The 71647-nt window shown below is 43.2% G+C and overlaps 5 protein-coding genes across 5 annotated transcripts; 3 read left to right on the top strand and 2 right to left on the bottom strand.

The window, feature by feature from the left end:
- Nucleotides 1-12016: 12016 nt before the first annotated feature.
- LOC131261459 (5-hydroxytryptamine receptor 1-like) lies at nt 12017-13522 on the top strand. Its single transcript, XM_058263499.1, has one exon. It carries the CDS (start codon nt 12017-12019, stop codon nt 13520-13522), a length of 1506 nt encoding a protein of 501 aa, XP_058119482.1.
- Nucleotides 13523-31607: 18085 nt separating this feature from the next.
- LOC131261130 (nuclear hormone receptor HR96) lies at nt 31608-37696 on the bottom strand. Its single transcript, XM_058263051.1, has 5 exons — nt 37288-37696; nt 35139-37210; nt 33259-33468; nt 32981-33193; nt 31608-32907 (listed from the first exon to the last, which is right to left on the bottom strand). The coding sequence occupies exons 2-5, from the start codon at nt 37134-37136 to the stop codon at nt 32707-32709; spliced, it is 2622 nt and encodes an 873-aa protein (XP_058119034.1). The 5' UTR covers nt 37137-37210; nt 37288-37696; the 3' UTR covers nt 31608-32706.
- A 213-nt stretch (nt 37697-37909) lies between these two features.
- LOC131261419 (pre-mRNA-splicing factor ISY1 homolog) lies at nt 37910-39092 on the top strand. The gene is made up of 4 exons (XM_058263448.1): nt 37910-37949; nt 38015-38037; nt 38104-38264; nt 38349-39092. Exons 1-4 carry the CDS (start codon nt 37947-37949, stop codon nt 38966-38968), a joined length of 807 nt encoding a protein of 268 aa, XP_058119431.1. The 5' UTR covers nt 37910-37946; the 3' UTR covers nt 38969-39092.
- On the bottom strand, nt 39036-41246 carry LOC131261418 (protein phosphatase 1 regulatory subunit 21). Its single transcript, XM_058263446.1, has 6 exons — nt 40921-41246; nt 40246-40749; nt 39896-40179; nt 39600-39738; nt 39417-39524; nt 39036-39349 (listed from the first exon to the last, which is right to left on the bottom strand). The coding sequence occupies exons 1-6, from the start codon at nt 40972-40974 to the stop codon at nt 39260-39262; spliced, it is 1179 nt and encodes a 392-aa protein (XP_058119429.1). The 5' UTR covers nt 40975-41246; the 3' UTR covers nt 39036-39259.
- Nucleotides 41247-42541: 1295 nt separating this feature from the next.
- On the top strand, nt 42542-47357 carry LOC131260894 (ADP-ribosylation factor-like protein 8). Its single transcript, XM_058262740.1, has 4 exons — nt 42542-43026; nt 43737-43891; nt 43963-44124; nt 45182-47357. The coding sequence occupies exons 1-4, from the start codon at nt 42904-42906 to the stop codon at nt 45300-45302; spliced, it is 561 nt and encodes a 186-aa protein (XP_058118723.1). The 5' UTR covers nt 42542-42903; the 3' UTR covers nt 45303-47357.
- The last annotated feature ends 24290 nt before the right edge of the window (nt 47358-71647 follow it).

The following is a 71647-nucleotide window of genomic DNA, read 5'->3' as shown; positions in this document are numbered from 1 at the left end:
AAATTGTGTCGACAATAGCGTAGGACGAATGTCTGAAGATCGTTTAATTTTTAAACTACCGTTGCCAAGTTTCAAAGTCCCAGACCATTTTCTACTGTAACGACTTTTCCGATGTGAAGTTCTGACTTTAGAAAAAATACATCCACTCCGGATGAGTAATTCGTAAAACGTTCTTAGAAAAAAACAAAAAAAATCCATGAAAAGCACGATGAGAAGCTAATTGATTTTGACTCTATCTAAAATTTGGAACAAGAATTCGCCTTTTTTACACCAAAGACCTTCGCCTTCGATGGACAGAGTAGCTGTTCATGGTGTCATAAGGTGTTTTAAGTACTTTTTTCTCAGTAGCATGGAAAGTTTATCGTGCCAATGCTACTACAAATTTTATCAAAAATTACCTTTGACAGTAAACCATTGGGCTCTACTCGAAAACATCATGATAAGCGTTTTAATTAATCTTGTCAAGAAAACGAAAGTTAAATCTGACAGCTATGAATATTAATCTTCGGGCGGAACAAGTTTCATTGATTCGGAAAGTAATTAATTATTTTGAAATAACTTATGAACTTGTTGATGGAAAAGATGGAGGTGGAACATTTTCACTACCAATTCATTATGTCTGGTAGAAAAGTGATACCCAATCTTTGTTAATGTGAAATTGTTGTTTGTGCATTAAACGATACGGAGTTTTAAAAGAAATATATGTCACCAAAGATACGATATCCAGATTGATGATGAGATTCAACTATTATTGTATCTAAAACATATTTTACATCATTTACTGTTCATTAACCTAATGTCAGTATTGAAATATCCGTTCCTTGGGTAGCGAAGAGTTTCCTTTCATGTCACACTATTGTGTGTATAAAATTTTATCATTCCAAATCTGATGCAGCCCTACCTCGAATTAATGCTATGAGATTTTGGGCCAGAAAGATGATGGTATTTATTTTAATGGAAAGGAATCCTTGACATCGACTGCCCGAATGAAATTCGATTAAAAAATGCTAAAAATAATGTATTTGCATAATCCGGTGCACCGTTCAAAATGTCGGTAGTGTGCAATAAATCCGAGTCGATCGTAAAGTTTGTTCTCCCAGATTCCCAAGTTGACAATGATCTTTCCTTTACCATGCTGAACATTACGTTTCCGCGAAAAACCATAAACTCCTTGAAGTATGCTAATGCCGTTTGTCCGGCGATGAGGAACTTTTATTTCTTAATCTTTTCTATTGCCTGGAAATCCTAGGTAATGACTTTCACGCGTTTGGATCCTTTAAGCATTTGAAATGAGAGAAATGGCGTTTTCTTGCTCAGAAAGAAAGAATGAGTGAGTAGAATTTTTTAATTGACTGATTGATTTAGACCGTCACAGACAGTTTTTGTGATTCCTTTTTGAGCAACTCTTTTACTTACTCACTCATTCACAATTTTAAGATTCGAATTCCTTTATTCCCATCAGGGATTCAAATCCTTGTGGCGTGCTTCATGCTTTTAATCACAAAAGAGTGACTTAAAGATTCGAAACAGCTTGATCTAAATCTCTAAAACGAGTTCTTATTCTCATCCCCACATTTCACCATCTGTTGCTTCTTTAAACTAGCCCTTATGCTACGTTTTAGCAATATAAAGTCACATTCTAACGAAAAGAATCTTTTAACATGCAAGCCAACGCAATTCAGTCAAAAGCTACATTAAAAATTCATGCTCGTTCCACCTGATTCGTTTGAAGTCCGGAGGGTATTTAATTCGAGAATTTTTAACGAACCCTCACGTGAAACTCGACGACAGGCAGGTATTTTAGCATGTGCAGAATTTTGTTTCGGTTTTGTTTTCCCGCAATTCCGCAGTTTCTTCCAGCTCGCACACAGTCTCGCGCGCCAGCTTTCCGTCTACCGGTGAGCGGGACAGCTTTTAGAGAAAAACATCCAGCATCCATGCCATGCTTCTTTCTTCGAAAGGTAGCGATAAAAGCACACAAATTCACCATTCCAAGGGTACATTTTACCGGGCGTCTCGGCAAAGAGGATTCATCGGTTTGCTGCTCCACATTTGTTTTTATCATCCCACACAACCGTTGTACGCGTCGGTTGAACGAAACCGAATGGTTGTGTGTGCTGAAGGGCAGTCCTCCGCGGGTTCCTAAACCAAGAAGGGGAATATTTTCTTTCGCTTTTTAACGACCGTAGCTCGTCTCGAGTTGCCCGAGGTTCCTTAAATTGTTGCACGTTGGAGAAGAAATCCACCACCAAGTCGCCATTCAAAGCCGAAACCACACTCGATCTCAGTTGACTGAAAAATACGGGAAGGCAATGCAACATTTCACGACCTTCGTGGCAGTTGGCGCCACATGTTGGCAGGACAAGGGGAACAGGCTATGAAATGAAAAGACACTGCCGAGCGAAGTATAAAAAGCGGCTGCGGAATAATGCTAGCAAGTAGAAGGTGGTTTTCGATCGGTACGGGCATGAAAAATGTAAAAACGACCACTCTCGGAAAACAAGCACTTAAATACGGTGGGAACGTTCAGGCACGTAGGATTTTTGAAATTCCTTCCCGCAACATGTTTACCTCCTGGGTACGGTCGTGGGTAACAGTTGCAACTGTTAAAAAGAAACTTCCTGCCTGTAAAGTACACAAAACATAACATCATTAGTGAAGGCAGAAGGACAGTTTTGGTCATGTACGATGGAAAACTTTGTTTCCATTCGTACGTTTACAAAACGGAGAAACATTTAATAAGGTTTCAAATAGCTTCAGGACATGTTTACATTGCCAACAATAATCCATTACTTTATCAGTTTAACGAATTCATTTAAATGTGTAGGATTTATTCAAGCATTAAACTAGTAATTGATTCATGTGAAACTGTTTCGAGATGAAGTAGATGTACAGGAAACAAAAATCTAATGAGATTAACAGGGAAATTTTTTAAAACTGTTGCTCAAAATTAGAATCAAAATATAACATTTATCTAGTGATGGTAATCATTAAAAAATGGTTCGCAATTAGACAACTCGGGATACATTTCCCGTATGAAAATCGTTGGATAAGGTTTTAAATTTGTACATTTCTCCTTCTTTACTGTAGATAGTAATGAAAACAAAGTACTTGTACCAACTTGAATTATTAACTATTTTCATCATCGCTCAAATGAACTATTTTCTCTACTTGTTTGCAGTTTGATGAAAAATGTATTCTTGCCACAAGAAAAGTTTCATCCTAATCAAATAACGTTCTGAAGAAAAGATAGTTTTTTCTTTTCCCCGAACAAACAAGCACCCTACAACAAATATTTAGGCTACAAACGGTATCCGGTGCGAAACCTGAACGGCAGTATGAAAATAAAACTTTCCTCACACAGTCCGAATGCGCCGTGAATCGTCACACCGGGCAAGCCGTTCGAACCGGGCGCCACCCAGCGTGTCAGAACTAGGAAACTATTTTGGCGGTGTTTGATTTGCGCAGCCAACCGTCCGGATCTCGTTTTCAAAGCATTCATTTGAAACTTTCCTTCCAAGTTCCGGTGTGGCATAGTTTTCCAGCCGGACTGCGAAAGCTATGATCCGGTGGTATTTCAAATCGTTGAGCTTGGCAGCTTTTTTCCCGAGGCGAGCAAAAGGTGCACATGTTCTCGGTGGCTCGTGTTCGCTCATCGATTCCCCCCAGGGAGACCTGCTTTCAATTTTGTACTCCTTTGTGACGTTAGGCTTTTTACCGTTCCTTTCACCGTACGTGACACTACTCAAACCTTCCGCTGCCCGTAACGGTGTGACTTCCTGCATTCACTTCTTCCTACGTTAGTATTAAATATCAACGATGAAATAATATCCCGTATCAATATTGCGTTCGATACGGGTCCGCTGGGAAATTTTCGCATTCTTTATTGCTTGCTCGAATAGATGCCCTTTCTTCGAACGAACCCCGGCCTCTTTGTTGTCTCTTTGCAATATCTCCCGGCAATCTCTGCCCTGCCCGGCTGGGCATTGGGATAACTGGCCAAACGAACCATGCATTATTGGCTGATCATTGGATATGGCTTATGATGTGTTATGCCCACTCCGAGATTCGGACGGGTTTCGCCGGGGAACGGCGAGTAAATATGAAATCCCTTCGCAACGCTTCGAGATACATTTGATGTTGATAACTTGACCCGACACGGTGAGGTAAAACGAGAGTGATAGCAACACGCCAACCCAGTTCAATCCATTGTGACGGATGTTTCTTCTCCAGGAAGCGCGTCGGCGTCGGTTGCTTTGCCAGATATTGCTTTGATTTTCCAACCCCGCCCGCCAAGTGTTCATGTGAGTAACACAAACAACTGCGCAGCACGATTCCACCAGATGCCCGTTTCGGGTTTGCCGGGAAAAACGTCGTAAAATTTAGAGAATCGAATCAAAACGACCGCCGGCAAATGGGGCCTCCTTTCGGGGTTCCAGCCAGTAATCTTTCATCAGGCGCATGATTTTAAACAGTCTCCTCCTCCAGAATGGGTTCCCATTTCGTCGTAAAACGCGATGCTCGCATGCTTCCGCGGGCGAACATACGAATGTGATTATTTCGCCAAACTGGGCAACCCACTGGGTGGCGCGGCGGCCATTGCCGTAACGCTTGATGGGCCCATCTTCATTAGATCTTCGTATTTATCGAACACCAACGGTCTGTTTGATAGCCATTTTCCAGCCCATTTTATTAGCACTTGCCGCGACCGGCAAGGTAGGCAGGCTGGTGCGGGCTGGCCCGGGGGAATGTGCCAAAGTCGATTCGGAACGAAATTGAAACCACACCGTGCAATCCGTACCCGACGCTCGGCGTGGTCGGTTCCTGCATGCGTAAATATTTTGTGCACATCCTCCGCCCGCGGGTGGGAGATTATTTTTAGCTACCACTGTGTGCTTCACCTGCGGGCCCCAAACAGACCTAGCTCTTATTGCTCCGTCCGTGGCAGAAGTTCCGCCCGAAGCACCCCGACGCCGAGATCGGAAGATATAGATTCTGTTAAGGAGGAAATAAATATCTTCTGGGCTGGGGTAGCTTTGTGGGGACGGGGCCCGAACCGGGCGTTCGGTGTCGAAGAGGGAACACGTAAGTAATGCGAGCCGGATGCTGCCTGTCCGCCCCGGCCGTGGCTCTCGGATGGGGGGAAAATTCATGGGCCTCGGTTTACCTTACAACACTTTTCCAGCGAAACGCCAACCCCGGGGCAATGTACCCGGGACGGTTGCTTCCACCCAGCACTCAATACCGGGCCGCCGCGTAGGTTCGGTAAAATATTCCGGTTTTCCGAAAATGAAAACAAATGGGCCAGGATTGTAGCCTTTGATTCATCGCAAGTTTTGGGCAGTGGTGGCCCCGGCAGGTTCGAGCAAACGGTCGCCCAAGGGTAGTATTTGTCCGTTTTTGGAAGATAAACCGAAGCAACGGGTCCCTCCTACTTCGAATGGCAAAGTAAATATAAATGTTACACTCTTGGATTAGTTTCAACGCTGGCCGAACTGGCTTATGATATTCCATGCGCAATGAGGCCGATTTAGGTGGAAGGAATAAATTTTAAATTGGACTGAGAATAAATTTCTACTTACACTTTGGCGCACTCCAGCAACGAGTTAGTGGAAGCCAGATTAAAAGAAATAAACTGAAACCCACATTCATAATCATTTACGAATGTTTATGGGAAATATTCTTCCACCTCTTGACGTAACGACCTTCTTCGGCAATGGCTGCCCGTTAAGGGCTTACCAGATTTTTTTTGTCAACATTTGAAATATTGTACATTGGGAAATATTTGCAAACATTTATGATCCAAATACAATCTGCTATTAATAATTATTTTCTAAAAACATGAAGCCGATTACACTATGTAAAAGTAAATTGGCAAATGAAATATTGCATATTGAACTGGACAATTTAAATTTACATAAATTTGTTTTCTATTTGCATTAGTGCATTAATATTTGTTACGTCTAGCCCGAGCATGCAAAATCATTTAGTACGAGTAGTAGAATACAACAGTGACAGTTAAAACCTTTTAGAAACATTTACGCTCAGTTCAGTTCCTGCCCCTTATTATTATTTATTCCTTTTTTTGAGAAAATTTTATTTTCTTACAGTATTCAAATTCTAATTCTCACCATCATACTGAAATTGCTAGCTCCTTAATAACTGTTCGTAGATGCACAAAAAAGGAAAGCGTTGCAAAAAGTGATTGAAAAGATTCTGGACTAAATACTAAGAATGTGTATGCCATTATTTGGGCAAGAAAACGAGCACACAATAGATATAAACCACTCCATTAGCTTTGAAAAGTGCAACAGCGGCATAGAAAAGTTATCATGATGATGAAATAATGAGCTAACCTTTTTACCACCCTCGCACTTCAGAAGCTCATTTCGCGGTCTCAATGAGGTGTAGCTGAGGGAGCCCGGATTCAAACCACTAACTTTGCCGAAACACCATTAATTTGCGGTTCATCACACGCACCTTTCTTTTCCGCTCTGTGCGGGCACTCGAAGCACCCTCTAACCGTCTGGTGAAGGGATTCTAGTGGGTTCACCTGAAAATGTACTTGATAGGAGGTTGTAAATTTTGTCTAATTTCAACGACGACAAACGCGGGTCATAAATTTAATTTTATGTCTCGAAATACAAAACCCTTTAGGTGAAAGTCAGCCAAAGTGCGCACCGGTAGGATTGTATGTAGATGTTTGCTAACTCCATTTATCATTAGTTAAGCTTTGAGGAGGCACGGTTTATGGTGATCTTCAAGCCAACATTATTGGTTGGGTAGCTAATTCATGACGTATTTATACCTCCTGGGGTATGGTGTGAATTGTGTGTATTTATTCTTAAACACAACATGTAAGGATAATAATGGTATTTAAAACAGTTATTGAAGCAAAAAATTTAAGTACAAGATTTTAAAAGATGGAAAGAGAAGGCACGTGAAGCTCATCGAGTAACACTCTTTTACAAACATTCGTTTGACATTTTAACCTGAACAGGGAGTTTTGGGTATATTTCTACCAGGAAAGGTTCGGGAACCTCGTGTTAACTGAAGTTCGCATATGCGTTCAATCCATAGAGCAAATATTTGATTTGCCACAATTGTTCACAAGAACAATGTGAGCCACCCAACCCCACAGAAAACCCATCAATAGGAAGCAATCGTTCTTACTCTGGCCAAAGAAAATCGAACATCACCACAAGACTCCAGACTCGTTGCAGCCGATCTATGGCAAACCCTGAAGGCTTTCGGCATCTCGAATGGATTATGCCAACCATAAGAGGCCTAATTGGTAGACGACGTAGCTCTCGCTCATCGGATCGAACGGATTGCTATAAATCCGTCCGCACGGAATTGCATGCTACTAAAGGACCCTATATGCTGCCCTCTCGCCAGCTACGTGCTGAGAAGGGTAAGATTAGGATTTCAAATGAGCTCCACTCTAGGGCATGCTTAGTCCTCCGTCGGCTGAGGAGCGGCCTAGAGTGTGAATCCTGCGTGAAATTTGCACATTCCCATTGTTGCCTAAGAGCCGAGTATAAACATTCTTGGCCAGGTACCAGGGTAAACACAGCTGGGCCACTTCAGTAAGGATGCCGAGCAAAATGGCGTACGAGAATAATGCCCGTATGAGCAGCGTTCGGACTGCTAATGGAGCAGCCGGACCATTATCAACTCGAGCACTTCGGTACACGGATAGGCCATTTGTATCGCCCGCATTGTGCTGGCCAGCTCCAAGGACCTGTGTTTACGGAGTGACTGTATGCAAAACCAGCATTGTAAGTGTTAATTTTGCCCTTTCTTTTGACTGGGCGATGCCATTTTCTATCGTCACCGGACCACCGCTTTTGATGCCAAAGGGTGCCTGGGACAGCGTATCGTACTCTGTTATTGTCTTAAATATGTAAATTGAGGTGCGTAAACTGTTAATTGAATACTGTGAGGGTTACAAACGCACTCGTTAATGGTGTGTTACGAAGCACAAGTGCTTTAAGTTGGAAGCGCAATACCTTTTTTAACTTTTTTTTCTGTTTTGGATTTTAAATAGTTTTTAAATTTTTTACATTAAATTTACAAACCTCTGTATTTTGCACTACAAGGTTTTATAATGTAAAATATTGATTGTGGGAAATTTGAAGGAATAATCAAAATAGGTATCGATTGCTTAACTAATATTAAATCGTAACTGCGATAACTAACAAAATCATAATACTAACCTTATATCAACATGTTCATATTCATACAGTGTTTTTCATTCATTTCCCCGCGTTCACATAGAATAAATCCAATTTTAGAAACGCAATTAAACTAAATGTGAACCACCAGGCGCCTCCATCGGAAAACACATGTAACAAATGCGGCGACGGCGCCCTTTCTCAGAGCCATTTTCATGAACGCTCATTCCACACTGAAGTAATGAACTGTGAGCGATCTTTCCTTGCCTCCCCTTCCGCTCTAATAAACATCCTCAATCCTGTCCATCGTCCTGTACATCGTCGGGAAAAAAGGGGTTTCCGAACACCGTCGGTAGTAGTATTTTGGAGCAAACACTCGCACCGCGCACGAATTTTCCCCCTTCACCGGCAAAAAGGTTGAGTTGAGGCTTAGGCTCCCACTGACAACTTGGCGTCCATCAGGCCGTACCGGCGTGCGGTTATATTGCTGTCGGTGAAAAATCCATTAAAGGAAACCAGTTAGAGCGCCGGAACAGCTGCTAACCGGGAGTGGTCCAAAATGGCTCCACGACAGAGAAAAACAGGTTGTCGGGCTCCACTACGATGGCAGCATTGGCGAACCATTTTAACTGGCACACGTTAAAGCCGCGCCAAAACGAAGCGACAGCGAACAGCTGCGTTATAGCGATTCGCGTTTGTGTGTTTTATTGATTTTTCCGAAGTCATTCTCCGACCTGATACGTTTTGGTGGCTAAAAATGAGGTTGTTTTTCTTACGCCCGCCATACCGGATACGGGAAGCGGCAGGGCTGCTCGGGACAGTGATCTACCGCTGGAACGTTTATTTTAGTGAGAAAATCAAATATTTGAAGCACAATTTCATGCTGACTTTGTGGAAACGGTAAAAAAAGGCGTTTGGGAAATTTATTTGATGAGCCCTGTTTGCGTGGGAGTTTGTGTGAAGAAAAACTAATTTACATTTCTTATCGCCCTCACGACGGTGTGACTTATTTTATGAAACCATTATAACTCCGGCCTGAGGGCTAATATCGTTTTGGTTAATTAGTATGCAATGAAACTATAATGAAAATACATAAAAAGCTCGTATTTGCTTGTATCGAATAAATTATTAATTTCTATGCATAAGAAAGTCCTTAGAGCTATCATGTTATCGGTTCGGTAATTTACTCTTAAACTGAATATCTTTCACAAATATCTCTCGAACTGCAATTCGAAATCAACATAAATCTTAGATGAAACTATATTTCATTATATTTTATCTTATTTTCTACAGCATTAAAGAGTTTCATACATTCATGAAACTAGTAAACTACTATTTGATATTTTTCAATCATCCAATCTTATGTAATAAATTAATTGTTTAGAAAATAGAGTATAAAGATTTTCTTACTGGAGGAAATTTCTGATTTTTACACTGCTTGTAGATAATTTGTTTCTATTACAATGCAAAATGCATTACTTCTACTTTTTTAGAACATTAATTCTATTACTTCTGCAATAATCTAATAACTACATCAACAAATTTGATCGTTATTTGATTATAAGGATATCCAAGTTTTTTATGTCAACAATTCAAAGTCAAAACATTTCCAAAGCCGGAATTCTGTTACTTCATATTCACCTGAGTCTAAATAAATTCATTCCTTATATTCCTCAAAACACCCTATTAGTTTTATTTTTTAAATATGTTTTTTTGTGCATCAACGAATCAAAATGAAGGAATCAATTAAATACAATATATCAACTGTAAAACACTTTCCATGAAGCAAAGAAAAATTAAAATACAGTAAACAGTTTTACAGTCACTTTTTTCGCTTTTCGTGTAGATGTTAACCCTCGTGATCCAATACACATGAAACTTAATTTAGAGTTGTTTTACTTGTTTAACTGTGAACAAAAAGATGACGGGAAAGGTGTTCGCCGATATTTTAGTCACGAACACTAAACATAATCGTTTAAAACAAGGCTTCGTACACTCACACTCAACACCAGGCTCGTACTTTTGTGCAAATCACATTTTGCACTCACCGACCGAAAAACAAATTTGTACAGATTTTGACTGTTGGCTGATAGACTGACAGCATTTTACCATTTGCAAAAGTTGCTTTGCACTTCATGTAAACTAAACATTAGAATTAAGAGCAAAGTATAAAGTATACAATATAGAGCTACTATTGCTGAAAGTACTCATCACCCTTTATTATTTATTCCTTTTACAGAACTAAAACGTGAGAGAATCAAACATCGTTTTATTAAGAACATCACCACCAACAAGTTCTACTTGCCGATGCTTTCTGCAGAGCAGCAATCGATTTTTCCGGTTTAGGACGTTTTTGCAAACGGTAGGGTTATGGCATAAGCACATTCTATTCTTCAATACAAAGGTTTGAACATCGTTTTTTGTTGTTTTAATTTGCTATCTTCAAGAGCAGGTGGAGCGTGTTTGAGCTGGGAGGATATTTGAAAAGGCACCTGGCCATATTGCAAGGAAAGCGAGTGAAGCATTGTGCAAAGAGGAGAACTTTTTTTTTCAACTCGGTCCTGAAGAAAACAGAATCACCCCGGGCAAATCTTTCAATTTGTGGTGCTTGCTCTAAACTCCACCCCACCGGTTCTTGGTACCCACCTGGCCACTCATCCATCACCACCGATTTGGCTTCCGTACACTCACAGCCACTTGCGCCGTGCCCAACCCGATGACTGCAACGGTGAATCCGGTCATCAAAGTACCGGCACCGGAAAAACCACTCAGCACCAACTCGCGTACCAGCGTCGTGCAGGAACGGCATCGGGCGGAAACCGGCGGTGGCAATCACTGGTGCATCCTCGTCAGCTGCCCCCGTATCAGAAGCACCGCGGCGAACAAAACCATCATCGGTCGATTTGTTCACCAACGCCACCGGTGTCTCGTACCGTCGCGAGCTACAACTAATATCACCTCCAAAACCCGGCTGCTGCACGGTGCGTCAGCCCGGGAGACACTATTGGAGTCCCCAGCGAGGACAGCGACGATACAGTAATTCAATCAAGGCGCCGCACCGAGGTAAGTGTCGACGGGTGGTGTGCATGTTTTTGCCTCTGTAACCATGTCGTATCCGCGGTCCATGTATCCGAAAGCATACGAGTTTCTCTGCTTATTTCTTCACCTGTTATTTAGCCTCACTTCTTTTTTATCTGCTCACCCACCATACACAGAATTCCTCTTCGCGTCTTTCGATGGTACTACACACGTGTGGTGAAGGAAAGACTGGAAGCTCTCAAGCATCCTCACACCGTGGAACTGGCGTACATCGTTCAAGTGCCGACGTCTGCGACAAGAGGCAAAGGTTCCTGCACCTTCGGGCGAAACCCACTTCGGGAGTAATTGAATAAAAAGCTACGTACCAAAGCGTGTATGCGGTGGAAGTCGGCGATAACGCCTCCGAACTACGCTAGAGGTGTGAACTCAACCTTGCGAGAAAGCACGAACGGCGGTCGCGTGAACTTTAACTCCTGACCGGGGGCCTGGGATGGGGTTCACGGGTCGTTAGGATTTGGCCTCGCAACGACGAACGGTGTGGCAAAGGACTGGATGTAGTTGATGAATTGTGCCGTCTCTAGCCGACAGACATCGTCAGAAGATACTGGTTAGACGAGATTAACGCCGAACGGGACATTAAGGACCCTGTGGAGTAATATCCGAGCGTACCACTTGTGGAGTGGACTGATCCTTCTGGTAGTTGAATTCGTAAGCCGCAGGCCGTGGAGAATGGGGGTCTGATCCTCGGAGCAGCCCCCCAGGTCCACCGCGTCGGTATCGCGCGCGCCCCCGCCGTATGTATGGCTTCGGCCACCAACTTCACCATCCCTGCCAGCAAGCAACGCACGGACCTCGACGGAACCGGCTCGGGCGGCGTGCCGGTCGCCCTTACCGTGGCTACAGCCGTCACCAACCTGCTGCTAGCCGGCAGTCCCAGCCACGCCGCCAGCCCGACGCCCTTCGCGCTCGCCGCGTCCACCGCCCTCACGACTGAACCCGCCGGCCAGCCGTACTACCTCTACGGCGGCTCGAACCTGAGCTCTCTAGCGTACCTCGATGCGAACACCACCTCGCTGTCCCTGTCCGCGTCCGCGTCATCAGTGGCGTCGGCGGCGGCGGCGGCTGCGACGTCAGCCACGACAACCACGCTCCTGACGGCCGACGGTGAACTGCTGCCGACCGGTTCCGCCGAGGTGACCGTCTCCACGATCGTGATCAGCATCATCCTGCTCGCCGTCATAGTCGGCACCGTCATCGGCAACGTGCTGGTGTGCGTGGCCGTGTGTCTCGTGCGCAAACTGCGCCGTCCCTGCAACTACCTGCTCGTCTCGCTCGCCATCTCCGACCTGTGCGTGGCGCTGCTCGTCATGCCGATGGCGCTAGTGTACGAGGTGCTCGAGGAGTGGCGCTTCGGCGAGGTGTTCTGCGACATCTGGGTCGCGTTCGACGTGCTCTCGTGCACCGCCTCCATCCTCAACCTGTGCGCCATCTCCGTCGATCGGTACTGGGCCATCACCAAGCCGCTCGAGTACGGCGTCAAGCGGACGCCCCGTCGGATGATCGCTTGCATCGTGCTGGTGTGGCTGGCGGCGGCCTGCATCTCGCTCCCACCGCTGCTCATCCTCGGCAACGAGCACGAGGTCAACGGGCAGCCGGCGTGCTCGGTGTGCCAGAACTTCTTCTACCAGATCTACGCCACGCTGTGCGCCTTCTACATCCCGCTCGCCGTCATGCTGTTCGTGTACTTCCAGATCTTCCGCGCCGCCCGGCGCATCGTGATGGAGGAGAAGCGGGCCCAGAAGCGGCTCGAGAGTGCCATCAACGGGGCGACGCAGGGTGCGGTGCTGCAGGGGAAAAAGGAGAAGCTCCCGCCCGGCATCACCGCCGACGGTCGGGGAGTGGCCGGGAAGGTGACCACCGGCTCGCCGCAGAACAAGCGGCTCCGGTTTCAGCTCGCCAAGGAGCGCAAAGCGTCGACGACGCTCGGCATCATCATGTCCGCGTTCACCATCTGCTGGTTGCCGTTCTTCATCCTCGCGCTCGTGCGCCCGTTCATGAAGGACGACCACCGGACGCTGTCCTCTTTCTTCCTCTGGCTCGGGTACGCCAACTCGCTGCTCAATCCGATCATCTACGCCACGCTGAACCGCGACTTCCGGAAGCCGTTCCAGGAGATCCTGTACTTCCGCTGCTCCAGCCTCAACAACATGATGCGGGAGGACTTCTACCACAGCCAGTACGGCGATCCCGGCTCGCAGCGGCTGGTCATCACGAACGACGGTGGGGCACGGGAGAGCTTTCTGTGAAGGCCGGTGCCATAAGGGATGACGCGTTGCACGATCGAAACCCACAACCAAACACTGAACAACGGGTGGGAAAGGTCGACCAAGAGCCAGTGCCGTTGACGTTTCCTTCCACTTTCGGTCAAAGTGCAGCGAAGTTATCTAACAACCACCAACTGTGCACCGAAAATTACCAGTTAATGCAGGCAACAATCACAAAGATATATTTAGTTTAATTTAGAACCCGCTTTTGTACATACGATTACAAAGTGTAAGAGCTTCGACGTCATCCTCATGAATCATCATCTCCTCCTTTTTGTACAAAACCCGTCGTCACAGGTTTAACAGCACCACAAGTCTGGGCGAACCTTAAACGTGTAGTTACCAACTCTGCTCGTCGTAAGTCAGTGCATTTTTGTAACAACGATTCAAACATTGCTTGAAAAAGCGAAACTAATGTGCGCCAAAGGAACAAATCACGACAGGGCAATCAAATCCACCCTTACTCGATACGATGACGAATGTTATGTCACCCTTAGGTTTACAAAGTCGTTACCCTATCACCCTTTCCCCTTAAATATATACCTCCCAGCCCCATCACCAAACCCATCCTCCATCTGCGTAGAAAAATTAAAACATTCATCACCGTTAGATGGCACGCAGTTTATATATGGATATATAAATGTTTGTGTCTTTGTGTGTCTGAATGTGTGTTTACACGTCCGTAACTGGCAAACCCGTTACTAGCAAAAAAAAACAAAACAAAACAAAAAAAACAATGCAAAGCCCAGGACATAGAGAGTAGAAAAAAAACCGATGTATGTTTGTGATATAGGACGGCAAGGAGCGGAGCGCGAAAATAAACACAACACAAGCAAAACGCTACCGGTGGAAAATGGTTCACCAGGCGGAACTATCCAGGACCGTGTTCCGGATGCACGTGGCGGCCACACAAAATGGCACCGATGGGAGAGAGTGAAGAAAAACAGCCCGCCGGAAGGAAACAGGGTTACTGCGAGTGTCCACGGTCAAACTGCCATACCCGATCCCGAGGAAAAAACACCCGCGTCCGTATCGATGTTCGTTTTTGTTTTTGCAGAATTCGATCGCTTGGATTCGGTTCCGATCGATATGTGTGTCTTTTCGTATGTCAGTGTGTATGTATGTGAATGTAAGTCCTGTTGTCGACGTTCCGCGAAACCTCGACCGCACATCGATCGGCGTGTATGTGTGTGTGTGTGTTTGTGATAGGAAAGCATCCTGAAAAACTCCTATTAATCATAAGGCTACGTTTCTCGCAAGAACGAAAAAAAAACAAACTCGCACATTTAAGAAGAAACAAATAAAGTCGTAACAAAAACTTAGAAGCATGGTTAAAGATAAAAAAAAACAAAGTAAATGCTAAAACAGTATTAACACAATGACGCAATTTGAACGATTGTGCTGCGGATTGGTTGAATCACGTGAACCGTACGACAAAAAACAAACACAAAACAAAAAATTCCCTGCGGAGAGCAAGATCACAATCAAAAAATCACTTGGCCGACGGGAGAGGGAAAAGGGAGGGCACGTTTGTTACCATGTCGAAGGCGAGACTTATGGTCGCTTGGGGTCAAGTTCACCCGACAGTACAACAATTTCTATAACTTTATACGAAGTTCGCGCGGGGCAGCTGTCCGAATTTTTTTGATAAGTAAAACAGGGAGAAAGTTAGTTTTTCCTTTTGTAATTTTCCTATCGACAGGGACTGGGCAAACAAAGTGAGCGTGAGGGCGAAAGAAACCCTACTTACCAGCGGCAGTGATTCGCTAGCGAATGCTATGCTGATATTCTAGAACAAACGGTTTCGCCTTTACCCACGATCGGATGGCAAACTCGTTGACGAGCAAAAGCAATGACTGGCGCGGGAGTTGAAACTGCAAAGAAACAACACACAAACACACACGTAACAAAAAAAAACAACAAATAAACAACCATCGCGATAAGACAGGGCAAAGAATAAAAAAGAATACGAACGACAGGAAAAAAAATGCTATAGAAGCGTACATAAATCAAAAGAAGCAAATCGAAGAAAGAATACATAACAATACGGAACGGAAGCAGTGGACGTAAACCAAAATGTAAGATAAAATCTACTCAGTTTAGTTTGTTAGCTATCTATTAGTTTTTTGTTTAGTTTGTCGGTTTTTTTCCCCCGGTGTAGTGAAGGCGTGCGGAGCTGTGGAGGGGAAGAAAAATAAACTACGAATCGAACGATTGAAAATCGATTGACAGAAACGATGATTCATTGCCGAGTTTGTCTTTCTTTGAGCTACTGATTGAGAAATGTTTCCGAATTTCATGCGATGGTGAAATGATCTCTATCTGAGCAGTAAGGTCCAACTTACGGTAAGAAACAGGTTGGTAAAGTAATACTTTTCATAATGATTCGATGTTCTATAAGATTGTTGTACCAAGGTATTATCAATAATACTTTCCTACAGTATTGTAGTACTTTCCTGTATTGCTAATAGTATAATTTTTTTTTAATAATTAACGAATTGTGTTACCGCAATGTAAACTCGCAATGTCATAAAATAAGGCTATAGAGATCTTTACGCGCAAATCTCACAAAACTAGCAAAGTGGACAATTTTTTCCGATATGTCTTTATAGTTCAAATCATCACTCGATTAAAACATTGACTGCTACGTAATCCATTTTGACATTCGATATCCAATCAACACCAGTCCTTTACACGAATGTAGTAATGCACTAATATACCCGTAAGTAGGTAGATGTAAATTGCAGTATTTACAAACATATCTCCTTTGAGAAGCTTAGTCTTTGCTTCGTTTCCTGAATACGTTGGTTTGGTAAATTCTATAACCAAATTTTGTCAAAAATGAACGAATCATATGTGTCCGATTCTACAGTCTTTGCTCTACATCAATATCATAACCTCACTAGCATTATCCAAACAAAAAGTGAGTTGGTTCTGTCCAAATTGTCTTCATTTCATCCTCTATCCATCCAACCAATCCATTCCAACTTACACCATTTGTCCATTTTATACGGGCAACTTTACATTTATATTTTCTTTTCTGAAACAAAACAAAATTTTAAACTCCTTAAATTGTTTTATGCGAGCAGGATTTATTTGTTTCCCGAAACACTAACCTAGCAAGAAAGTGTGGAGAAATATATTAAAAATACAAAAAGTCAAAAGATAGCCATGACTTTGCCACAACACCTGCTTTTTTCAATAATGAAATTTATTTTTTTATAATTTCCGTAATGAAGATGCTATAAAGTTTTGCCTTCTTCTTTGATTTCATTTAGTTTCACTGAAAAACAATCAAGAATACATTTATAACTGGTATAACGGGTAGTGTCAGGTGTGACACGAGTATATGTCATCTACTCTCCGTCAGCACCTGTCACTAGAGATCAGGAAGACAGAACGGTCTCTTCTAACTGGATCGACAAGGAGAAAGGACAGAATAAATCGATCGGTCGATCATAGAAAACACGACACATTATTATACATTTAATAAAAAGTTAATTTCTATTGATGCCAAGATAAAAATTGTTGGATGATTTTAATACCGAATCAAACTTTCGAACATTTATGACTAAAAATGTTACAAAAGTACATATGAATTATATACGAAACATATTACAGATAGGGGTCGCATACATTCGAACGCGATAATGCAACCACGTCGGGCAGGATATTGGCGTTCAAACGTGAAAACATGGATACTGACGGCTGTTCCAGTCAGTGTTAATCTCTTCTGCTGGCAGCTTTGTGATAAGAACGTGGTGAAAACCTACGAGATATTGCATTGATTAACTTGTAATACGGCCTGAAAGGCAATGTGTGAAATTATGACTGGCAAAGACAGCTTTCAAATACCACAGCCTCATACTGAGGTTCTTCCTCCGGCAGCACGTGTTCTACGACACAAAACGTGCATGTGGGTGTCGTCGGGCGATAACGACTAATTACGAACCCGCTCAAACAACGGCCCACACACCGTGAGGCGTTGATTCATGATTACGGATTTTCTTCGCGCGGAAACATTCGAACCGTTTCGCACGCAAGCAGCCAAACAAAGAACAAACTCCCCATCCCAAATAGAAGCGAACGTGGATGAGCGTTAAAAGAAACGGAAGGTAGAGAATTTCTTCTTATCAACACCGGAACACACCGTGACTCCTTTTGTGTGCGCGGGCAACGTTCGGTTGGACAACCTAATCAAATGACGCACTACCCGCCCTCCCCCACGCACGCACCCATTACCGAATATTTGAAAGCCCCAAACCGATCGGATTCGGGCGGACGCACGTGGAAAGCGCGCGCGCGCGTTTCCGGCGGGAGCTGGCACAATTTTCGTTCCATTAGCAGTACGGCGTGGAATATTCGCGCAGTCTCACGCAGTTTGATAAATATGAAATTAATCTTCATTTAATTAAATTTTCGACTCTCGGCACCCACGCACCACGGACGGCGAGGCTGCGGCCGGTGAACATGGCCATGAAATTGGGGCCAAAGGGCAGCCCAAGTTTACCTCGAAACAATGTTTAACTTTATTCTTTGTAATTTGACAACGCCATGTTGCCGCGGGAGTTGGGGGAAGAACAAAAAACAAGGCTTTGCTTGAAATTGACTCCCAACGGTTTGGGATTGCTGTAACGGTGGAACAAAACCCGGGGAAAAAATACCTCAAGCCCAGGAAAAACACATCCCCTCGAACGTGAAACCGCGCCTCGTGGCCGTAAAACAACACCAGCCAACCGATCCGTCCCGTGGTTGGTTCGTGTGGGTTGTAATGGAGTGTGAAAAATGGCACCAGCGGCTCCCGTACGCTACTCGATAAATATCTCCGGGAGCGGAGACATTCGGAGCAAGGAAAAGGGCAGAGTTTGCACCTGCTCGCAGGCACCGGCAGCATTTTCTCAATTATTCCCGCCCCGGGGCACGTAACGTCAATGTGATGGGACTTTTTTAAAACCACCAGGAGACCCGTATTTTCCTCCGATATGATCGATGTTGATGAATGATTGGACGTGGGATCGACCGGCACGATATGTCTTCCCTGGCGCCTCCATCCATTGGGAGCCCGCAAAATTGGATTTCTAATGAGTTTGGCAGGCGTTAATGTTTGGCAGCGCGGTGTGGCATATTGACGCTAATGGAATTTATGTTAATTTCGTACCGTCCAATTTGTGTCCCACCGTTTCGTGTCACATTGTCACTTACATTGGCACATATTGATGCAATTTTCCTTTCCGGTGATACAATGCGTATAATTCATTTCCTTTTTTGACATTTTCAACAAAACCGCTCGTCACCGCTAGGATTACAGTTAATTAAATTTTCCATGTATCGTTAATCATAGGCTTAATTAATTTATCAATAGAATACATATGGGTAAGTTTTCATTGCTTTTCAATACGGTAGGGAAGTATGGGCACTGGTATCATTCTAATTTTAACTTAATTGTATATTTTTATACAATTATGGGGTTCGTTATCTCGGCGTGGGTTCGAATCCCAACCGAGACTGGACCCTCCCCTGTACGAGAGGACTGACTATCCACGTACAACAAGGAAACAAGTCTCGTAAGTCCTTAACGGACAGGCATGACCAAAGAGGTCGCTACGCCAAGAAGAAGAAGAAGAAGAAGTATATTTTTATCCAAGAAAACTATCATAAAAAAATTTCTAAGCAAATAAGTAGCATACATAATGCGTAAATAAAAAATTGAAGATACATGTAAGATCCTTTTAAATTGATAGGAAAAAGTATGCCATTAAAAAAAAATGATAATTAAGAGTTGTTGTTGCGTAACAGGCTCCTTGAGCTTAGGTGATCTAATGACTCCTATATACAGTCGACTCTCGATAATTCGAAGTTGGAGGGACCCAGAAAAAAGTTCGATTTATCGAGAGTTCGAACTATCAAGAGTGGTAGGAAATAAGCAGCAACGGTTGCTGAGTTATGAACTGGAAATAAGTATGCGTGTATTGATTTACCCACCGTTTTCACTAACTGTTTTTTCTTCACTTTTCTTTGTGCACCTTCCTACAAAGCAGTTGTGCCCTAAATATGTCCGTCCGCCCGTCTACACCATGTAGTCTAATTCGGACGAAAATCTTCGTCCCCGTTCAACAGAGTGTTACAGGGCACCCGCAATGTGACGCGTTCTATTACGTTTCAACTTACTCAGAACTTCGAATTGTTGCGAGTTGAGTGGATACAGCTCCGAATTATCGCGTGAAGAGAGCAACCTAGCTTCGAATTATACTTCGCTTTATCGAGTGTACCAAAGCGTATTGTTTTTATTCGAAATAGTGAGAGTTTTCCAAGGGACTACTGATATACTTCGAATTATCGAGAGTTTCGAATTATCGAACGTTTGAATTATCGAGAGTCGACTGTATATAATACTTCAGCGAATAAAGACAAAACAATCATCAGCCCCGAAGCAATGTAAGGTTAAACAACTAAGAAGATGTCAATTCCCTTGATAATAATTGCAAACAATTATGTAGCGATTGGTTGAAATGTCCTTAAATGCTATACTAGTATATGAGATGCAAATGAGTGTGGTAGTTAAAAATCATCAATGGAAGAGGTTAGTATAATATCAAAAAACAACTTTAAATGAAATGAAATTCATAAAATAACAAATATAAAGCAGTAGAGTGGTAAAGACTCTGTACCTAGAGCACTAACTTATACTGTCAATGACAGCACACCGACCCGGACCTAGGCCAAAACAAGCCGCGACAGCAACAAGCACGCTAGCAAAATAATAGTAAATAAAGTTAGTAAACACAAACTAAATGCTGGCTTCCGCATAAGTTGCATAACAAACCAGCCAGAGCCGCCTGCGCTCTTAATCAGGTCAACTAACGGGCTGGCGAGCAAGAGAAAACATAGCTCGTAAGAGAGAGATAGAACTAAGAACTTTAGGTATACAAGAATGTAAACTTGACAAATAAAATCGCACTTGAACTCAAGCCGAAGGTGTAAAGGTGTCTCTAAATAGAGTCGGAGGCTTTGCTTCCGGTCTTTATTGAAGTTAATACCAACTTCTTCATATACATAAGTGAATTTTTTCATTTCACTCTACGATTCGAAAATCATATTTATTAGAAAAATTCGATTTTTTTAGTTTTTAGATAGTTTTGGTATAAGAAATTTAGGCAATTGAACAATGAACGTTTGCTCTGTGTATCTTGTATGGACTGAGAACGGTTTTTTTAACTCAAGGGATGCATTTTGCCTCATCTTCTTCTACGTAGCGAAAAACATAAAAAGAGATACTTTCCTGCAAAACAATCAAATAACAACAGTGAACACCTGTTGGAATGAACAACACGCTTTGACTGGCAATCAACAAGTTTGCTGCAACAAAAAGTCAAAATTGCGTGTGGAAATGAACGAATTCTCTGACGAAAAGGGTAAAGCTTGTTTGGCAATCTGTTGGAGGAAAATCCCCACGCGGCAGGCCGTGTGGAAGGAATAAATTAAATCATCAACACAGCGAAACCGAGCGCTGGCAAACTTTCCCCCAGACCCCCGTTTTGCGCAAACGATCAATCCGCTCGTTCGAATCGTTGTCGATTTACAACAGCTCGTCCGTACGCCAGTTTCCTCGATTACTTCCGGCAACTCGGTGATTGAGATTTTACGAACGAATTTTCGTGTGGTGTGCAGTAGGACGCGGAGGCAGCGCATTTGCGATGTGGTTACGATGAGGAAAATTCTTCTTCAAATCCCGGCGTGTCAAGAAAAACGGAAGCGAAAAGTCGCAACCAAAAAAGGACACACACTAGTACACACAGGCGCATACCAGCACGCCAACCAACCACTTCAAAGCCCAGTGGGGAGTTTGGTGCGAAAAGAACATTTTCCAGGCACGCAACAATGTCGGATAAAATGAGCGGAATAATTTTCCCATAACAGAAACGGAGAGAAATGTCCAGCGCAAGGGAGCATGGCCGGAGGGAAGGGAAAACATAAAATAAAATCGGAAGAAAAAAACTTGTTGATTTCCACCCCACGCAGTAAAAGGCAGCGAAGCGAGCCATTTCGGTTGGGTTCTGGCTTTGCGGAGGATGCTTACGCTCACGCGTCTCAAGACACATTGTGAGGACTTTGTTTCCTTTAGTTTCACTTTGTGTAACTCATCCCCCCGACCGGGGGAGTTTCACTGTTTCACATTTCGATGCGGTTCGTCGCAAGCCCGGTCCGAAGTTTGACCACTCGAGAGGACGTGTAAAACATACAAAATAATTCCAACGCTCAAGAAAGTTGCAGTTTGATTGATGGCAAGCAAATGACCACCAGAGCGCGGGCGGGATACTTGTGCTCTCCAGTTTATGTAACTATTTTTATTGAGTCAGATGTTTCGTTTAGTCTACAGGAGAACAACCTTTTACATTGTTTTTTTTTTAATTTACTCTGGGAATGTAAACGAAGTGTTAAACATCATCGGTCGGGGTTCCGATACAATAAGTTTGGTTAGGATCAAATGGCCTGATGACAAAGAAAAAAACGATACAACCACCCAACTTAACTGGAATGATTTAAACTTAACGAATTGCTCAACTTTACATCCTCTTTCAATTATGCTTGATGTGAAAATAACGACACATTCATTTTTATGCAGCGTTGAATTTTGGTACTGCCACGTAAAATATTCAATTTCTCTGATCGTCAAAAAAGTACTTCAGCTAAAGTTTTTATTACATTCTCATTTTCAAACTTGTGTCAGAAGTTGTATAGCCTCTTAAGTTTAAAAAAGTTCTTCCCTTTATCCTGATTTTCGCTTATAATGACTGCCGATACTTTTTGTAGGAATCATCATGCATGTCTTATTTTATTAATTATCCGAAGGAGCTACATTAAGGAATTAGTTTTGTAATTTTTAATAAACTCTTTATCCGAAATGTATATGATTTCAATGACACCAACGGTTTATAGTGAATAGTTGTGAAACTGATTGTACTAACGGCCTGAAACCCAACTCCTTTATAATTTACCTATACACTTATCTATAATTAGGATTAAATTAAATATTACAGACACAGCACAAGATAAGAACTTTTTTTTATTTCATGTGGTTTATAAATGTTGAAAGCTTTCGTTTATGGTTTAAATGCTTTTAAAATGATTGCGTAACATGTGCTCCTTCATCATATTCTCTTACGAAAGAAGTAGTGAAAACTTATGATCATAAAATTTGATACACTGATCATAAAACTGACGTGCACTTAATGTTGATGAACGAACGCTAGGTAAATGTTGATGAAAGCATGGATCCACTCTTGGGTAATTGATTAAAAGGAAACGATGGTCTGGTAGCTACGTAAAAGTTCGCAGCCACCTGAAGTTATGCAAGCATATAGTATGCGTTATGTTTTAAATTTTATGCAAATCATAGTAAATTCTACCAAACCCAACTGTTTGTCAGCTTTCACTCACAGTTGGTGCTGATATATAATTTTTAAATTAGTTGGATTCAATTCGTTGTAATTAAAAGAACACTAACAAAGCGTTGAAGGCAGATAGCAAGAACAAGAAAATTGGCGGACAAGTAGAACGGATAAGGGATTAACGCTCCTTTCTTCCACTCATCCGGTGAACTTACCCACATTAATTAATCACCAGCTAGAGTGGTTAGCTGACAGAGCTGGCGAAACACGAACGAGCCACCTAAGCGCACCGGTAGCGGAAATTGGGATACTTAATTTTAACTTTCTCTTGTTTGAGATGTTCCGATTTACTTCACTTCCCCCCATCGTGGTTCTCATCTTACTGAGGTCGACGTTTAAAGTGAAACGTTCGCCGCTGGAACGCCGCTGACAGGGAAAAACGAGCACGAAAGCTGCGCTCAAAAACCGAAATCAGGTTCATAGGAAAAATTAGCTGCCACCGCTTACCACTGCTCTGGGTTTGTCTGCTTTGCTCGCCGTACACATTTAGCCCAAAGCACAAATTTTACGGGAATTCTAGCGGTTAGCGATAGCGAAACACTTTCTCCTGCCTTTGTTTGGTTTCACATTAATTCCATTTGGTCCTAACTCGCAAAAAAGGCCCACTTCCCAATCCGGTCGAATTATATGTTTCCTTTTTTTTTCCTGGCCTAGTTCACCGAAATCTGGTTTTTTATTAGCAATTTTTGAGGCACTCGATTTTGATTTCGCTCCTTAGCTTCAAGCGCTATGGACGTAGTCTTGACCGATGTAATTAGTGAACAACAATTAACGATTTCACTTTTTGGTAATTACCCCAATTAGGATTTGTTTAAATCGTTTATTATGAATCTTTGCCATCTATCAATTTCCAATCAAATGGTCAACATTGATTTAGTCAAACCCAATTTCAAAAGCTGCTTTAATGCATTCCTTGCATACACAATATGTAATTGTTTTCATAATTGTGACAAAAAAATTCTTACACTTCAGTTCACTAATTTCTGTAAGTATAATATTAATCAAATTTTGATAAAGTTACACTTCTATTACATGATTGATTTTAACTCATAAATTCTATTTTAAAGCCTAGATTTGTTGTTTTACCGGTCAAAACCCTACCACGTTAATAATATCAACTGAAATTACTGAGATAAAGCTTTGTTGTTGATAAAATCAATTTTAATAAATTATCCATGTTCGGCTGAGAATTTGTTCTGTTTCTGTATGTTTGTGTCAAATCTACCAGTTTTTACATTCCGAGTATATGATTCCAGTTATTAGTAAATAACAGAGATTGTTTAATAGAGTGAAATGAAGAAGAAACCCTCAAAAACCCAGCCATCATTTTTATGAGGCGACAGTCGAGAAAAAACTTTTCAGAACGAAGGCCAAGGCAAATCAAAGGCATAAAGCAATACAGGGAACCGAAAAACAAGCACGTGGAAAACACAACCTCCCTTCCAGCACACGCGCCCATTGTACGTATGTTTTCCACATTCGCTTGATTGAAAGTCGTTTGCAAGCATTTGCTTCCTTTGTCGTCCCTATTTACGGTAGCATAAAATGGCCTTGCCCGGGATAGGCTTTCCTTACGCCGTTGGAAAAAAAAGGCACGGCTGATTTAGCGCGCAAGCAAAGGGCACGATAACGTTTTTCCTGCCACTCCAAAGGTCGGCGCGCTTCGTGCATCGATGGTTTGATGAAATTGATATTTTCCCCCCTTGATTGCCCTCAACGGCAGGTGGGGAGGGCTGGCAATGTATGTGTACGTGTTTGTGTTCGGAACCGTTTCACCTTCACCCTGGAAAATTCCCGCGCCGGGTGCAAAGTTTCAAGAGGAAGTGAGTAATGGCAGGAAAAAGGCAATCACCCATTGCCACCCTGGCGTGTAGACTCGGGCTAAAGCAAGCCCAGGAATGGCTGCCTTCCCGATCGAAGGCATCGACGAAACACTGAATAATTCAATTAGCAAGTAGATTAACCGCCCTCATCCGACGGGTTTGGGAGGCCAAAGTTCTTTCCCTTCCCAAGCGACCTCAGCAACGCGCGCTCGGGAAAACATTTTTCACGGGGCTTTGTCGCGGGAAAAAACTTTTCCCTCCATGTCACGACCCTAGCTGTTGCAGGAGATTAACATTTTCCACACAACACGTGCCACTGATACTGTTGTTTTTTGCTGGAAGAAATCTACAATCAGTGTACGTGTAGCATTCCGTGGGAAAGAAATCTGAGCTTGCATAAACGATGACGTACCATCGCTGCTTTGGGAGTTTCCATCGTTTGAAACGGGAAACTTTGTAGCAAATAAGTCCTCCAACACAGATGTGCTGCGTCAACAGCGCTGTGTTATAAATAAATATTCCGAAGGCAAAACCCATCGATAAGCGAAAGGATCGTTGTTTTGCACGAGCATTGATTGCCCGACAGGTTTATTATGTTTGAGGCGCATTTTCAAGTCAATGAACGAATAAAATGGTTGACATAAATTAAAAGTTCAGTATTTCAGTTTCTACAAACAAATTGTTTTAATTTTCGATTACTTAAACCCTCAATACCTGAGACAAAAAGTATATAGCTTAAACAAACTGCTATTTGGATATCTGTCATGATTGAATCTTTTCCGTTCATATTGTCCCGTCTAAAGCAAAAATGAATCGACCGAGCACAGTTCACTTTTTAGAAAGGGGGGGATCGTTTTGGTTAAACGTAACTTAACAGAAAAGACCCAAAATCGGTTGACCGTTCATCTGATGTATATCAAATACATGAAAAATGGAAAGGCCCTAACATTTTGCTAAATATAGTGAACAATATTGCAAAATTGGGCACTTAAGTAAGATAGTTTTTAAGTCTGACACTACATCCCTTGCAAGACTTGGCCTCTTGGGTAAACTATTAATAGCAGGTGGTCCACCATTCGTTTATCCAGCTAGTACCAGACTCAAAAACCTACGATAATAGAAAGGTTCATCTTCTTTTTAAGCATTCACTTTGGAGATGAAATAGTATGTGTGAACAATAAGGTTCTGTTGGTTTCGGGATTTGAAACCGACTAAAATTCGTTTTACCAAATCCAGTGCGATGTAAAGTAGTTCAAATGTATTATTTATTTTAATGCCAGCAGAATAGTGTTGCAATAAATCTTTTAAATCATTTTGTTTGAAAACCAAAAATTGCAAAGATAAATTAATTTACAAACCAGCAACTGTTTAATTTTAAAACAAATCGGTTATCTGACGAAGTTGCAGCATTTTTATTTTTATTTAATTTTTCAAACGGTTTATTAAATCGTTCCTTAGCATTTCAAGATTCGTTATAATGTTTAATAAGCCTTATTTCCTACATAACTGTAGAATGTTAATTGACACTTTCATAATACAACCATAATACATAAACTTCATATGTATTTTAACTAATTGATCCATTGTGTCATGTAAAACTAACATCAAAGGCACATCTTACAGCCATGTGAACGGTTTGGTTCAGTTCGAAAGCTCTGCGAAAAACCTGTTTTTGCAGCCACCCTCAAAACATGTCGACCCTTACAATTAGAAACATTAGATGCATTTATTTTCATTTAATATCCCTCCCGAATGCTCCACAGGTTTCCCACCAGAATTTCTGTAGAATTCGCTTTCTGTTTATACCGTACGCCATGGGCTCCGGGATAATTTGCTTCTACATGGGGGTATTTAGCTCATCGTTTCCCATCCCAGTGCACCCCATCCACTACCATTCTTGTATTTTACGGTTGCTTTCAAAAAAGCTCGCGGCTTCGTTTAAAATGCGTCCATGGCATCCAAGCGGTAGCAACAGTGGGGCGATCAAAAGGTGGCGCCAAACCGTGGGGGGGGGGGGGGGGGGGGAAGAATTATGGCGCACAGGATAACCTCTCCTACCGTCCGGAGCCACCGGAATGTTTCGTAAAACTAATTACATTTGCTAATCCCCGGCAACGGCACCCGGTACACGTTTGGGGATCATCACGATTGTTCCTCCGTTCATTTTTTGTTTTCGCCCCGGTCGAGCGGATAGCGTGGAATGCGCCATGGAACGAAACGGACACCGTACGCACGCCCCGTCCCCGAACATATGACGAATGCGTCGGCCATCGCCATGACCTCGGAAGGATTCGGGTTTGGCCTGGATCTAAGAATGTGACTACACACCCAGACTGACTCCCACGGCCTGACCATGGCTCGGACTGGGCCTTGATGAGCGGAGACACATTCAACGCACGCCTTTCTGGGTACCGAGAATGGAATGCTTCTTTAATTGAGTCTTAAAACTGCTGCCATCAGCAGGGCTCGGCGTCGTTTGGCAGACGCCCGGTTCTTGGATGCAGGGAATGGAAGTAGATGAGTGGGAATAGGTTTCGAACAGAGCACTCCGAAAAAGTGACCATACGAACCATACCGCATATCCATACCCTCCACGGATGACATCCCCTCAGGCACGAACCGGGTTCTATATCATAGAGCTGATGCACATTGTTCAAGAGAAATAACGGTTCGTGGACAGTTCAGAAATTTCAAATTTCAATTATTTCAATAGAGCATTATTAATAGCAGAATTAATTTCAATAGAGCATTAGAAAAGAAAGAAAATCACAGGATCACAAAACGTAAAATAAAGTGTATGAAACATACGGGATTCGTTTTACAGAAATGAATTACAATTTCTTTAGTTTTACTTTGCAACATATAAATACACCACATTTAAAAAGTCATCAATGAAAAGAAGGAAACATTCCTTGAAACGTTTAATGGAGTTAATTTCCTGCAGGTATGACACTGCGCCTAATGTGCCTAACACTCTTACGGTGCGAGCATAAAACCTTCTATCGCTTACCACCACCCTTCTCCCAGTAAAAGCTTTCATCCTCGCTTCCACCTCGCTGCTTGTAGACCCCAACGGTGTCAACGAAACGTGAGGTGACATAAAATAATTGCACCGAGGTCGGCTCGATGGAAACGGCGGTTCCAGCGACGATGAGACGACCGGTCAACCATCGCTTTGCACGCTGCACATGGCCAGGCACGAAATTTTATTTATGCCGCACCGTTCCGGCTAGCTTCCGGATTTATCCCGGAGTGCTCCGAAAGCGCAACCCCTGGTTACGGTCGCATGCCGGATATAATGCGCTTCATTTTGTTTTTAAAAGCGTGGCGCATGTCGACTCATAAACGGACCGCGACGATGCAACCCCGATGGAGACGCCTGGTGTAAATACCCGACCAAATGGCAAATGAGCCCCACTCCCTGTAATGGTGCTTTTATGAGGGATTGCTGCGCAGGATGCCATTATTTCGGACGGGATTATTTACAAATGTTAGGACAAATGGAGAGTTAATGCTCTACAAGGTTATAAATAGAATGATATTCATCAGACATAATGTACAAGCTTTGAAGCGTGGCCGTTCACTTGTTTGTAGTAATTTAAAATTGTTTTAATGTTTCACAACTAAAAATACATTTGTAAAACATGTTAAATGATAGTTTGTAATTAACATTTAAGCTAGGACCATGTTTCATCTCAACTTAAGGCATATGTCGATTTAAAAAAAGAAATAAATTGCATGAAAAGTTAGCTTGCATAATATTTGACTGATGATAGTTTTGAAAAAAAAAAGATTAAAAGTATTCAGAGTTAGTAATTGGAAAACAAATACAATCTTCATTGTTACAATTATGTGTCAGATAAAATTTAAGAATTCAGTGCACAGTCAAGTGCCCTGTTGTAACAACATGATCGAATGAAAAATGAATTAAACATTTTGTATCGCAAAGCATAGTTATGAACAGCATTCTGAAATTTTAATCAAAAATCCTTTCATGCTCTATATAGGATCAATAAAGAGTGCTTGAATAAATAAACATCATTACATTGTCTGTGGGTATAATTAATAAAATATATATAATATTTCTAGAGTTTTGGATATAATATTCCATTTTTTACTGTATAAATGTACCTTTCCTAGATAAGATAGAAATTTAGCTATCTATGCTTCACCACCAGTACCATAAGTAAATACGATAAGACGGACATGGGAAGTGCATTTCTATTGCGTCTTGCAGCGAAACCTGTTCACATACGTGTGCTTCGCTTAGGGCACTAAACGAAAAAAAAAACCACATCATCTTTCCTCCAAACGGAAGCCGTTGACAGCCATCGGATGGAAAGGAGTGGAAAATATTTTCCTTATTTTTGCATTTTGGTATAAAAAAGCGAAACATTCATGAGCACACACACACACACACACACTGAGTAGCGCCTTGGGCGGATGAAAGCAGCCGAAATGTTTCTTCCCGCGGCGGGTCCATAATTTATCTTCCCTTCGGTACGTCCTTTTCACAACTCTCGGCCACACGTGTCAGGGGCGACCCGTGTTGGCATCAACCGTACTCCCGGCGCCAAACGCGTGTGTGAACGTACGAATGTATGTACAGCTGGTCGTCATTTCACTCGGGACTATAGCACGATGGAACGGGGAAGCATAAGACACCCACCCACAGACACACACACACTCCGACGTCTGCCAGAAGCACTTTCTGTTCTCTTGCAGTGAGGATTCAGGCGTGAGAAAAAACGCACCCCTCAAAACGAGTGAGTTTATTTCTTCGATTCGCAAAGAAAGCATTTGGGAGGTGCAAAGCGATTCCACTGCGAAAGCATAAGCCTGTGAGCCGTGGGAGCACTGGAGGACGCCGTCACTGGTGATCAATCTTGATTAGAGGAAGGGGCGGTAAAAATTTCCGACAGCAACGATCCAGTGCCACTGCTCGGATGCTCGAGCAGCAGGTGTAAATGGTGGCAGTTAATCCGTTTGCTCACGAAATTGATGACCGGGTGCTTTTGGCAAGCAAATAAATGACATGCATGGATCGTAGTAGGCATCTAAATACAGATTTTTTGTGTAATATAAACGGTTGCTCATTTGATATCATGGTTTCCTATTCAACCAAAATCATCAGTTAGTTATTGAAACATTTTTTCTAAGATTAAATTAGCTTATTGTTTTAAAATGAAGCTTATTCAAATTATAATAATTAAAACGTCACAGCAACAACATTGTCTTTGCTTTCTTAGAATTTTTCTAGCCCCTTAACAAGTCCACTTTCCAGCATGATTGCGAAACAAAGGCTACACAAATGAACGGAAAACGAGTGTAGAATAAAACGAAAAGAGCAAATTGTCGTCCACGGTGCTTTTCTCCCGGAAAATGACGCTTCCGCACATCAAAAGGCCCCGTGTGTTCAACAAGCATAATCGTATTACCAACAACATCTTCTTTGATAAGGGTTTTTATACCCTTCTGGCGGCTTCCGGGGACGGCTTTCCCCACTTGTTACACGACCTGTGCGGTCCGCGTGTTCGTGCGTTTGCTCGTTAGCAGTTGTAATAGTGTACCGGGGGATCGCTGATGGGGTGACACGAACGAGCAGGGGCAACGCATAACTTTAGCAAGCTCGACCGCGGACTAACAACCCCAACCATTTGGGTACAAAAAGGAGCGCGTCGTCGCTTCGACATGGGAGTTACGTGTTGATCTGTTTAGTTTTATGAATACTTGAATGTTATCCCCCCCAAATGGGAACTAATGTTGCAACAAGTGATATCAAAATGTTTTCCGGTTGTGGTAGTTCTCACCATTAAAATAAGTTAATGAGTCTAGATATAATGTATCTTTTCATTCTCGCTTTGAACGCTTCACCGATTAGGTTAATGATTGAATCGATGTCCATTGTGGTCAACGAAATGGAGGCGCCTGGTATTTGGTATATGCTTCGAATGCAAATGATCAATTTCTCAAATACAGTGCGTACAAATTTAGGAGTTCACACGATGCATATCATAAATAATTTATTCACAATTCTGTTTACAAACGGTAAATACGGCTAAAAATACATCTACAAGCGGGCAAGAATAAACGGAATAAGGTGTTTCAGAGCAATTTGGTACAGCTATGTTTCGCTTCAATTCAAATATCTGCTTTGTGACAAAGAACACCCACAGAAATCATTTATCATGACATTCACAAAAATAGAATCGAAAGTAAAAGAAAAGACCTCAAGTACACTCTGCTGTATAATATAAAATTGACTTCAATTGACAATGAAACATCAAATAACAGGAAAATACAATCGCAGGTGCGCGTAGCGTGTTATCTGACATTATTCAACAGAAACAAGACATTAACAATAGAAACAAGACAAGTTCTTTTTTTTAGTAAAGGCCTTGCCCTCCCAGAAACACATTTTATGGAATTTAAAAATAAATGAAAAATATCCTGTTCTTCTGTCATTATTAAAGGGACAGGCAATTTTATAATTTTAGAAAAGATAATTAAGCAATAAATAAAGATAAACAATTGTTTATGGAACCGAGGATAATTAAAAAACTGGTGCAAAATTTAAAGTTAACATGGTTTTACTTTGCACCAGGCGCCTCCATTACGTTGGCGTTCTTTCAAACAGTTTTCATAATTATGTTTCTTGGCGTAACGTGTATACCTTCTTCTCGGTGTAACGACCGTGTTTGGTCTGTGCCTGTCCGTTAAGAGCTTACGAGGCTTTTTCCCCTATGTGTACGTGGGTAGTCAGTCCTCTCGTACAGGGGAGGGTCCGGTCTCGGTTGGGATTCGAACCCACGACCCGATTAAAAAAATCTCAACAGAAATCTCTGTTCCATATTACTCCGAACTACCTTGTACAGCGTGTATGTTGGCTAGGCTATGGTTCTCTTATTGTGTAACTTGATTATTTTACGCTTAGATAATGAAGCTAGAAGATCATTCTTATTTTATCTAAATTTGAACTGTTTATGATCGGTAGCGGGTATGTTAGCGGTTCATTACATGCATCCATCTAAGCATAAATCGTAGGACGATTTTCCAAAAATAAATCCGTGAACAGTGGTAAAATCGAGTTTGTATTACGCATTACTCAATACCTCGCAAACTGTTATGTTATGTGAACTGCGTTCTCTATCTGTATGTTAGGTATATACGTATTGTAGCTTCATCACATTTTATTTTAAGGCTAATGATTGCGATTTTTTGTCGCACCTTTTATAATCCTGTTATGCTCCATGCAAAGTTGTTGCACACTATTCATAGTTCTGTTGCTTATGTAAAATATTTGAATTACATTGTACTATAGAACAATAAACAGAAACCTTTTTCTTTAGTCTCTAATAAACTGGTAACAATTAGTCATTCCATTGCAAACGGGATGCATTTATGCTTGAACATTGCTAGGGATGATTGCACTATTTTAGGAAAATATATTCAATAATTGCAAAAACTGGGAAATAATAGCTATAACACACCACTATACATGTGTTTCATAGGTTCTTATCACACAAAATTAAAGTTTAGAAAGGACATTTTAATGTCAAAAAGACCACCCAACCGAAATGTTGTTGAAAAGACTCAAACTTTTATCAATTAAACTATACGATCGTATTAGACAGAAGAACAATATATTAATTCTTAAACCACACGCTCCAATCCGCAATGAAATGTAAAAATGCAACATTACTAGGTGTGTGATGTCCAGAATATTTCATAAAACAACAACAGTTGAAAGATAAAATCTTGCACCAACTTCAACAACCGTGAATCACATAGCACGCACAATGCTTTCATAAAATAGCTAATTATCTACTCTACAAGCTAATGTTGTAATCAGGGACCAACGAAAGTTTACTATCCTACCGACACGTACCAACGTTTAACGCACTTTTAGGTCGAATATTTCACGCAACAGCGGTTCCACCTCGGCCGGATTTACGTTCAGGTAAACGCTGATGATTTCGTCGTTCAGACGGTGCAGCTCGGAAATCTTCTGCATCAGCTTGAGAAACACGGACCGTGCCTCACATCCGGGATATATGCTTTCCAGGTAGCGTCGAAGCAGGTAATAGTAGGAGTTCTAGAGCGGAAAGAGACGACCATTACCGTTTGTGTAAGAAGCTGACGAAGTAAAAAGGCTTCACTTTGCGTACCTGTTCCAGTTTAATGACATCCGAATGTATCGTTTTCGGCCGGTCGGGAGTAAACAGCGTTATGGCACACATTATCAGAATGATGTTCTCATCTGAACGCCACTTTTTGTCGAACGTTCGAATGAATCGTTCGTGCTCCTGATAGACATTTCCTTTGGCAAGCTTGAGCACATCGGCACGTATGTTTGACATCTCCTCCTGGCTGTGCGGAATCTGCGAAAGGGTACGAAAGGTGATAAACACATGCTCGCCGTGAGTGTTGGGGACCGTTTTCTTACCCTCCATGTAGCCCGATCACAGTCGTACTGCATGGCGGAACGTAGGATCATCATCTCCGTGCAGCCTCCTTTAAGCAGCGCCAGTTGATCCTCCTGGCACATGTTCTTGAAGGCGCTTATTTTCTTCGACATTTTTATCAACCGTCGAATGGCGATGGCAGTTAGGTTGATTACCTTCAACAGTTGAGGGTCCTGTTGGGTTTGATTCGACTGTCGGAAACAAAGAAAAAGAACGGAAATAAATACGATTTCGTTTCGTTTTGTTCAATTGACAACTTTAAAGTCCCTTGCCGTCCGTTCCCTGATTAGCGATGAGTAATCCACCAGCAACTCACCCAACGCGACAAGAACCGAAAATGGCTACAAAGCGTCGAACGGCGACCTCTGACTACCACATGCCTCAGTGGTATCTTAATCTGAGGGCATTTACGCCATGCGGAGAGAGGAAGACAACCGACAACCGAAAGAAAATCGAAACAAAAATACAACCACCCAGTTTTAAGTACATTTCTGGTGCACCCGAGAGCAACAGGTGTGCGATGGGTGATTAGTGCAATCAGTTAGCGGCCCTCCCCATTATCAGCAGCCTTACGGGGTACCGCCGGACATGGTGGTTTCGTGTTTTCTATTGACTGTACTACCCCCTTCCCGGCCGCCAGTCTAGAAGTTGTCCTTTGATTTTGGACGAGATAAACCGAATGCCGCAATAAAATGCTGGTCGCATCCGATACAGAATATGCCAATAAAGATTGGGGAAAATTTAAAATCGCAACTCGTTTGCATGGTGGTGCAGGCTAATGGATTTGGTGGTTGGTGGATTTGGATGGATTAAGTGGTCATTAATCAACCTAGGTTTATTTTATGACGTTGGACCCATTCAGAAGTGTTGCTAGACTGCGGTTAGGCATATTTTTTAAAGGTTTTGTAATACTTTGCAACATAATTTTAATATTTTATACGATGAGTGTAGAAAGTATTGCATATAAATATCCATGTTTGCTTCCAACATGTGTCAAAACTGCCACCCAACAAGCCCCATTGTAATGAAGAATCTAGCTTCGAACAATTGTTTCTATACATCAGTTGAAGATTGTTCATACTTCAATAAAATTCAAGCCACAAAAATTATGGTAGTCGCATGGATTAAACGATACATGCCAATTATTCAACCATGTTATTTTATAACATAGGTATCAACTGTTCTGAGCAAGATCAAAAGACTAATGTTTCACGAGCTCTAATAAAATATTCGTAAATATCATCGATCTGTGTGCTTTAATAATCCCGTTTAAGGATTTATGCAAATAGCCGCAAGTTTTCATGATAGCTTACGCATATCGGAAAGATACCCGAAGAGAGCAACCGAAATGAACAACAACATTCAAATAAAATAAACAATAAATTTCATTTAGATTGAGAAAACGAATGTTTGTACTACATTGTCGTAAACATAAAATTCATATAAGTGGTACAGAATTTAACGACAGAAATTCAACAGTGGGTGAAAGGTTTTGTCAAATTCGAATATTATATTTATAAGCCTTTAGGAATTGACGTTAATTTTGGTTTGTGTATACTAAATTATTTGACTCCATAGCTTAAGGAAACATAGGTATAAATGCCAGAGCAAGTTTGCAAAATAAGGTAATTAAGTGTCAGTATGTTTTACTACAATATCATAAATTATGTCGATCCTTTGTGTTCATATTTTCCGAAACGGGAAAAAACTTAAAACGTGACACAATTTGTTATCCTCAAATTGAACCATATTTATTGCGCACAATCCATGCGAAAATTCAATTTCAAGATGATTCTTTGGTACAAATGAATTGTTCAATTTACGCACCGTAAACGCCGTGCTATTCAAACCAACAACTCACCTTTATCCGGCAGTCGTCCGAGATGAGCGAGGCGAGATCATCGTCCACCGGCGCATACAGCGCTTTATTGGCCACAATCAGCTCGTTGAGCTTGGCCCGTTCAGCATCATTGAGCTCGATGCTATTGTTCCCGGGCGCCTGAAGGTGATGGTGTGATTGTGCCTGCGGTCCGGTGCTCGATCCGATCGGGCTGCTATTGTAGCCCTCGTACTCGAGCTTGATCGCCTGCATCAGGACCGATTCTAGCGTGTTTGGCAGAACCGGTTTCGCTTCGATATCTTGGAATATGCCCAGCTCGTCGGCGGCCGGTACGATCGGGGAGGGAGAATCGTGGCCGACGAACGTGGACGATGTGGACGTTGAGAAAACCTCCGCCAGCATGTCCGTCGAGCAGCTGGGAGGCGAAGCGGGTTGTATGCCGCCCGCCAGATGGTGGGAATGTGTGTAAGAGGTGGTCGTGCTGGAGAGTAGCGGATCGAGCAGGGAACCGTACGATGGCTCGTAGTTGGAGGTCGACGAGGGTGAAGCTGCCGCACTGATCGATGACTTTCCGACTGCCTGCTCCGGCATGGGATTCGATTCTTGTATCAACGAGCGAATCATTTGGTGCTGGTTGGGGCCACTCTCTTCCGGAGGATGCGACTCCGTCGGTATCGAAACGATATCACCACGTTGCTGATCATCATCGTCGATCTGTGACGTGTCGGCCGCCTCCTTGATCGTCTTCACGATATCCGAGTGGTTCATCATCCGGTTGATCATCTGCAAGGCCTCGGCCGGAGAGTCCATAAACTTTTTCATAATCTGTACCGCGTCTTCCGGTTGATTCATGAGCTGCTGCATAAACTGTAGCACCTCGCCGGGCGAACTGATGACCTTCCCGATCAGCTGCAGTGCATCCGTCGGCGAACTCATAAATTGCGTGAACACAGTCAGCGCGTCCAGCGGAGAGTTCATGATTTTGCTGAGAATCTGCAGCGCATCGCTCGGCGCGGTTATGAAGTGGCTGATCAGCTTTAACGCATCGCACTGTGAGTTGATAATCTTCGACATAATAAACACCGCCTCCTTCGGTGTCTTCATGAGCGACGTGATCGTTTGATTCGGATGCTTTACAATGCGCTCGACGATGTCCTCCGCGCTGGACTCGATGGTAACGGGAGGGAGACTTTCCTCGGCCGATCCACCTGGTTTTGGACGAGTATGTGTTTCACCCACCTTTGAGCTGCTCGTGGCGGATGCACATGATCGCAACGATGCGACCGCCGAGGAAAGTAGCTCTCCTTCGGCCGTCAGCGAACTGCTGGGTATGGCGTTCACTTCCGAGGGCGATGCTAGCTGGCTGTAACCACCCATCGTCCCGTTCGACACAATCGATTGGCTGGAGCAGTTAGAAGGCGGTCCAAGGATCGTCGTCGACGACGAGTTGCTTGTTGTTCCATTCCCCGCCAGCAACTCGTTCGACACGCCGTACTCCGACGAGGAGGAATTGTTCCAGCAATCTCCGGAATCGAACATTTCCAGCGACTTTTCGCGCTTTATCTTCGTCGGCACACCGGCCGCCGGTCGAGCGTTGTTGCCGTACGTTTCGTGCTCTCCAGGGCCCACCTCCGCCCCCTCCGACAGTGTCCCATTGCTTAGCCTCTTCTTAGCACGGTTTTGTTCTATTTTCTTTCGCTTCAGCACCTTATCCTCCTCGGACATGATGTACTCCTTCTTCATGCCGATCTGGAAGCACTTTTCCAGCCGACATTTTTGGCAAAAGCGTCGAGTGACGACGGTTATTTCACACTTTTCATTGAACGGACACGTAAATCCCTTGGTCGAGAGCGCGTTCCGGCGGAAGAACGCCTTGCAGCTTTCGCAGGTGACCGCGTTGAAGTTGTATCCGAGGGCCTTGTCCCCGCATACGCTACAAATTTTACTTCCTCCACCGCTGCTCGAAGCCATCGAAGGCTCACCGTCCGGAACTGCTGCTTCGTTCTCCACCGTCGTCATCGTAAGGGTTCGCGGGGCACACTCACGGCACAACACTGCTCCACCCCAGCGGAGCAACACAGTACTCAGGCGAGCTGGAATGGGTGGTTTATCTTACATTCGAGGCTTATCTTTCCGCGTGTCGCCACACACTATCGTCGGACAACCCTACCTCCGGCTGGTGCGCTGCGCTTGTTGTTGAAGTAGTCGTAGTCGTCGTGGTCGTGGTCGTCGTCGATCACGGTATCGCGACTCTTCACGACGTTCCATTTGGAGAACGATTAGAATGCTACGAGCAGCATCAGGCACTTTCACACCACCACCACCACCACCACCAACCGTTTGGCCACTTCCAACAGGCTATCACTTATCAGCTGATCGAAAACACCATCGGCCGATAATTTCAGATTTTGACCCCCCCTTCCTACACCCGGGGGCAACGATACTGCTCGCGCGGTAGGCCACTTCACAGCCGTAACTCGATTGACTCTCCGCTTGGATGGCGTGTGAATAGAGTTAATTTAATTGAAATCGCGTCACCGTTGTTGCGCCCACTTGCGCTTAAACTGGCACCGTTTGCAGTACGCGTCTCTTGTTTATTTACTCGCTCGCCAAGACGCAAATAGACGACGATTCTGACGAACGAAAGAAACATCACAACAATTAGTCATGAAAATGCCAAGGTATATCAAGTGGATAGCACAAAACTGTCAAACGGACTTCTTCTGCAACAGAAATGTCAAATACACAGCGATGGGCACAACCTGACCAAAGAACACATGCGTTGAGCATTTTGTTTACTACCGGGAACGAAGCAGCAACGCAAAACAAATGGTACGTACATAAAAATGGGAAAAATTTCATGCTATTAACGGCTTTTCTTTTTCATTTTTCTCCAGGCTCGTAACGCAGAAAAGGCTATGTAAGTTGCAATCATTTACCAACCCTTCCTATACCGATTTTATGTACCACGGTTTGTTTCTTCCAGGACAACATTGGCACGATGGAGGGCGGCAAAAGAAACAGAAACTGGCAAACAGGAGCGTCGGCCGTATCTGGCCTCCGAATGTCGCGATTTGGGACAGTGTGAAAAGTGGCGGCTAGAAATCATCCGGGAAATTTCTAAAAAAGTAGCACAAATTCAAAACGGTATGTATTTGGGCATCCTTCGAATACGTGCAGTTCGCGTTCTACAGGTTGCTGATGGAATCGATTTATGTTTTGTTTTTGCAGCCGGTTTAGGAGAATTCAGAATCCGGGACCTTAACGATGAGATAAACAAACTGCTCCGCGAGAAGCGGCACTGGGAGAATCAAATATCCGACCTTGGCGGACCGCATTACCGGCGCTACGGTCCGCGCATGTTCGATGCCGAGGGTCGCGAAGTACCCGGCAACCGGGGCTACAAATACTTCGGCGCGGCCAAGGATCTGCCCGGTGTGCGAGAGCTTTTCGAGCAGGAACCTCCACCGCCGCCGAAGAAAACGCGCGCCGAACTGATGAAAGACATCGATGCCGATTACTACGGCTACCGGGACGATGACGATGGGATACTGTTGCCGCTGGAGGAGAAGGCGGAAAAAATTGCCATTCAGCGAGCGGTGGAAGAATGGAGCAGCGCCAAGGGATCCAAAGCGAGCGACAAAGATGATGACGAACCGGACATTTATGGTTCCGATGCGTATATTACGCGCGATCCGGAAAAGCCGTCGAAAGACGACCCGATGGGCCTGCTGGGGCCTCGCTTTACCGCCCACGTACCCGTGCCAAGCCAGAAGGATATCGAAGCGGCACTACTGAAAAAACGTAAACTAGAGCTAATGAAAAAGTATGGCATCGAAGACGATGAATAAAGTGAGTAAAAAGCGAACGCCCAAGTTCAATCGTTTTGTAAGAATTTATTATTACACATTCAGTAAACTTTTCGACACAGTTTTCCACTGGCTATCTTATTGCAAAATGCTCACACATAAGTATATGCGTTGTTTTTGTCCTCCTAGCACCAGGAAGGAATGAATGATATTCACATCTCTGAGAGTAGCACACACAAACATTTTACCCCATCTGCAGCATCTAAGAGCAGTAGTTCTGCAGTTCAGCAGAAGTAGTTTTAAACCTTCCGCCTCCCGCGCGTGGGGTTGTTTCTACTTGGCCTTGGCTAACTGATCACTTAAGCTTATCACTTGCTCGGTCAGAACACTTATTTGTTCCTCGTAATTTAGGCGAGTACGTGACTGTAACGGAAGTAAAGCTGGTCAGCACAACAAATATGCGTAAAAGAAAAACATGCAAAACGCATACCAGTTCATCTTCGATGATACGGAATCGACGTTCCTCTTCCCGGTTGGCCTCCTCCCGTTCCTTTAGACGGTTTTTGAAAACTTCCAAATGGGTCTGCAGTCTTTGACACTGTGGAAAGAGGGAATCAATCAGGAGATACACACACCACGTTCCTTCGCAGACGGATTGTAGTCGGATATTTACTTCCATAAAATGTGAAGCCAGTTTCGATTCGGCACGGCATTTGTCATGAAAAAGTTCCTCTATACTTTTCGTAAAACACTCGGTCAGCTTCCTTTCTCGGGTTTGGAATTCACTTTGCTGTTGATTATCCTCTAGGGTTCTTAAAAGGTTGTAGTAGGCTATTAGTGATCAATTCAAGGAATTATATATCAGTAGGCCTGGTGCCATTAACCAATGAATGATTCCAGTTTTATTCCCTCAGTGCCAACCACGCTTAGCAATGACATTGACCAACGTTGGCGTTCACTGTTGCTTACCTGTTGATTCCATCAGTACCATGGCTAAAAATGTCGTCCTTTTGTTCCGCCTTTGGCGCTATTCGCATTTGACTAGAGGTTTCGATTTTCAACAGCTCGTACTGGGCCCGCCAATGGTTTAGTTCCTTCTCGAGAAACACGATCCGTTCGTCCTGGCTGGCCGCCGCGGAGTTATTGTTGGTGCCATTGTTCGGCACCTGAGATGCGCTGTTCGAGCTGGTGGTAAAATGATTAAAATGGTTTTCCATGTCCGTAGTGACACTCAGGCCATCCTCACTTCCAATCTGCAAAGACATAACGTACACAATAAATTCAAGAAGTGGACTTTTTGGTAAAACCACCTTGCTTACCGTGCTCGCAGCCTCGGACGCTTTCGATTCCAGCTCGGTATTGCGGACGGTAAGCAGTTCGAGTTCTTTGCGCAGCTTCTGCTCCACGACCGCCTGTTGCTGGAGTTCACGGTTAAGCCCTTCGATGCGGTTTTGCAGCTGTTTCAATTCGGCATTTTTATCCTCTACAATGTTTGAGAGTTTCGCGTTCTCGAAGATCTTTTTCTGAAGTTCTTCCGCAATTACCCCCGAATCTGGCATCGAAACCACATTGCCATCACCGCCGGCGGAGGATTTGTTTTTGCCACCCTTACTAACGGCCGTTTTCTTCAGATCGTGCTCTATGTTTTCCTGCAATGCCGCCACGCGTTTCTCCAGTTGCTTGTTGCGGAATCCCAAACTGTCCACTTCCTGTTCCGACTTCCGCAGGGTGGCCTCCTTCGTGCGCAACGTTTCCCGCAGGGTCGAGTTTTTGTTCTGTTCCTCGAGCACGGCCCGTTTTAATACGCCTGCCTGGGCGCGCAACTAGAATATGAAGAATGCGACAGACGGTAATCAGATTAAAATGACCCTTTGCTGGACGCCCTTCACTGATAACGGATCAAACGCGGGTTACTTTAAACACGCCCCCCACCACGGACGCGAATCGCTGCAAACAATCATTCAGCAAACACCGTTCGAACTGCCGGAACTTACTTTTGAGTATTCGTGGGCAAGCTTCTGATACTTGTTGGAGTTTTCAGCCTCCATTTCGGCGCTACTTCCGGTAGTTTTTTACTCGCAAAAAACACACACAATATCTTTTCCTGTTGTGCCACAACAAAGCGCTTCCAATGTGCCGTGGACAAATTGGAACACCGATTACCGAGCGGGTGTGTTCCACATACTGATGAAAGTAATACTAGTCTAGAGCTATATTTTCCAGAAAATACACTCAAAATGCTGTTGTTTCATATTCATTACAACGAAAGTTGTAAGGAAAAGTTATGGAGATCGTTTTTTACGTACGGCAACAAGAACAAGGTGCCTGGAACGAGATAGTTTTAAGAGGTTGTCATAGATTTTTATGTCTATTTACCTTGATGTCTATGAGTCAAAACATGAATTAATCTTGCCGTGTTGCACAGTTCGAATTTTCAGATACATAAAAAATATTCTTTTCAATAAATTACATGTTTTATAAGGTCTTATTAAAGAAATATATACATTTAATCTTTCAAAACATTTTTGTTTAATTTATGAGATTTGGATCGGCTGTCACGAATACCAAGATGGCTCTATGTTTATTTGTCAAATCGCCTCACATGACTTAACCTTTGGATCAACCTTGGTTGGTAGACAAAACTGCTGTCAATTGTGTTCTGCCTAGTGATGGGAGAATCAAATCTAGTGGTGGAGAAATAGAATCACAGTTCCAGTTCGGTAGTGCATCAGAGCGGATGTTAGCAGTGCACAAGTTTTCCTGAAGTGGTTAGCTTAGGGCACGACCGCGTGGTCACGCCGAGCTGGAGCTCAGGTCAGACAAATCCTAGCTGCCGCACATCTCGTGCTGTTTTAGTCAATCAAGCGGACCACGAGGTTTTTGTGTCCTGACAACGGAAGGAATTATCCCTCCCGTGGACGGCGGGTGGACATATGGCTTTTATAGCCGGTCCTAAAGGACGAGCCCTTATATACAGAGTCGGTACGCCTCTGATTACAAGTAAGGGAACAAACGTTCGACTTAGCGTAGGAGGATATTCCCCGACTAGCATAACGAAAGAAGAAGAAGAAATAGAATCAGTTTTGGAATTTCAATTTTTTAAATCATAGTCGGTTTGAGATTGCACTCCTTATATCTGAAACTTTATCGATAAAATAAAGCAGACGTGAAATGGTACGACAATAATCGCCAGCGTAAATTGTTAATTCATCATTTTTTGTGGAATATGGTATTGCGAAAAATCTCAAATAACAGAACAGAACAGAACTATTATGTTTCTAATTGTTATTTAAAATCTGTTTTACATGTTGTTCAGAGCACACATCAACATCGATCCATTCATATTCATTGTTGAGATTAGACTGCACTTGCGAATCGCATGTGCGATATAATTATTTTTGACTGACACTTGCACTGGTATTAGAATCGTATTAGATCTCAATTAAAAAATGCCAGAAGCAAATGAAATCTATCCGGATTCAGTCCAAATTTGATTCCAATCCGTCACATGGGATCCAGTCCGAATGATTCTGTCAAGTGAATCGAGTGTTCGGGTCTTCTGAATCCCGATTCTGCCAACACTAGCAGTGATATTGCAAAAGCGGGTGGTGCGAGAGGTAGATTTGCGGACCAGTGGCCTGGCTAGTGTATTTCTGCCTCAGGTGTATTTAATTTTTGTGAAAAATATTGCTTCGTGTTGTGTGATACCCTAAAGCAGCAAGTACCGATCAAATTTGGTGTGTTTGTACCCGTGCTCGTTCCCTCGAGACTGGACAGGAAGAAATCGGTGGTGCCTTTTCTCAGTCGACCAGCAAACGGTATCGAAACCAAACAATTTGTCACAAACAATATATTAGTCAGCGATAGCCCGTCCGCCAGCTGCTGCGGAAGAAGAAAGAAAAAGTGTCGCCACTCCGAAACGTAGCCGTTGTGTAAATTTCCGCGGAGCAGCGCCAGCTTTAATCGTTAATAGCACAATGTTGGCCCTCATCAATCGCATTCTGGACTGGTTCAAAAGTCTCTTCTGGAAGGAGGAGATGGAGCTAACGCTCGTCGGGCTGCAGTACTCCGGCAAGACGACCTTTGTCAACGTAATCGCCGTAAGTGTGTCTGCTGGCTGCTTTCCAATATGTTTCCTATTTCTGCATAATCAAAGGAGGCCGTCTGCTGCGGGCCCATTGGACCGTTTTTCTGGCAACACACGCGTAACCACCTTTCGCTTCGCTGGCTTGTTATCATCATTGATGGGCGCGTGGGTCGTGGCTTTTATGATGACTCATAATGCCCCCATTTCGTCCACCGTATCAGCGTGGATGGAGCGTGGCAATTCGGTGTAAACTGGTGAGACTGTTGCTCTGATGCAGCAGCAGGAACCGCCTCCAATGGAGGATGACATACCGCGACCACCGACGTCACTGTCGATTATCGATTTATTTTTCCATGCTGATGCACCCGGTTTTTCTTGTCCCCAAGCGAAAAAAAAACATTATCCTCTACAGATTCCGTAATGCGTTTTAGATGATCGAGAAAAGTTCCGTAGATACGCAGATGCTCGGTTGGTTGAAGGGAATTGCTATGGCTGAGACGAACTGTTTACTTTGCACGGGTAGAGAAGGGGCAACGGTATCACAATATTTTCACGAATAACATATTTCGGTCCGAGATTATCTCGTTCATCGAACTCGGGTAGCCTTCACCGCGTTGTGCCACTTTGTCGAGCTTATCAGAGCTTTAACGAGCGTAACCGAACATTCGTCACCATTCGTTCACAATTGTTTTTCCTTTCTTTCCTCCCCATCGGCCCTTCCAGTCTGGACAGTTTTGCGAGGATATGATACCGACCGTCGGGTTCAACATGCGCAAGGTGACGAAAGGAAACGTCACGATCAAGGTATGGGACATTGGAGGCCAGCCTCGGTTCCGATCCATGTGGGAACGCTACTGCCGGGGTGTGAATGCCATCGTGTAAGTACACATCTGCCCTTCCCCGAAAGGTTTATTTACGTCAACTACAATATGCTGTTGTTTGCTTTTAGCTACATGGTTGACGCTGCGGATTTGGACAAAATGGAAGCATCACGGAATGAGCTGCACTCGCTGCTCGATAAGCCACAGCTGGCCGGCATTCCGGTGCTAGTGCTTGGCAACAAGCGGGATATCAGTGGAGCCCTGGATGAGACTGGATTGATTGATAGAATGTAAGTACAAAGGATGATGTTTGAACGGAATTTCCGTTGAGGGCGATTAATTCTTAGTAACTTCTTTGGTTGTAAAATAAGCAATGGGAAATGGGAATTATTTAGATGCCAATTCAATGTAATATGCTATTGCTTAGCATTGCTCTGCAGCATTTTTCCATAATGTTTGCAGTAGTATGGCAATAGGCACTAGAGTTATCAGATGTAATCGGCATTTTGGTTGCTGATATAAGGATGTTTTTCCAATGATCACGGGTAATGCAGCAAATGGAAAAATGCATGCCAATTGTTCATAAGTGTACTTTTATTTTACGTTTCTAGATTTTACAGTTCAAGTCTCGTGTCTAGCACCCTCCGGTATTACGAATGGCTGACCACCGGTCTATAATATACCGTCTTTCGGTCACAGATACTCTCTTCGGAGAGAGGCCTTTTCGTTGTTATTCGACTGGTGCTTTAATCAACATCCTACATGTGCCATGGGGATAAGTTGCATTGATTTAGGGAAGTGTTTGAGTGAGTTAAGAACATTATAGGATACCAGAACCGTACGAAGTATCAAATGAGGTTTGAATCGTTGTCCTGCTGAAGCAGTAGTCACAAAGCAAGATCAATTTCTTCACGAAAGGTTATTGGTCATGTTTCAGACTGTTCAAATAACCCATTTTGTCCATGATGGCTTTGCTGAACTACATAGTTTAACACTAGACTACCGCGATTTTGACGCTTGAAACTTGACCGCGATTTATGTTCAATATTAAACAGAAAATTTTATTTTTGATTGCATTAAATTATAGATTTTATTAACTTTTATATTCATAGGTTTGTTTGTAGGACAATATCAAAGTGTATTAATGACATTGACAAAAAAGACGAGAAATAAAAATTTTATATACATAAAACTCATTGATATACATATACATTAAAATATACATAAAACTCATTGATATACATTTGTCTATACTGATGCATGTCGAGTAAAACAAAAACATTGATAAAATAGCTTAATATTGTCTTAATATCGTATCGATATTTAATTTCAATATCTTAATTACAGGAACCTATCCAGCATACAGGATCGAGAGATCTGCTGCTATAGTATTTCGTGTAAAGAGAAGGACAACATCGACATCACTTTGCAGTGGCTGATCGCCCATTCAAAGAGCCAAAGTCGCTAAAAGGCTGGAATTATGCACGGAAGTCGACGGTCCTTTTTTTGCTGACGGCGTGGCGTGTATGAGTGTGAGAGTGTGTAGTGCCATCCCCCGGTGGTTTACTGCTAAGTAGCTGCAAGTGCGACACAAGAAAGAGAGCAAGAAAGAGAGAGAACATAAGATAGATAAAGTGAAAGAGAAGAAGAGTGAAAGAGAGAGGGGGAAATCTAATCCAAACAAGAAAATCTCACATTAGACTATCGCGGTACCCAGTCCGGATAGTGGAAACCCTAGGAATCGTAAGAACGAGGAGTAGTCTGCAAGATGCACACGGATAGCATTGAACAAACGAAACAAACCACAAACGGAAGGTAAGCAAAAACACATTCACTAGATCCATTTGTATCAACCGCGGTGCGATGGTTAAATGTTTCGCCAAGGGACCCGTGAAGAAATAAACTAGGCGATACTGTATCATGCTAAGTTATAGGGATGTAAAAGCCCCAGCCAGGGACGTTAATTGCTGGTAAAGTGTGCATACACGGCATGGTAGCCACAAGTAATCACAGCTAGGGTATCGCGGAGAAGCCTGCAAATGCCAGACGCCTAATAACACTAGATGTAGCCGTGTTCTCCCCGTGGATACATAAACCCCCTCAGATGAAACCAACCAGAACAATCCGTACTCGCTAAGAACACTAAACCACACTAGACAGTATCGCGGCATAATAGATAGTGCAAGGCTTTTGGGGCTCACTCTCTGAACTTTCAAAACTCACTATACCGGACTATTTGACCATAAAAAGGCAGTCTCGAGTGCAAACCCGCAGCAGTTATGATGAATTTGCTATCGTTAGGTTGTTGCACGCAAATTCCCTGGCCGGGTGAGCATCCTGTGTGGTTTGAAAAAAGGTCACGCGAATTGTCGATTCGTCGCCGGCAAAGAGTGCTACATACTCGCTCAAATGAAAGCTCTCCCGCAACCGGGAACTGCTGCCGGCCCATGTTGTTGGTGGTCAGTCAAAGTGTTCCAAGTGCTGAATGAAGAGCCGGTGCAAAAGGGTACTGAATTGTTGAATTGAATTAATTAGCAATGTATGCCACACTTTTTTGGGTTTCAGTAGAAGTTCAACATAAAATTCGATGTAAAAGGATGAAAACAAAAAGTCCCTCGCGTGAATGAGGCAAGAGAATGAGTGAATGCCGGGACAAATCGATGCATGGATGTGATAATTAATGCGAGGATGAACTTTCCTTTTCTTTTTATAGAACAAAATCTTTCGATAACATTAACTAACCAAAATATTCCCCCACATTTCCGATGAATGGTGTGTAAAGCTATGCGAGCTGTAAAGCGTCTCCATTTTTTTTTTTGTATATGTTTTTTTATAAAGTGAAAATTAATTGATTAGCCAACACCTCCCAAACGAGTACTATTCTAAGATGCGAATTTATTTGTCAATTTCTAAAATGTTACCGCACCAACAGGCAAGTCAGTGTTTGCCCTTCCAAAGCTTTTGAGTAGATGTCTATCCCTTACTGAGAACCGTCTATCAAGCGCGCTTTTAGCTACTTTTGGGTTTTGTTTATAGTTTACGTTTTGCTGTTTTATTGCATTCTCATGTTCGTTGAAGCGACGCGTATGCCATTCAGGCCTGCTGTTGTCCAACGTGTTGAAATAGAACACTAGAAGTTGAAATTTGTTTTTTTGCATAATGACCGACCTACATGCAAGTGTTAAACATCCCTACACGAATTAAATCAACCAAAATATATCTTACAAAATTACAACTAAAAAGAATCCTATGAATTACTATGGGACGCGTGTTAGATAGTAGTGATTTGAAATACAAGTAAAAGCTAAGGCAAGGTTAAATCGTATTGAACTAATCTAAAACTACAGCAACAGTAAGGGGTGACAAGTGGAACAAAAGAAACATAAGAACTACTATCCCGATACCGATAATTACCGCAAATAGAAATTGAATTGTATATATTGACAAGCATATAATTATAACGCAAAACAAAATATATTAAAAAATAAAACAAAAGTCAAGGAAAACGGCAAGTTGATTTAAACGTTCGGTTGCTAAAAGATCGTTTGTGTGCGGAACTTTCTTGGCGAGAAGAAACATATCTGAAAAGTTAATTTTTCTTTGTAAAACTAAACCTAGCATTGCTATCTAGTCAATTGGGCTCTGTGATTCTTTTGGTGGTTCATGTATCATTGTTATCAAATACTTTGCGATTGGTTTTTGTCTTTTTGCACGAGGTCAACTAAAGACGGATTTTATTTTGGTTCAAATTCGTACCCACGCACAGCACCGTTGTAAAAATTGCATTCTGTAAGTCTATGCATATCGAATATTTATACAGGGTTTCGATCCATATAATGGAATGTTTCAATAGGTAGAGAGAACATTTAAAAAACATAGGGAATATTTTCAACCGGTTGAGAGAACTTTGCAATCATATAGGGGAATGTTTCAGACAGCTAGGGGAATCGTGCAAACCCACCGGGGAGCTTTCAAGCTCCCAGCAAGCTGTCAACCTCACACAAGTCCTCGTTTTTTTAAATCCAACTCCAACTCTACCTATTGAAACGTTCCATAATATGGATCGAACCCCTGTATCAAAATACCGAGTTTGTTTTATATTTTGATTGTTTCAGTTAATAAATTGACATTTCTCTTTCACAAATTTATTTTATAATGATTCAACAGCTCTTTAGATAAAGTTTATATCTCTGTACCCTAATACAGTACCGAATCTCTCTAACTTTTCATTCATCACTACACTTCGCGCCATTAATCGGTTTACTTTTAGAAAGATGTTTTAATCTTGAGGTGCAAAACTGAATCTTGGGAGGGGAAAACTGAAACATGGGATGTCTTCGATCCAATACATCATTTATTTTAGTTGTTTTTTTTTTCTAAATATTCTAACCGTTCGCGTGCCTCTTTATACCCACGTTTTTTTGGTTTTTTCATTATTCTGACTCAATAACACGAGGGATTACATGAGCCTTTTATGATTCTGCTCAACCTACCGTTCCTGCGAAGGCAGAGGCTTACCGAGTGGATAATCGTAGAATTCGATCGTCGAACCATTGCTGCTTTGTCCGTCCGAGTTGATCGCACGTTAGCTCCAGTAATGCCACGATCGTCTCAATCTGCATGTTTTTTTTTTCTCTTATCCACCAAAGACGACCCGATCGTGCGGATGCACAAGCTTGGGCGTGATTGATAGACGATCGATGACGAGGCATATTTAATTGGATCAATTTTACGACCGATTGTACGGATTTGATTAATAACAAATGTTTGATTTCGATTTACTGCCTCTCTTCGTTGCGGTTCTACCGGGCGAGATGCGATTGTGTGTGGCTCCGGTCAGATTTCCGCGGGGACCCCGTGACGAGCGCCGGGCGTCACGCGCATATGTTCCGGTGTGTGAGAAAACGATCGTTTAATATATGCGGTGAAAGTGGAGTTAATGGTTTTTAAGCATAGACAAAGCGGACGCGAGACTCTGGCACTTTTTGCCAAGTAATTGTTTCGATAGGTTACTCATCCGCTGGAATTTGTTGGTGGAACGGTTTCTTGACGCCTGTCAAAATTATTGGGAAAACAAAATCCGTCAATCATTGTGCAGTGATCATCGGACGGCGTTCGTTCGGCCGATGGGTTACGGCAACACATAAATCTGTTAACTTGTTAGCACATACGTCGAATCATAAGGATCTGTTCCAAAAAAATTAAAATTCAAATGTCAAAATAAGGCAACGGTGTGTTCGTAATAGGGAACATAAGTTTTATGCATAAGCAACGTAACTTGTGTTCTGTCGCAATGACTGCGTTTTGAGGGCATGTCTTCTCCAGAATGTTACCAATAACCAGCTTATTATTTATTTCTCTTGCCAAGTATGATCAAGTACAGCTCATTCAATCGTTATCAAAATGTATTTTTGTTCATTTGTATATTTACATACTGAGCAGGTAACAAGCTCCGAATATTAAATTTAAGAAAGGTAGATAAATTTTACTTTCTTCTTCAATTGTTGTGCCATCAGGTGTAATTCCTGAAATTCACTCCTCGGTAAGAAACTATACATACATCAACATTTTGCAAATGTGGTGTAGTGTATTTTATTTTTTAAAAGTAGCCTGTCTCGCACTGGTGACGTACAATCGATGACACGGCTTCGAACATAAGTTCTCATATTTCACACAAATAATTCGTGTGTTCCTTGCGAAAAAGAATCGTACGCCAAACCTCCGCTTGTTCGTCGGTGGCTGGTGGCCAGCTTTGATTTATAAATTGTTCGTGAGAGACAAATGGCTTTCGCCAGAATTTGTCACTATCGAATTCCCCGAAACACAGCAGCCGCAGACGGCGGACACGGGAGAACCGGTGGCGTGTTACAATGCACCGCAGAAAAAAAAAACCCAAACCTTCGTGTGATCGATCAATTTCGAGGATATTCCACGCGGCCGAAGATGTTTCCCGCGCTCTGGTCGAGACGGAGGTGTTCCTTGCTTCCTGCGTGCGATCGCGCCAACGGTTTTCGGTAATGAATTTCAATTATAGAAATTTGACAATCGTTTATTATGCACATTTTTTATCCCACATCCGATCGCGCCCCCGAGAAGGAGCAAAGATCGTCTTTCCTGTCGTTTGGGCGAGCTGCTGAAGAAGTCGAAAGTCTCATGATGACATCGTGCACAAGGAGGTTGCAAAAGGAAGGAAATGAAGGAAGAAACAACACAAAGAGGTGATAGAAAAAAAAAACAAAAAATACAAACAACTACACTCAATGGCAGTTTGACTCAGATTCATCGGACGCTTGTTGTCTCCTCCGTGTCCGGTGAGGAAGGATGTTTTTGTAACTGTTAGAGATGATTAGCTTAAGATAGGGGGGTAGAAAGACGGAAGTGGAAGTAGTGATCCTGTCTTTGGAACATTCATCATTCCTAATTGAAACTTTTATCATTTACTGTGTTTCCTATATTCTTTTTTAACTGTCTATCTTTAAAATTGACTATTAATTTATTTATTATTTTTAACTTACGTGTATAGTATCATCTCGCCTCACAATATCAATTCGCAAATATTAATTCGAAATGTAGACATCATTTAATACATATGAATTGAAATAATTCTCCTTGTTTTTTGTACCAATTTTTGCATTCTTCTGTTGAAACTTATCTCTTCATCTATTGGTTGGTTAAAATTTGGTAAAATAATCTGTTTACGTTATTCAACATTTCTTAAAAAGGAGGAATTGGTACAAAAAATCTTGTTCTTAATAAAACTGGTTAAAAATACCGGGTGTAGTGTTATACCACTACATTAATGGTCGAAGTGCATTTTTATTTTATTCCAAATATCCGTTGTCCGACTGCCTTTTTTCACCGCAACTCTTTTCTCAGTCCTTCCCAGCCCGACCAGACAGCTTGGCCACTTTTGGTTCAGGTCGGGTTTGCGCTGGCGCTGTCGAACGTATGACGGATATGTTCGCTCGCTGCATTCCAAACCATCGGACGGCGACATGTAGCCTCGCGCGAGGGACAAAACTAGAATCGTGAAGGGAATAGGAGAATGAAAATATTATAGAACGAAAGAGTGTTTTATATTTGATAAAAAAGGCATCCAAATTGGACCTTGTCAACGTCATCCAATACCACAGTAGAACCGGTACCGGATAGAAGGTAGAAAAAATGAGTCCAATTTTATTTGTGCCGTTTTTTCGTTCGTTCCTCCCAACTCGGAGAAAGAACGCGAGGCAGTAAGCGGCAAGTGGCTTCAGCGGGTTTGCTGGCGTGATGGAATCTCGCAACGAAACGAAATACTTCTATAATTGATTAGCTATTCAAATCGCGTCAAGTGAAAAGCAATTCGTTTTGGATCCATCCGTGCCTGTTTGTAGTCCGTCCTTTCCTATGCTTATGCTCTCGTGCCGTTCGGATCGTTTTGTACATCTTCGTTCGGGGATTTTATTCACTTTTTTTTCGTTTTCTATTCGAGTCTCATCATCTAAATCACGCTGCCGAGCAAGGTTGAGTCGGTAAGATTTATTACTCCATCGCACCGGTGATCAGGAAGGACCCGGGGTGGGGAAGTGGAATAGAACTAAAGGGAATGTTTAGCTGTTCCCGGAACGGCCGAGACCACCGTGGTACGCCCGTTTTCGTTACAGAATAGTTGGTAACCTGTCTTGTCGAACCTGTCCAGCAAAATGCCGATTTTATTAGGCAACATCCGCTAACAGGATGATGATTTGCAATGCTGTCTGCCGTACATTGATGTCGGATGTAGGCGCGAGGTTCTTATTGGAGATTTTTATTTACCTGCAGGTGTAAAACATAACCATCAAAAAGAAATTTCATAATCACCCTAGCACTCGGCATTAGATTTCAATGTTTAATTCATTGCCCAATATGGTGATTAATGCAGATCATAATATTTCGGGGGTTCGGTAAATATTCTCACGTGTTTTACAGGCAGCATAATAAATTATCGGAAAAAAGGGGTTTTTCCCCTCCCCGGCCAGAGAATAGGGAAATTATCATAAAACAGCCATAGCAATACTAGTAATGATGGACTCCGTGCGCATAGTAAAAAAGGAAGTCCCTGCTGAGAGGGGGTGGGAGGAGGGTGGTGTGTAAAAAGAAGTTCGATCCGGGCTAGAAAGTGAGCGTGAGCTACCTGTGTTACGCATCGGTAATGTGTTTTCCGACCACAATCCGACCACACACTTCGCTCGGCCCCGCTGCATGTGGGACGGATGGCATTTCCGTGGGCTTTTTTTTTGTCGCCGGGTGGTGGCCGGGGGTAGGATGATGATGAATATTTAAACCCCAAACCCACCCCCGCCTTACGTTTCCCGTACGTGCATCTGGTATTTCGAATCGTTCCACCAAGAACGACATCCTTGTATCAATCCTCAACCACGCTCTATCGGTCTCGGTGTGTTCCAGGGTTTTCGGTGCGGTATGTAAATTGACACATGATGCGGGGAGGCCGGGAGGAACGGGTTTTGGATGGCTGGTGGCCTACCGGTGGAATGGCATTATAATTTTACGATCTCCGCCCGGTGCCCCCGAAAACTGGCGATAAATTGACTTAAGTGACGTCATTATTGGGCCGTAAAATGGTCCATCGGGCTACGCACCTTGGAGGAGGATTTATGTGTTTTACGAGTTTTCGGCGACGATCGATTGATCGAGACCGGCGGCATTTGCTAAATGTCATAATTTCAGGAACGTTTCGTCCGTTGTTCAAGCTCATCGTAGCCTCAAAATTACATCATCCAAAGTTTTGGAAGCATGCAATCATTATTACCATATTGTTGTTTTCAAATCGATCCACTTGGAAGATCTCAACGCGAACGCGCATAATATTTTCCTTTGCAATCCCATTGGCTCGACACGGGTACGAATCACCGCAAACGTTGACGTACCCTTGCGGGGTAGTGAGCAATAAGAAACCCCATCGTACACGCAAGAAAACACGCTGTTCTGCAGGTTTTCTACCGATCGCCATGGCGTACACATGTTGGCACCGGTTTTGCGATGGCGGAATTCTTGGCCCCGGAGACGCCTTGAAGGTGTCACTGTTCCGCTGCAACTCCGTTGCACTTCGCTCACCGCACGGCTCCATGCTTCGAAGCCGTCCTTCTCTGCCCCCCCGGGTTTGCTGGCAGCATAATTAATGTCCCCAGTGCAAGGGGCATGTTTTTGGGTTGGCCCGGTTCACGCGGTTGATTGGTTGGTTGGTTTTGCTCGAATAAGGAGGTTTTCTTCTTCGACCGACACGAAAGAGATGCTCGGTGTGCGATGGAGGTAAATAAGTGTTGCTTATAATGAGAGGTTATCGGTTTGCATTACTATTTAAAGTGTGGATAGAAATGAAGGAACTAATGCTGGTTTGCGTTTGGAATGATCGTTCGATTCATATTTGAACAGTCGATTTTATTTTAGACGAAGGACGTTGATTTTTAATTGTTAAAAACGTCCCAACCATTTCACTTATTTCTTCGAATCATTAAGCATGATTTGATAATCGTTTGCAGTATCTGCTTTACAATACAACTACGACAGTACGGCCTGTAAGCGTTTGCAGACCTCGGTGGAGAAGCCGGAGAGAAGGACAATTTGGCCCGGAACGAGCCACTTGTAGCGTTCGTCCGGCACCTTTCCGAGGCGACCAAAGCTGCTGCTGATGATGAAGATGATGATGACGATTTGCCTACAGTATCGAGACCCCTTTTCGGTCCCGATTGCATGCATTTTACTTGCATCCCTTTTTTTCATTTAATTAGTCCAACCATTGAGGGAAAAATCGTAACTGCATCGCGCTCCATTTTCCTGGAACACACTGCACGCTGTTCCAGCGTAATCCAAACAAAACATCGATGCCACCCTGGCCCAGGATTGACGGTGTGCCCGGTCGGTTGTCGAAGAAGAGTTTACTGCCCGCCGCCGTCAGTTCTTCCGTCTCCGCGCTGTGCCGATCTGCGATTGTGTAGCGTGATGATGCTCCATCTGTTTCGTCTTGGGACCTGGGAAAGCTGAACTCCCGAACCTGGGCAGCGTTTTGTACACGGCTCAACACGCTACGAGAAGCAGAAATCAATTCCGACGAAATGATTAATATGCAATCGCAGCGCGGGCAGCTTAGTGAGGTGAGTTTTGTATCTGCGGCCTGTTTCGCCCGAGCGGAAAGATGTCACGATCCACATGCACACGGTAGCCACCCGGCCCGTCTCGCTAATGAATGCCAAACGGTCTAGCACACCCGGAATTAGTTTGAATTTCGCCCACATGCAGGAAACGGCTTCGGGAAGCATTCTGGTGGAGGCGACGAACGGAGCGTCTGCACCGTATCCTGTCTGTTTGGACATGATTTTTCGAAGGCAGCAAAAGCTGCATGATTAACATCGCTCCAGTTGGGAGGTTCGTGAGGAAATTCATCGATCGATTGTGAATTGAGCGAATGCATTCGCTCGGGAGACTGTTGATATATTTTGCCAAATTTTCAAACCTCCCAAAGACTTGTCTGGACGACGTTCCGAAAACAGGGAAGCTTGTCTTCTAAACACACCAATGGACACGGCTCCTTCCTCCCGCACACGATTTCGGGTGTAATTTTCAAACAATAAAACAAATGTGACAGCTCCGTTTTGGCATTCCGGCGCGCGACGCCGGTGGTACAGAGCGATCCACCATTGTCGTGTCGATCGATCGCTGACCGACCGAATCAGCAATGCCTGGCCACAGCTCGCAGGCAGCCGAATGCATATGCCACCCACCGCCAACGGATTCCAAAATTTGACGGATTTGCAAAATCCAATCCACCCTCCGCAGGGACGACGAATGCGCCGGTTCCTTTTCGTCCCCAAGCTCGGGGTTCGTCGCTTATGCAGTCTTTTGTGTTTTTCGTTCTTCAGCTGCGGTAGGATTACTCGAGGCCCGTTTTGGGTTTTTTTTTGCACATGAGTTTATGCTTGTTTTACTTTTGCCCATTGCGTGCAGTTTCGGTTGTGCCTCCTATAAACCTTTAACGACTTCTCGTGCGCGGCTGAATGGATAGGTTAGCGCACGCACGGACATACACATACACGGGTCGTGCCGAGTGTGCCACCGGTCGTAAAGGGGTTGTGATCGGTGTCGTCGACGTAGGTCACACGGAAAAAAAGGAAAAACAAAACCAAACCAAACGACTCCGAGAGGCGGAGCGTGTGCTGCGAGTTGAGAATGATCAATTCCGATCAGGTATGTACACCAGAACGAACAAGATCGGCTAGATGCGATATAGCCCTTCGCGTGTTTCCGTGGACCCCGCGCGGGCGGCAGATCGGTGGGCCTTCCACGAAAATAAAGCAGATCGTGGAACGCGGGGCGAGATGGACGCGAGAATGAAACAATATCGAGGGAAATATAACGAGCGTCCAGCGCGAGATCGGCGGTTTAGCTCGCGTGTGTTTTATTTCGCCTCTCCTTGCCGTACGCAGTCTCCATTCTGTCTTCGCCTTGGTGGCTTTCTCAGTTCCCGGGGCAAACGTATGAAAACATAAAATCAAATGCTTCAAACCACCACCACCATCCGATCCAATTCATCTGTCGCCTGGCTCCTTGGGGGTTGTCGAATTCTGCATCCTTTTTTTTCGTTCGGTCCCCCCACCTTCCATATTTCATTCCTTCCGTACCCGCCGTTGATTTGTTGTGCCTCAAAATTTTAGTTTTGTCTTCTTTATCTGCTGTGACACATTTTGGGCCGCGATCCGCGATGAGCTAAACCTAAATAAAGGTAGGAAACCGGATCCGAAAACTATGCTAACCGCTCGATTGGTTGGGTGGAGAGCCAGGGGAGCGGGAGAGGGAGCCCGGATGAATTATGATCTTCTTCGGCCGGTGACACCTCAACGGCACGGATTGCCAGCTGTGGTGTGGTGCTACCTAATTAATCTGATCTGGTCGCCCATCGGGCTCGGATAAGATTCATAATCCCTTCGTTTTTTCCTCGCGTTTGTGCTACGCTCGTGTTTTGGGGACACGAACACCCGAATCCGGGGTCGGGAAGAGGGGAAAGGGAGGGAGAATTTATGTTTTATGAATGAAAAATAGTCACATCGTCATCGCTACTCAACTGTCCCAGTTTGTTTGTTTGATTTTCTTTTTCCCTAGCTTTTGTGCTGTACGATTATAGGGTGGAAAAAAAGAGGAAGGATTGATTGTTTTAAACTTTTCGACGGTGAATGAATTTGAGTGGTGGCATAATAAACCGCGGGAGCCAGTGTACAGCGCCTGGACAAGAGCGGCTAATGGGCTCTCGAAGTGACAAAGGCTTCGTGCCTATGCTGCATCGTAGTTAACGGACTCATTTATGATAACCTTTTCTTAGAAACGCGATCCTATCTCGGCAGAATTATTCCGATACAAGTATTTTATTTCTTAGAACACAATAGCAATAGGTTTTTTGAACAGGAGATCCACAAAAGTAGTTCCGTCATATGTTTTATTAAGAGTACCAAAGTTGTTTTTTATTCTGTCACATTCAACGATAATTTGTGTTACCTTTTCTAGGCGGTTGGGTAGGATTTTTGATTTATCGATCTTAATTCGTTTCAGTTATAAAGAGTACTAGATGTAACAGATGAAATGTAAAACATAAATTCGAAATTAACTCTCTTCAATTTTTGCTAAAATAACCGCAAATTACATTTCTCTCTAAACTTCATCGGTGCAATGCCAAATCATCATGCAGAACCGGTACGTTTAATAGCGAAATTTTGCAATTGTTGCATAAAAACTGCTACAATAGATTCGTCGGCTGATCGTATTGCTAACACGTAGCGATCGGTAGACGTAAACGTGATCGTTTGAATGAAAATTGATTCACCGTTTCCCTATCGTTTACATATCAAACGTATACCGCCAAAGAGGGAATGCTTTTCTATTCCGATTGGCTCCGTACAGTCTTGACAAGTGACATTTTTGTGCGTAAAAGCTTGAACTGCATTGTTAAATTGCATTGCTTAGTGCGTAGCGTGATGTTTGCTACTCGATTCAGAAGCGTTTGCACAAGGCTGCGTTAAGAAATGCACCATTAGTGACGATGGTACATTTAGGAACACAAATGGGTTTTTAATGTTCAATCATCTACTCACTCCCGAAGGATCCTCTCCAGTATTAAAATCTCATCAGCATCCTTTATTTGAACACATGTGCCTTCAATAGGCACAAGAAATTCGCTTCCTTCCATATTTATTCTACATACGTCGTGTGCAAGAGCACTGGAGCAAAGGATTACCTGAATAAAATACATCCGTTCCGTTGATCCATTTTTCTTGGAAAATATATCCAAACAGTCCGCCTGTAACGTGTCGTGTCGAAATAAACTAGTCCGGCTCGCCCAGGATGGGCGATCACCGAAGCCGTGGATGGAAAACCACGTGACAGCGGCAGAACAATGCGAAATTGTGAACAAATTGTTCCGAGCTGCATTTTATGCATACTATTGACTTCTTTTTTCAAAAGTCAGTGACGGTAGTTTGAATATTTTCGCATGCAAATGTGCATCAGAACGTATGTTTTGGGACGCAGACGAGGCAGCAGTAGCAGCAGCAGCTGTTTTGAGTTGTCTTTCAGATGCTTAGCAAAGCAAAGAATCTGAACCAGCGCAACGTAAGCAATGAGCTTGAGGAAAAATACAGTGATTGTATTTTTAACTGGAGCACAAACACTAACGGTTGTCGTTAACAAATATTGAAGTGTTGTGCCGAGAAGCTAAGCTACGGGACGTTTTATTCCGAATTATTCTCTCAAATTTGAATTTTAAATGTAATAAGAGTCCTTCCTATATGCATCATTTGCTAAAATATTTTTTTTAATATCTAAGTTCATTAAAAGTCAAATGTTTTGAGAATAAATTTTATATTGTGCATAAAATTTAATTTGAATCATCGGAATGAAAATGCCTTTATTACACTATTTCTTAATTTCATTTTCATATTAATTTACATCTAATTCCTGAAAAATTAAACGCAATTTACATTTAACCTGTTTGACTTCTGTCAACCTACACTTTTGACACCCACTGTTGCTGGAAGGCGCAATACGAGTTCCAGCGAAATCGAAAAGCATCCGAAAAGATGTTCCTTTTTTCCTTTCGTTCACCATATTTGCGCCCAATACACTCGACGGCCGGGAAAGCCTAACCTTAATCCGCTCCCTACAAATTGTTTGTCGATATTTATTATTTATTTCGGGCACGGACAATAGTTTATGAATATTTAGCGTTAAGTGTCGCTCGTGTATGAATTATTTGTTATTTGTCATGAATGGTAAAATTTCTGGGTGTCCTTTTCGGCTGTGTCTGTACGCCGTTTCGGCTACACGATGCACTGCCCCGTGCAGTGTGCACCGGAATCGTATGCATTTTTGTGTCGCTTTTCGAAGAACTCGGGCCGGTGTCTCGGGCCGTGTTTCCGTTGCCCGCAAATGCAGGCGGCATGCCGATTCGGGGGAAGGAAGTCGCACATTTCAGCGACAGTTTTAGACCGTCAAAGATTTTATTTGATCTAATGCGTCGCCGCCCGTCGCGGGCATCTGAGTGGCCGCCAAAAAGGGTTCGGCGGATACGGGCGGAACGTGAATCGGGAAACTTCCTTCCGTCGGGTCACAAACCACCACTTTGCGGCCGCAAAACTGCAGACGCGCCGAACACCGTGCGTAACCGGACGAAATTGCATATTGTTCGTCGGCCAAACTGACGAATGCAGTGACACAAGTCAGGGCATCCACCGGCAATGGTCAGCAAATGCAAGTTCTAGGAAGTTCAGTTCGTTGAGCAAACCCATCGTCGGTTTCAAAGGCGTTTGCGGCAGGCTTTCATGCGCATTTGGCTTTAACGACGGTCCGAAGAGGGAAGCGCAACGACCTCGTCCGGCGTCATAATTACGAATATGATATATTTGGTGGTACAAACTCGGCCAGTTACGCCTCCGGAGCCAACTTTTTCTTTTTATTCGCGCACCATCCGCTGGAGGTGAGGAGGATTGTCGGTGTCTTTTGTGATTAGAGGGTTAGCGTCTTTCGTTCCATCATTTTCACCACGAGCGTATTTTCCAGCGAATGTCACCAACGTCATACGACTTCGCTGAATTTTGTTTAACTTGAGAGCGAGCGAGCAAACGGAGGTGGATTTGAGGAATTAGCATACCACCCGACCGTTTTGCTGGACCATTCCGGGCATATTGTCCCAGCGCCATCGCGGGCCCAAAGAAATGGGCAATAAATTTCGGACTCCGGATTTCGGTGCCTTTAAGCCCTTTTTTGTGCGTTTGCTCACACGGGCAACACTTGCAACAGTCATCCCGCAGACGGACGGACGGAGTGGACCGGTCGTAGTAGCAATGCTTCTCTTGACTGACTGACCTTTCATTTGATCGCGGGCATGCCGCGGCCATATCGCCAGCCCGATCTCCAGCCCGATCTTCGCTTGCCTTTATGCACAATGGCGCCGCCATTCGATTAATGAAGCGAGCAACAGCGGGGTGATGATACGGACGGCATGTGAAGGAAAAATCATTTCAAAGATTCTTCACCCGCAGCCGGAGCGTCCGGCGGAAGCGAACCGTCATGGATGGGACGCGGCTGACGAGGAACAAATTGCGATCCATTTATTTTGTGGTACGTCGAAAATAATTGAACGATTTGATGGCTTTATGGGTTCCGTTTGACAATAAATTGGCTGTTAATTTATGCATCGATGCTCGTTTGCATCCGACATCCGGGATGGAAAAGTTCAATCCTCACCCCATCGTAAAAGTAGCAAAGAAAAATGGTTTGATTGATGATTTCTGCTGTTTCTGCCTATCTTTGCTAGAAGCAATGCATTATTTGACGTTAAATTAACCTATGTACATGCTTGAAAATCAAAACCATCTCGTATTTATTCGCTTCTAAGATATTTATCTCCTTTGTTGGTACTTTCGAGTTTGATGGATTTTCAACATTTGAGGTTTATTTAAATTATCTTTGTGGTTTATTTTAATTATCTGACACAGAGTGATGCACTTTAAAATTAACTAATTAAATAACAGGATGAACTGGAAACCCTTACTCAGGTTACAAAGAGAATGTGAACATAAACGAAACTAAAACACGTTGGTGTATTATTTGGCTGATACTGAAAGTAATTTTTGATACTGAAAGTAATTTATGGTTCAGTTATAAGTCAAAAGCTAATTTCAAAGAAGATCACCATAACATGTAGGCTAACTAATAATGGATAACAGCAGCAATTCTAAATCTAAAAAGTGTTTTACCCATAAATAAATGGGAATGCAATATAAAAACTAAAGTAATATTGAAAACAAATTCTTCGGGAAGTTAAGCTCTTTGCTTGGCCTTCGAAAACCGTCTGTTTAATAAGTGTTATAAACAAATTTTAATAAAAAAATGGTACTTAAAAAAGTGTGCTAAAAACGCAATCAACGTGCTACGTCAGTTTTTCTTTACAAAATCTCTGACTTGTCTTAAATTTTCATGGCCTGATGGCGTAATTTCATTTTACGAAATAAATTTAATCAAAAGCAACTAAACTATGTTGCCAAATGTGATGTTTAACATAATTCAGTTCTAATACATTTTTAATTTACCTTTAAGTTTCAAAATGACATTTTAAATTTAAATTTAAATTTATCGGGAAATAAAATGCTTCAGCTTTCTTACTTATTTCCTAAGTTTTTTTAAAATGATGTATTGTTAACCTATGTTGAAAAGCAATGCATTGATTCAAACCGATGTGTTGTCTTACCTTGTTGTATTTTTTCAAATCTTTAGATAACAAAACGAATAATTTCAGATCATTTCATACATCAATTTTAGATGAGAAGAATATTTGAGTGTGCGAGTGGAATTGTTTCTTTTGCCACATTTCCATTTAGATTCGTACAAACATCGGTAAACTAATGGCTCTTCCATTTTTGACAAATTGCTGAGGTTGATTTAATTCGAACACGTTCCACTTGTTGCACCGCGACGCTGCGCCCGTCTGCATCCCAATTGCATTCGAACCCCGATTTCCCTAGCGCCCTTGTGCATCCATCCTTCTTACCATGCAAACCTTGCCACCGCTGATTATGCTGCATACCGATGCTTATGTATGGCTAATTAATATCCGAGGTTCAATGGAGGTCGTTGCAGTGTTGCTGCCTTCCTTCGCCAAGCAAACAAACAACCGACCATCACTCCCGACAGTTCCTGCGCGGCTATCGGATTAGCGCCCGACACACGGCATAACGTTTCCTTAGGTTGTTGGGGTGGTGGGTGGTGGGGCGGGTACCTTTGAGGTACCTTTTCCAAAGTGCGCGTCGTATGTAGAAGCGCTCTCGGGCTAATCGGACGATCTTTTATTTTCAAATTCAATTATTTGAGCTCAAGTACACCGCACCGCAAATTAACAAACAATAGATCGAACAACATTTTTCACACTAAACACCCCGTCGCGTCCTCGCGCCCCTTTTGCCCAAGTGTCTACTTGAAAGAATTAACACGTGCGTCATTGCTTGCCCACGTACGTCTCCTTGGGCGGAAGTCGTTGGAAAAACATGAGCAAATACGAACATCTACAAACTGAGCAATTAGTGGATCTTATTGTTGATTGAAAACGAATTTTTGAAAGGGTTTATTATTTATCAATCTCATTATCACTTTCACACAAACACTCCTAGCACATGTACGGAGGTTTAAAAAAATTAAGCGTACGTCGACGCCCGTTTAATATAAACACTCCACCCTCATCAATCTGTGAGAAGGGAGTTTAACTCCGCCTCATTCTAAAAACAAAAACATGGAAATGGAGGTGCCATTGTGAATTCACGTGGCAAATTGCATCCGATCGTTCCTAGTACTAGGAGTATATGCAAATAAGTCGCCCAGACCAACGGTGGAAGCTGCCACAAATCAAGTCGATAATTGTGTGTGCGGGAGTTTCGAAATCACGTTCTAAAAATGCGGACGTTGGTGTGCAATCGTCTCGATTATTTTATTTAACGCCCGAGAATCGTTCCCTTGTGCGCAAGACGACGTTCGCAATTTGCTTCGATAAATCCTGCAAACGATTCCAGGAATGCCCAACAGCTGAGCTGAGCCAAACGCCCTGCAGTGACCAACCCGGGATGCTCGCTATCTTAATTCATCCACCATCTTTTTCCTCTTGCGGCTCGCATCGTGCGTCCAGTCTGTGCAGTCTTGCTTTCACGAAATTTCCCAACATGCTGGGAGATTTCTGAGAATTTTTGCTTAACTCGCTAAAGCGACCTTCGGAGGGAATGTCCGGGGCCGAACAGTGAGCTCTTCCGCGTCCCATCGGAGTACTTTTCCTCGATAACAACCCGCAGGAAGCCCCCCGATCGTCGATTGTCGCCTCCGATGGTGATGCGTTGCCGTTTTTGGCGGACATTTTCCTCGGGTTTGTAGTTTGCAGTTTGACGCTACATCGCTCGTTCTTGCGGATGCAGCTTCCATTCCGATGCACCCGTCCTCCCGTCACGTTTTCGCCAGCTTTCGAAGTGGAGATCCTGCTACGACACTTCTGAGTGACGAAGGTGCGCAATTGTGTGTGTGTGTGTGTATGTGTGGTATTGGGCCGGGTGTACATTTTAATTTACACGGTATGCTGAAATTCCATCAGATAATTTTCCTTCCAGAACATCTTGCCAGTGTCGCCAGCGTCTTCGCGTGGTTCCTTCCAGTCCAGTCCAATCCCGGCTCGCACTCTCGGGTGGAGGTGTTTATTTTGGTGTGCAAGCAAACACCTTTCGGGACTGGAATATGTCCAAAGTTCGACCGGACGGCGGAACCCGGGGAAAAGGTCCTCCCAGTGTTTCTCTCGCTCTTCTTCAACCCTCAAACGAATGTGCAGCTCCTTTCGGGTGACATTCCTGCCGAGTGGCGCTGCAGCGGTGCAAAGGTGCCGAGTGGCATTATGTTTTCCCCAGTGCGTACTCCGCCCCCCCTACCTTCCTCGAGGGTTCCAATGTTCGCTCAGTATGCGATGGGAGACCTGTTTTGAACCTTTACCGGTCCGTAGTCCTGTCTGCCGATTCCGCATCCAGCGCAATTTGGTGCGTCAAACGCAATAGACTCGTTGACGACTTCGGAACGGGCGAACCGTGGAATGCCATGCGTTCCTTTTGGTGAGGAATTTTGTTCACACTTCGATCTTTTTTTTCCGCCATTTGTTGGCTTCGTCGTGACAATTGGTTGCGGCTGTTTTTGGTCGGTTGGCAGGGAACTTGGATCGTTTTAATTATTGCCGAATCCGGTACAACATGGACAAAGGACATGTGTTCCAACACGAATGTGTGGCTCGTTGAACTAACGCTTAATTTGAAAAGGAATTTCTCGAAAAGGATACAAACTTACACGATGTTTAATTTCGTCGAATTGCTTTCGGGAAGCATTCTGCAGTTCAGATTTGTATATTTGTTTTTCATACAACAAAGCATAAGAAGGTGTCCAGTTTCAGCTTTTGTCATATACTTATTGGCATATTTTGTCGCCTTAAATATTTCATAAATTTATCATATAAATTTAATTAAATACAGGTGTGGCAATTGCATAAAGCGTAAATAAGGCTTCGTCCGTTGATATTTTTCAATTTTGTTTTCATCACCTGTTGTGCGCCGATGTACCTCATTTGCTCGTTTACCTGCCAATTAGGCGAAAAATGAAAGGATCGATCATTATTATTTAGTTATCGAAAACTCAGTCGAAATTAGTATCAATTTTGTTTTCTGCATGTATGCTACTTCAAAACAAATTAATTTTATTTGCTTTTAAAAATGCAGTACGTTAAAAAAAGCGATTCTGTTATCAAAATTAACAATAAGTTCTGTATTAACTAGCGGATAATTCTACCCAATTTCACGCTATCCAATAAGGAAAATAGTTCATTATTCGGGTACTTGAAGTACTCTCACAAAGTGTGTGTCAATGTTATTATATTGTGTCCCTGTTAATCATCTCTTGTCTTGACAAAGAAAACGAATATAATGTCAGGTATAAATAGCATTCAATGTAATTTCACCAAACAGTTGTTAAATACAATCCTTTATGGTCCCGCTTACAGCTGGAAATCCCTCAAATTATTTCATCAGCGTAAATGCATCTAGATGTTGGGATAACGTTATCTTCCCATTTCAACAACCTGTTGCGACACGAGCTACATAAAAGGAAACGTCCTTGAACGAGTAAAAACGACATGTACGATAATTGCTTAGCCTTTCATCGGTAATTTGCATCGTTTTGGCCGGGCTTATGATTAATCAAACAATTACACCCATCCTAATAACTATAATCAGACCGGGGTACCGAAATCCTTTCCATTTTCGAGGGTTTCACTTAAGCCCGCCAGAGCGTGCCGCATTTTAGATCGCCCGTTTTTATTCCTGCCACTTTTTCTCACCATATTGGGGTGTCTCCTTCCCGGCCAAGATGTGCTTTCGGCTTCCGGAACCGATCTCCGGATGGGACGGATATCGAATCGGCGGTATCGGTGCGTCGGCATCTCGCGCTCGGCTCGATCCCGATGGTGTTCATGATAATTGCACAATTAGACACGCTTAAGAAGGCTCCTAACAAGGATCATCGATTTTAATCGTATTGGCTCCGGTCACGGAACTGTCTTTCATCTCTTTGGCGAGTGCGCACACACACACAACACGCTCCCTTCGTGCCGAAAGAACTTAATCAAATAATCAAGATGATCGAGAGTTCAAAACAAAAAAAGCATAGGATCGCGATCATCCCGATCGAGGGAAACCTTTTGCGTGCGCCTTAACCTGCTGCGTTTTCCCCGCCGGAGGACATGATAAAGGATTATGACGTGTGCAATTACATTAATGATGTTAATTAAATTCATGCAGCTGCCGCTCGTGATACTCCGACGAGCGTCTGCGCGTTCGTTTCGTCCGTCCAGCTAGCTTCGGGACTCTTATATGGGTTTTTTTTGGTTTTGTTTTTAATGTTGCCATTTTTATGGCACCCGGTCGCGGTCCGCGTATCGCGTTTCCGTGTTGGAGCGTCTTTTGCGTGCGTGTTGCGTGCGCCAGCCAGTGAGCGACAGGTACATGATATGTTGATGTGCTTCCGAAACCGTGGGGTTCGGCGAGTTTCCCGAAGGCGAGCGGGCCAAGGATGATGATTGATCCACAAAGTATAGTTTGGTAAAAACTGGGTTTCGGTTTAGTTTCACTTTTAATGCTACGATGTTTCCGTTCGAACAGTTTGTTTTTATGTCCCATATTTAGTGGCCATCTATTCGTTTTTAATTTCACTAACAACAACATGCCGTTTAGCGGTTCTTAATGTTCGATCAAAGAAAATTATCATTTTTGCTGATCGCGATCGGTTGGGATAATCCCTTCGGAGCTGAAACAAACCTTACCCTGGACCATCAACCCCTTGCTGATCGCGTGGCAGCTGCATCGTTTCTTGTTATCCTGCGCCTTTAAAGTTATTAATCCATCATTTAACCCTTCGGATTGATCAACGTGAATGTTAATTCCCTTGGATCGTTTTGTTTTCTCTTGCATTGTGCTTTTTTCTTTAAATTTTAATCGTACGATGAGTGCAAATGATGTTTACCGGCCGTTTATCAACGCATAACTAGTGCGCAACGAAACTTCCCGACGCAGATCTCACCCCTTTCCGTGGTGTTTATCAACGGTACAAGGCTGGGGTGGAATACATTTCCATAATTGGCCGGAACGGTTCGTAGGTACTATAATAAGATCCCCACAATGTTTCCTTTCTATGGCAAGAGTTTTTCAACTATTGCAAAAAAAGTGTTCGGAGGAGAAGCGGAACCTAAGGAATCATTTTTAAATGCTGAGTTACGCTTCCCATGACGTTCGCTAAAATGTATCCTTTTTAGGACAAAAGCAAAAATGTTTTAATGCATACCTTCCACCACAAAATGCCCTCTAGTGTGGTTTAATTTATTAGGTTTTTTTATTCACTCTTTTGAATAATTTTCACCTGTCGAACAGCGTCTTTGGCACCATGAAGGGGAAAGTTCACGGCAGGGTTGCGTTCCACATCGCTAACCGTAAGCGCATGCCTTCTTATGTACTTCATTCTTCTGCTAGTGCGTATTTCAGCGTACGCACTGCTCATCGCAGCACATGATGAATGCTTCCATTCTGCCATCAAATCCTGCTGATAAGTGTTACATCCGTATTACATGGCTCAAAACAATGTGGAAACGAGCGGCGTATTACGCGAAAAATTCCTCCTTCTCGTGTGCGGAGCGTGCGTGCGCCAAGTTCCTTGGAAACTAGGCGCAGGTAGCACTTCTGGTACGCGAAATTCGACGCGAAAGTGATAATTATGTTGTTAACATGCAGATGTTGCTGCTCGTCTAGGCGAAACATGTGTTTGATAGCGGTCCGTTCACCGGTCTCGTGCAAAATATGTTTGTTTAACTGTTGCTAGACTAATTGATGTGGAATTATAACCGGGGGGTAATTATGAATCGATTACATCCTTGGCCTACAATTTTCGGCGATTGGTTTGTTTTATAAATAAGGTTACAAATATTTTTTTTCCTTTACTATTTCAAGAAAATACGATTTTGGCAGTGCGTATACTTCGATCCCAATACGATACCGATCTCAAAAATAACGCCGCTATCCTCAAACCTATGTTGGGGTATGACGTGCGATTCATCATCATACCCAAAATCCTGGAAGGTATTAAAACCAAGCAGATCGACAAAGGTTTTCATGAAACTATGAAACTACAAAATTGAAAGGCATTCAAATAGTGTACAATGTTCAGAAATTTTTGGCTACAGAAATACTAAACTGTTTTCTAGACTGTAGATTCTACATGAACACTTATGAACTATTTAACAAAACTAAGCAAAATACGCACACAGAGTGACGAAAAGTAACTTGGGAAATGTCAAAGCTAAAAAGGTCTGAATTCCCATTAAACACTGCGGTCATGGCATTTACTGGTTCTAATTGGCCGAAATTTGAAGCAAGAAATGCTATTCCTATCGGTAATTCACCTTATGAATCTTCTTTTATAACACATTATATTACACAAAATGGTAGGTTTTGTTACAACACGTTACAAATATTAATCACTACGCGAAATGATTGAAATAGAATCTTTTAATTGTGCTGGGGCCTTTTCTCTAGATTCTTCGAAAGTTTTGTGCTAAAAAGTCAGCAACAAGAAGTGTACAACTGTACTCAGCTAGTTTCATTATTTCTTGAAACTTGATGATTCAATCAAGTTCATGAAAATGTGAATTTCTCAACGTAATCAGTAAGTTATGGGCAGAAAATTTATCTTAAATTTACAAAAAAATATAATTCTATTTAACAATTACAAAATACCGTAGTTCATAGATTAAAATTTATTGCTGGACCGGAGTTGAAGAGGTAGAAGAAATGAAAATGCTTTAGACATTTTCAGGTAGAATAAGACAGCATAAAATTTTTTTCATTCTTTTATGACTGTTGGATAGAGTTTAGATCTAAACAAAACAAACACTTTAGCTTAACATTTTGGTTTGTAAAACTGTTTTCACAATCTATTTGTTCATAGTTCGATAATCCTGTCTTGCTTGCATGTCTTGCTCATATCAAAGGGCTGAACGTGGACATGACCAGAAGTCGGCTAAGCGATAACCACCTCTCAGGAGAAATCTGGCTATTGACAGCGATGGAATTTCTGCCTCCCACGTGGTCAGCGACCATGGTGCAGCTGCTGCTGCTGACGCAGAGACTCTCGGCGTCCACCGGACCCGAGTGCATTTCCCGGGAAACCCCTTGCTGTGCGGCCGCATCCCATACACCCCCGGTCGCGCGGGCTCGAGTGTGCCTTAATGCTGAATTAATTGAGGCTAGGAACAATGCAAAATGTTGACTGTTGATCGTATCGACCCCACGGGGACTGCAATTTCACGCTGGATAATTCAATGTCACTTGCCAAACGGCAAGAGAGGCTGCGTGGCAAACCGGGCGAACTGGGCCCCCTTGCCTTGCCATCCTTCGTAGGAGAGGCCATGGTGGTGGTGTCTATCCCCGCACACACGTAGCGGACGCGACCTTCTGCAGCTCGGCTGAAATATGGACCCCAAGCTGTCTGGCGAGGTCCGTTTCTAAGGAAATGGAAACATGGCATGGAATATGTTAGGCTACATGCATTTCTCTGTTAGCACGCTTTCCCTGCCCACTGCCGGTCCGCTCGAGCCTCCCATCCGTTGCCCACGGCCCCCTTCCTACTGAACGCTTCTGCACGTTCGCAAAACGACAGCTTACCTTTGCCGGCCCAGCTCTCCGTTGGTCGCCTCGGTTTCGGTTGCTGCTGCAGCTTCCTGCTGATGATCGCTACAAGGTTCGATATTATTTCATATTTATATTCGCCTGCACCGCCGCCGCCCCGCGGACTCCCTGCGTGATATTCGAGCGTCTTTTCGATCACATTCGCCGCTCCTCAGCCTCCGGTCAACCCCGAGGCCGAGCTTAAACCCAGCATCGCCAGCAAGACGGATAGCGCTCGCCATCGCGCGCATAAGCTCCCAGGATGTGCATGCGATGTCCCGATGTGTGCTGCGGCAGCCAAGCGAGCTCCAGCGTGCCTTTTTTGGGCGGAATCTTCGCTCGGGCTTCGGGACTTCGGCGACCAAGACACTCGCCATGCAGTCTCGCGGTGGATGCGCGCGGTGGATAGTCGTCATATTTATTTTCATAACGTTCGCCCGAAACGCCGTTCGGAGTCAGTGCATCACGGGAAGTGGGAAGTGGTCACGCCGGCGGGAGTATGATGGTATGTGCTATGTTGCGATTTAAAAGCGTGAAAAACCATGCCACCATCGAGCGATCGCGGCGATCTCGGGGCTCCATTCTTCGCGCGTTGCGTCTCGCCTGTTCGATGAAATTTTGCGATAGTATTTTTTGCTTTATTTTTTTTATTCTTTTACCTTTTCCCTCCACCTTCCCCGAGCCCGCTGTAACATTGTACGTTCCTGCAAACGGGGGTCGGGGTTGGTAGTAAGTAACGTTCAATGGTGGAGCACTTGGAGAGAGACACAGGAAAAAAAAAGAGGAGGACTGTTAAGGTATATTTAACTGGGCAAATCTTGTTATATTCTGTTCAATTTTATGTTATCTTTCGCACTCCTTTACCCGCGCTTCGTCTTGATTTGGGCCCGTTACGGATACTAAGACGTTGGCTATGTCCCGTCGTTGCTTGCGTCATTTTCTTTCGCATGGCGTTTTCTTTACATGGAGTAAAACCCGATTCCGTTGTGTCCGTTTTGGTCACATAATATCCAATTTGGCAGGCTGGGTGAGCATTGCAAAAATGGATGAATTGCTTTTGGATAACTTTAAATTTCATTAGTCAATATACTTTTCTAAAAAGGATTGGAAAAATTATGATTAAAAATAGAATGAAAAACAGAAACGCTAGCAGGTGTTGTAATACAGTATGGAACACTATTACCTTTAGGAAGGAATAATATAAGGAGGACTCAATTCAAGAACATTCGATATTATAACAAGAACAACGATACACCAGGTAAAACCCACTTCGGCGCGAATATGGACAATAAAATCGGACGCGAATCGTGTCGGCTGTTTTGGCTCGTTGTTGTGTAGCAATCACAGTCGCACTTGCGAAGCCTGGCCCAAGAACAAGGGTCGAGAACGCCTGCAGAGCTTTGTCTTGACCCTCGTGCGCATTGTTGCTGTAAGCGCACTCCGTTTAAACTGAAATCATATTTCGTCGCTATCTTCTCAGTATGGTAGTCGGATGTGGGTGGGTTGGGGGTGGAAATTTGCAGTATGTAAAGTACGCTCCGCGTGAAACATACCAACATAAAACCACCCACCAACCGCGATACACCGAGGATGTACGAGAACGCATCTACATAGCTTAGCGAAATAAGCCGCATGTTTTATATGTTTGCATAGATATTCTTATAGTACAAGGTTTTCGTTGTTTGTTTGTCTTTGTTGGAGGTTTATCTGAAATGAAATGTTGTTTTAATTCATAAATTGGGAAATGCAAATTAATTTATTTTCTAAAAAAACTCTGCGTCTAACAAGCAATGTTTTAAGTTACAGATAAATCACATCTTTGACTTGTTTCGATATTTTTTAAATTTATAAATAACCAGCGTTTCCGCTGTTTTTTTTTAAATTAAATTTTTAATTTGGTAACTCTCACATTTTACCCGAAAGATGTGGAAAATAAATTTTATTATTCAATATTTTATGATACTCATTTTAATCCTTGTGGCGATTTTTCGTCGTCACTGTATTGTATTAACAGTATCGTCAGCACATGGCTGCAGTCTGATCATTGCTTTCGGTGGACATACGGTTCACAATCGACCGTCTTGGACGTATCGCCCGGTGGAAACCACCCCACACAAGGCACCGTTTCGAGCGTCGTAAAACGGCAATACAAGAAAACGAAGGGGCGGTCATGTTGTTAATAGCTTTTTTGTTTCAAATTATTGAAAACAATTGAATTACTGTACACTGGCTCGTAACTTATGCTCCTCTCGACGGGTCGTATGGTTACGGGTGTTTCCTTTTCGCCCCTCTCCCGGACCACCCCAAACCTCGACTGGTGCTTGCACTTTATCCGCTCGAATGCAGCGAACTTCCACCCAGGCCTGGGATCGACCTCGTTTTGCCCCCTATTCGTCCGTTGGTCGGGCTTTGCTGGAGGAAAATTCCAACGAACGGAGATTTACACGCACCTCTCGCGGGGCCTAACGAAGGGATGACGACTTTGTGCTCGATCGTTCCTTTTTTCGCCCGCCCGTCCGCGTTAGCAACGCCGAGTTTGCGCGTGGTACGTCGATTTTCATCAAGCGGAAAATTGGAACTCCATTTTCATCCGTTACGCCCCACGGATAGGAAGGTGGTGTCGAGCGACGCGACGCCCTTACCGATGCCCCTTTTGGGAGCGGGAAGAATTAGGAGAAAGGTGTGTGTGTATAATTGTTTATCCAATAAAAGAGCACTGTTATTGCTAAATTATACAGCGTCTAGGCTTCGAATTTTCGGAAGCCGGAACCGCGCACCGAAACAGAGGGCTGAATCGAGACAGGCCGGCCCTGGACAGCACAGACACGGTCGGGGCCAAAGGGTAAGATGAAAATTTATACAGCCCAAAGTGTAAACAGATGTACCGAGCGTGCGGGTGTTGCGTTAATATACACAACAAAAGTAGCGATTTAACGAATCGTTCGACATCGTTCAAAAACACTGATTTTTTAAACCATGTTCAGCATAAATAAACTATATCAATTAATTATGATAATCTTATTATGGTTTTGTGATTTCCTCTGTTTGTTAATGCTTTAAATTAGAACATTAATAGAAATGTGTTTAGAACTGCGCTATACGAATGAAAAGTAAGAAAATGGGGAGCAGTTTATATCGCAATAAACTATTGTTTTTTTCTATTATTAGGGTTTTCGTTTATACATTCATAGTTTTCTGCATCAACGAGCGTAAAAAAAAAGATGCTGTTTTGTTTGTAATATTCACAAAAAGTTTGATTCCGCAGTAACTAATTTTACAACAGTTTTATGATTGATTACCCGTGGCTTTTTATCTACACTCTGTCCAGTTACCGATTTACCATGAAAATATTTGTAAGTCAGCTCGCTCTCGATAATTTTTTGGTAAAAATCTGCCTAATTTTGTTAAACAAATCCAGAAATTTATAGTTTTGCAAAGCTTCCCAAAAATAGTATGATAAAACTTTGAAAGTCGATTCAACGATTGTCCATTTGCTATAAGACCAGTAGCGACTTTT

This window comes from Anopheles coustani, chromosome 3 (assembly GCF_943734705.1).
Source record: "Anopheles coustani chromosome 3, idAnoCousDA_361_x.2, whole genome shotgun sequence".
Classification (NCBI taxonomy): Eukaryota; Metazoa; Arthropoda; class Insecta; order Diptera; family Culicidae; genus Anopheles; species Anopheles coustani.
The sequence above is the reverse complement of the archived record's forward strand: the minus strand, read 5'-3'. Positions and strand labels throughout refer to the sequence as shown.

Coding starts and splice junctions, on each gene's coding strand:
- LOC131261130 (XM_058263051.1), bottom strand. CDS start 37,136: ATGACGACGGTGGAGAACGAAGCAGCAGTTCCGGACGGTGAGCCTTCG. Junction 33,469..35,138: donor CGGACGACTGCCGGATAAAG/GTGAGTTGTTGG, acceptor TGTTTCCGACAG/TCGAATCAAACCCAACAGGA. Junction 33,194..33,258: donor GTGATCGGGCTACATGGAGG/GTAAGAAAACGG, acceptor ACCCTTTCGCAG/ATTCCGCACAGCCAGGAGGA.
- LOC131261459 (XM_058263499.1), top strand. CDS start 12,017: ATGGCTTCGGCCACCAACTTCACCATCCCTGCCAGCAAGCAACGCACG.
- LOC131260894 (XM_058262740.1), top strand. CDS start 42,904: ATGTTGGCCCTCATCAATCGCATTCTGGACTGGTTCAAAAGTCTCTTC. Junction 43,892..43,962: donor CGGGGTGTGAATGCCATCGT/GTAAGTACACAT, acceptor GTTTGCTTTTAG/CTACATGGTTGACGCTGCGG. Junction 44,125..45,181: donor ACTGGATTGATTGATAGAAT/GTAAGTACAAAG, acceptor TCTTAATTACAG/GAACCTATCCAGCATACAGG.
- LOC131261419 (XM_058263448.1), top strand. Junction 38,038..38,103: donor CGTAACGCAGAAAAGGCTAT/GTAAGTTGCAAT, acceptor TGTTTCTTCCAG/GACAACATTGGCACGATGGA. Junction 38,265..38,348: donor AGTAGCACAAATTCAAAACG/GTATGTATTTGG, acceptor TTGTTTTTGCAG/CCGGTTTAGGAGAATTCAGA.
- LOC131261418 (XM_058263446.1), bottom strand. CDS start 40,974: ATGGAGGCTGAAAACTCCAACAAGTATCAGAAGCTTGCCCACGAATAC. Junction 40,750..40,920: donor TTGCCCACGAATACTCAAAA/GTAAGTTCCGGC, acceptor TTCATATTCTAG/TTGCGCGCCCAGGCAGGCGT. Junction 40,180..40,245: donor CGTCCGAGGCTGCGAGCACG/GTAAGCAAGGTG, acceptor ATGTCTTTGCAG/ATTGGAAGTGAGGATGGCCT.